Source organism: Marmota monax, unplaced genomic scaffold, assembly GCF_021218885.2.
Source record: "Marmota monax isolate L192 unplaced genomic scaffold, Marmota_monax_Labrador192_F-V1.1 WCK01_AAM20220418_F8-fsc00201, whole genome shotgun sequence".
Lineage (NCBI taxonomy): Eukaryota > Metazoa > Chordata > Mammalia > Rodentia > Sciuridae > Marmota > Marmota monax.
The window spans coordinates 2,113,478-2,185,566 of NW_026695150.1; the positions used below are offsets into that span (position 1 = coordinate 2,113,478).

General features: G+C 40.5%; 1 protein-coding gene across 4 annotated transcripts; it reads left to right on the top strand.

The window, feature by feature from the left end:
• The first annotated feature begins 10,904 nt into the window (after positions 1 to 10,904).
• Positions 10,905 to 25,312, top strand: Serpinb8 (serpin family B member 8). Of its 4 annotated transcripts, XR_006848154.2 has the most exons (9): positions 10,905 to 11,060; positions 16,687 to 16,829; positions 16,984 to 17,160; positions 18,473 to 18,610; positions 20,329 to 20,446; positions 22,155 to 22,297; positions 23,301 to 23,453; positions 23,806 to 23,917; positions 24,785 to 24,921. XR_006848154.2 is itself a non-coding variant. In XM_046428204.2 (8 exons), the coding sequence occupies exons 3-8, from the start codon at positions 16,993 to 16,995 to the stop codon at positions 25,187 to 25,189; spliced, it is 1,125 nt and encodes a 374-aa protein (XP_046284160.1). In that variant the 5' UTR covers positions 10,905 to 11,060; positions 16,687 to 16,829; positions 16,984 to 16,992; the 3' UTR covers positions 25,190 to 25,312. The 4 variants fall into 4 exon arrangements, 3 of the variants coding, with proteins under 3 accessions (XP_046284160.1, XP_046284161.1, XP_058429839.1); XM_046428204.2 differs by lacking the exon at positions 23,806 to 23,917 and having other exon boundaries at positions 24,785 to 25,312; XM_046428205.2 differs by lacking the exons at positions 10,905 to 11,060; positions 23,806 to 23,917 and adding an exon at positions 11,700 to 11,835 and having other exon boundaries at positions 24,785 to 25,312.
• Positions 25,313 to 72,089: the final 46,777 nt, after the last annotated feature.

The following is a 72,089-nucleotide window of genomic DNA, read 5'->3' on the forward strand; positions in this document are numbered from 1 at the left end:
CATCTTCCATCCTGAAGCTTAATTTCGCTGGATACACAATTCTTGGTTGGAACCCATTTTCTTTCAGTGTTTGAAATATGTTATTCCAGGATCTTCTAGCTTTCAGAGTCTGTGTTGAAAGATCAGCTGTTATCCTGATTGGCTTACCTCTAAATGTAATCTGCTTCCTTTCTCTTGTAGCTTTTAAAATTCTCTCCTTATTCTGTATGTTGGGCATCTTCATTATAATGTGTCTAGGTGTGGATCTCTTATGATTTTGCACATTCGGCGTCTTGTAGGCTTCTAGGATTTGGGATTCTGTCTCATTCTTCAAGTCTGGGAAGTTTTCTCGTATTATTTCATTGAATAGACTGCTCATTCCTTTGGTTTGGAGCTCTGTACCTTCCTGTATCCCAATGACTCTTAAGTTTGGTCTCTTAATGTTATCCCATATTTCTTGGATGTTCTGCTCATGGTTTCTTAACAGTCTTGCTGAGCTGTCTATGTTCTTTTCCAGTTGAAATACTTTGTCTTCATTGTCTGATGTTCTATCTTCTAAGTGTTCTACTCTGCTGGTAGTATTCTCCATTGAGTTTTTAAGTTGGTTTATTGCTTCCTGCATTTCTAGGATTTCTGTTTGTTTGTTTTTTATAACCTCTATCTCCCTGTATAGTTGATCCTTTGCTTCCTGGATTTGTTTGCGTAATTCATTGTCGAAGTGATCTTTCATTGTCTGATTTTGCTGTCTAATGTCTTCCTTGATACTCCAGATCATCTGAAGCATGTATATCCTGAATTCTTTATCTGACATTCCATCTGCTGCCGCTGTTACCTCTTCTAAAGTTGCGTTGACCTGCATTGCTTGTGGTCCTTTCTTTCCTTGTCTTTTCATACTGCTTGCGTATCTTTCCTGCAGGCGCGGGCGGCGGCTCTGCTCTCTCCTTATTCCAATTGGGGTGTCGTGGCTACCATGCCGGCAGGTCACTGGGCCTGTTCTGGGCGCTGGCGGCAGCTCTGTTCTGCCCCTACTCCAATTGGGGTGACGAGTGTACCACGCCGGCAGGCCACCGGGCCTGATCCGCTGGTCGGTTGCAGGTTTGCCTACCCTGCAGGCGCGGGTGGCGGCTCTACTCTGCCCGTACTCCAAATGGGGTGACGTGTCTGTCGTACCGGCAGGCCACTGGGCCTGTCCCGCTGGTCGGTTGCAGATCTGCCCACCTTTCGGGCACGGGTGGAGGCTCTGCTCTGCCCCTACTCCAATTGGGGTGTCGTGACTACCCCGCCTGCAGGACGCTGGGCCTGTTCCTGGCACGGGCGGCGACTCTGCTCTGCCCCTACTCCAATTAGGGTGGTGTGTGTACCACGCCGGCAGGCTCCTGGGCCTGATCCGCCGGTCTGTTGCAGGTCTGCCTACCTTGGAGCCGCGGGCGGCGGATCTGCCCTGCCCCTCCTACCATGCCTGCGGACCCCTGGGCCTGATCTGCAGGTTGGTCACAGGTCTGCTCACCCTGCCGGCACGGGTGGCGGTTCCGCTCCGCCCCCACTCCAATTGGGGTCACGTGACCACCACACCGGCAGGGCCTGATCCGGGCGTGGGAGAAGGATCTGCTCTGCCTCTACTCCAGTTGGGGTGACGTGTGTACCACACTGGCAGGCCACTGGGCCTGACCCGCCAGGCTGTCACAGGTCTGTTTACCTTGCAAGCGCGAACGGCGGCTCTGCCCTGCCCCTCCTACCACACCCATGTACCACTGGGTCGCGGGTCTGCCCACCTTGCGGGTGCGGGTGGCGGCTCCGCTCCGCCCCCTCTCCAATTGGGGTCACGCGGTCACCACGCTGGCGAGCCGCTGGGCCTGCTCCGGGCGCTGGCGGCGGCCCGGCTCCTCCCCTCTGGCTCGACGACAAATTGAGGAGACTCGGGTGTCTGTGCCTCACCCCCCCCTACCAGGAGACCAACTGTTTATGTCGCCGCTGGTATTGATGAAGTTCTCTCCTCCGCCGCTTTCTGATGACATCAGATCTCTGCCATGTTGGTATCCTATGTGAATGGCAGCATTTTGTTCCCCTTGCCGGGCAACCAAAGCAACGGGTGAGTCCTGACCGGCCCTCAGCAGGACCCGGACCGAGAAGCAGTTTCCGCGGGCTCCTAGCCCTGGGCCAGGGAAGTTCCGGGAGCCGGAACTCTGCCGCTTAGTGCTTGGTGTATGCTCTGATAGGAGCAGGGTCCAAGAAGCAGCCTCTGCAGGCTCCGCAGCCCTGGGCCAGGGCGGTTCCGGGACGGTTCTGGGAGCCGGAACTTGGCCGCCCCGCGCTCGGTGTTCGCTCCGATAAGATCAGGTTCTAAGAAGCACCCAGGCACTGAACCCTAGCAATCTGTCTGCAAGCCGCAGGCGAATTGCAGCCTGAAATTACCTGTTCTATGGCTGAATGAGCTGCGGTCAGTCGAAAACAGGGATGGTGATGTCAGCTTTCCAACATGGTGGCTGCTGGCCTCCTCTGTGGTCTGACCGGTGTGGAGAACCGAGATGGACCGCTTCCTTCCCCCGTCTCGAACCCAGAATTCAGCCCTGAGTACGGTGCTTGCACGGCTGGCAGAAACTGCAGCGCTGTATCCCTGCGTCGCTATCTCCTCGTTTCCCAGCGCGCGCTGCAGACTCTAGCTGCGGGGCGATTTGCTGAATGAGCAGTGTTACCCTCCGTGCGACAAACCTCTCGCGTTTGAGTCCCCGTAGCCGATCCTCGTGCGATGGAAATCCTTCCTCCAGGTTCCGGAGCACCCCACTATTGCTGGAAATTCCTAACAAGATATCCTTTAGCCGTCCTGACTTGTCATACTCCCACACAGTGAAGCAGCACACGGGGGCAATGCACTCCCCTCGCCGCCATCTTCCTTCCCCCTTACCTCCCAACACTTCTTAAATTTGGTCTTTTTATACTATCCCATATTTCTTGAATGTTCTGCTTATGGTTTCTTATCATTTTCACTGTGTGGTCTACATTCTTTTTAAGATTATAAAATTTGTCTTCATTGTCTGAGGGCCTGTCTTCCAAGGGGTCTAATCTGTTGGTGATGCTTTCAATTGAACTTTTAATTTTATTTGTTGTTTCTTTCATTTCAAGGATTTATTTTTTGTACCTCTATCTCCCTGTTGAAGTAATCTTTTGCTTCCTGTATTTGTTTATGTAGCTCTTTGTCAAAATGATCTTTTGCTGCCTGTATTTTCTCTCTTATATCATCCTTTAACTCAGAGAACATTTTAATTATGTACATCCTGAACTCCTTCTCTGTCATTTCTTCTGCTGTGCTGGCCATGATTCTCATAATGTGGTATCTTGATTTGTTTGGGGCACTTTCTTCCCTTGTCTTTTCATATTGCTTGTGTGTCTTCCCTTTTAGTACTGTGGGTCCTAGGGTTTACCATTTTTACCCTGTAGGCTTAGAGTGCCTCTGTAAGGATCCAATACTTCTACTTTGAGGTGAAGGACAATGTTATCAAATCACAATATAAACAATATACACCTTAAAAACAAATGTTTGCCAATAGGACATTTACAGTTTGGTTACAATGTATAGAAATGGTGAATTCAATTATTATCTACAATATACTCAGTAGGTTTGTAAAAGGGTTTACAGTTTCTGATGATGGACAAAGAACCGGGGGTAAGGAGTAGGATTATATGCTGAGGAGGTAGGAGGTGAGAATATAGAGTTGTTATATCTTAGGGAATGTGGAAGAAAAATCTAAAGAACAAGATTAGTAGCAGGAAAGGGAGAGGAAGTAATTTTGGGTAGTCAATAAAGTGGGAAGTCAGTAGAGTACATAAAACAAACACATATATATTAAGAAAAAATTTAAAAAATGTTAAAATAGTAGAAATTGGTGGGAACAAAAGGAAAAAAGAAGAAAGAAAAAAAAAGAATATACTACACAACTCTAATATACTATTCTGATGTCCCAGTCCTCAAAATCCTAATTCATGCAAAGTACTTGGTTTCACATATGTTGGGGATATGAGGGCAGGAGAATAGAGAGGGAGAGGAGAAAAAAAGAAATCTTGAAGGAAGAAATAGGATTGTTTTGGTTGGAATTCAGTATATTTCCTGTTTCTCTTCTCACCTAATAGGTGGGGTCGTCTGTTGTTAGCTGGTATCTCCACCCTGAGGATGGTGAAGGTAACCAGGGTGACACTGTGCTGGGGTAGTGGCTGCTGGGGAGAGGGGGCAGTTAGAAACTGGGTACTTGGGAGTTCCAACTGGGAGTTGCTCCCACTGAAGATGGTGATAAAGGTGACCCAAGATGGAGGTGCCTGCTTTCAGCGGTGGGGTGTCGGGTCGGGTGGGGGGATCCAAGCAATGGTGTTGGACAATAGGTTCAATGTGTAGCTGTCTCTGACTTCAGAGACTGTGAGGTTCCCTGGTGCAGGCAGGCTACTGCACATAGGGGACTATCTCTGCTGCTGCAGAGTCCCAAGATGGCAGTGACCAGGGGAGCCCCACTTTGGTAGACGGGGGGTCCATAGGGGAGTGTCAGCCGGAGTTCCTGTTCTTGGGAAGCTGCTGGGTTTTCTGCATGAGAGTGGCAACAGTGATTTCTGCTTGGTTGGGTGGCCTAGAGTTCTCTGCAGCTGCTGATGGTCCTGTTGCGGTACCTTCTAGTCCTGCGTGGGCGAGTAGTTGGGAGATCTACTCTGACGCTGAGGCTGGAGCCCTGCACAGGCACGGTGCTGTGAGTCCTGTGTGGAAGCAGGAATGTTGCTTGCAGAAAAGCAGTATTCTCACTACTTGAGTCACATGTCATTGAGCGACACAGAATGCTGCCTCCCTCTGGACCACCATCTTGGATCCCCCCTTACCTGTTTTTGATAGCAAAAAAAACACAAGTAGAATAACATCTCCCACAAGAATGATACATTTGTTACAACGGATGAGACTTGATTGATACATCATCACCCATAATCTAGATTTTTTTATTAAAATACACTCTTTTTGTATGTTCTGTGGGTTTGGACAAATGTATGATAGCATGTATCAAGCATTATCGAATCAGGCAGTATATTTTCATACCCTAAAAATCCTCTTTTCTCCTACCTGTTCCTCCTTGCTCATCCCCAACACCTGGCAATTAGTGATCTTTTTACTGTCTTTTTGGTTTTGCCTTTTCAGAATGTCATACAGTTGGAATGGTACAGTTCGTAGCCTTTCCAGTTGATTCTTCCATTTGGTAATATGCATTTGTGTTTCTTTCATGTCTTTCATGGCTTATTAGTTCATATCTTTTTAGTGTTGAAATTATATTCCTTTATTGGGAAGTACCACAGTTTACTTATACATTTGTTTATTGAAGGACATCTTGGGTGTTTCCACTTTGAGTACATATAAATAAAACTGTTATAACCATTTGTGTGCAGATTTTTTTTCAATTCCATTGGGTAATTACAATAAATATGATTATTGCATCATGTGGCAAGGGCATTTTTAGTTTTATAAGAAACTGCCAGCCTGTCTTTCAAAGTGGCCACAGCCTTTTGTATCCCACTAGCAATGAGTGGCCACTCCCACTGCTCCATATTTTCACTAGCATTATCAGTGAGTTTTCACTTTCATTTAGTTCAAAGTGTTTTTTAAAATGCCTTTTGGGATTTCTTCTAGGGAAGGTCATCTAAGAAAGAGCTGTAGTTGTCCAAGGTCATGCACAAGTCCTTTGTGGAGGTGACTAAGGAAGGTACAGAGGCTGCAGCGGCCACAGGCATCATCATTTGCCTGTTCTCAGCAATCACCCCTAGTTTTCCTGCCTTTTCTTTATCCAGTACATCAACACCAATGGTATTTTCTTCTGTGGCAATTCTCCTCTCCACAGGAACTGATAATACACATTGGATGCATCCTTTCTCCTTTCTCTTACTGACCTGCTCTTTCTCTAACACCTCACAATGTACCTGCAGCTCAATATATAACTTTATCAGTGCATAGGTGATTTAATCATATAATAGAGGTCCAGTTTTGAAATCCACATTTAGAACCTTCACATGAGTGTGTGTGTGTGTGTGTGTGTGTGTGTGTGTGTTCACATGTAAATGTCTTCTAGGGTCTGACATTTTTGTTTTGTTTTTGTGATGTTGGGGATTGATCCCAGGGCTATGTGCATGCTAGGCAAGTGCTCTACCACTGAGCAACATCCCCACCCCTAGGGTCTGAAATGATCATTCTCCAAGAATCTTGCAGGCATTTCGGCAGAGGTGGCACTGATCACTCAGCCCAACATTTCTTCTTGGGTCTAAGTGTTGTTCCCAATCCTTGACTCCCATGCACATGCATTTCACCTGTCAAAGTGACAAAACTACTTCCTACCTTTACTTTTTGTAAGGTGCCCTCCTCCCCTTCCCCCCCACCCCCGCTGGTCTGTGGTGCTCCTATTCTCCCAGGCACAAGAAGATACCTGTTCCTTCTTTTCTGTAGTAAGTTGCATGGACATTGTGACCCATTTTTAATGAAAAAGAGAATAAGTGAAGAGCCAGGAGGAGATGTGGGGAGCAGAGAAAACCTCCATTCCCAAGCTTCCTGCCAGTTCTTCAGAAGCCAGCAGAGAGGCTAAGAGAACAGGTAACTCAGACGAGTGAGAACCCCATCCAGTTCCCTCATGTTTTTAATCACAGTATGCATTTGGAGGGACTAGTGGGTCACACATCTACTCAAATGTATAATACCACTTTCTCTGAAAATTTAAACATAGCTGTCAGGAGGCAGAGATAATTTAAACTATTCTATTCACTGTAATGTAGTTTTAGACAGCTTCATGGGCAAACATCAGATGTCTTTTTAATTTCAAATGTTAACAAAATAAAGCTAAGCTTTCTGTAGCCATTTGTGTTACTTGCTTGAAATGTGACTTGTGTGTTCAGCCACAAGGGAGACCGCTGTGTTGGTGGGGTACTGTTCTGAGGGAAGCTCTAGTCCTTGCAGTCAGCAGGACCCTGGGACCCTCCAGCTTCACTGACCCGGCTCCTATTTTCATTCTATAGCTGGTTCACTTTTCCCTCAGTAGGCAAGCCAGCAACCTGCCTGCAGGGAGGTAATGGGGCTGAGGCCTGTAAGGACATGCTGACTTTATAATATGGGCTGCTGAGGGGAAAGGGAGTGTTACAGGTTGCTGGTTTCAGCACACTCCTCCTTCCCCTCCATTCCCAGCACTTGGACTTGGAGAAAAGACTCAGGGTGGTGGATAATCAGCTTCTGTGATTCTTCCACTGCAGAGAGAGCCTCTGAGTGCTGCAGCCAGTGGTGGTGGGCTGATGCCCTGCTCCTTGGGGAAGGAGGTCCTCTGCACAGCCTTGCTGAGAGTTCAGTTATGTGCAGGGTGGGAGGGTGTAACGGAGAGCTCTACCCACCCAGGCACACAGGCAGCTTTCTTCCCCTCCCTGGGGACCTTCAGAGCGAATCTGTAGTGAATTATGAAAATGAACGATAGTGTTCATATGTATTACAGACTCATCATACAGTAAGACCTTAGCCAGGAAAGCCACAACACATAGACAATATGCATACTGCTCTAAGAGGCTCTTTTTTTTTTTTTTCAAATTAGCTATTTGTTAAGTTGCTTTGATGAGTTATCACACCATATTTTATTACTATATTGTAAGACCTGAAATCCCATGTGCTGGTTTGACATCTCTGAGCTTCTCAGAGCCCCAAAGACTTAGCCCTGCTCTCATCAGAGGTGCGCACCCCTTCTTCCAAGTGGCAAAGGCTCCTTGCCCAGCTTCCAGCTGTATACGTGGATCCAACCTGGCTCACTTTGCAGCCTGAAAAATCATTCAAACAAGCCTACCCCATTCTCCCAGAGGAACCAGATTCACCCTCCCTCTTGTTCCTACAAAGCCTGCTTTCCTCAGTCTCCACTGGTTCATTATGTTCCCGGTTGCAACTCGAACAGGCCCTGAAGTCCTCCTTCCCTGGGTTGTTAGTAGATGCCACTAATGAACTGCTGCCAATTTCGTCAGTCCAGGGTCCCCATCATGTGTTTGGTTATCTCACATTAGTTAGGGTGGGATATCTCATCTTCACCAGTGAGGGGAATAGGAGATGGCCGAAACAATTAAATTTTTGTAAAAAGAACACCCACCAAATGAGGCTTCCCACATCTGTTTGGAAATTGCACTGGAAGACATTTGCATTATGTCATGCTGTTTCAAGTAAGTGTGTGTGAGCATGCATGTGCGGGCACACACACGTACACACGCACAGATCCTTCTAGGATTTAATCCTAGAAAAGCTGATCTCACCTGTTCACTTGTTATTGGGACCTGGACCCAGTAAGTTGTTCTGCCTGGAAAGACACTGCAATGTGGTGGCAGAAGAAAGGAACTTCTCTTCAAGTTTCTTGTTTTCCTGTGATTATTTAGCATAGGCACATGATTGTTTATGGCCACAGTCTCAGGCCATGCTTTCTCCATGCAATGGCCAGTTCTTTGGGTCAAGATGCACCCCTCTGGTAACTTGATCCCTACCAGGCATTTTGAATCTGCAGATCAGTTCCACCTGCACACATTCTGTAAACTAGCTTTGACCACCAACAAGTTTTGCTGCCAATAGAAGATTGTGTGTCCCTGTGGCAGCCAAACCTTTAAAGAGGTCTGAAGTCCAGCTGTGGGGCATTAGGTTGTTTGAAGATGCTGAGGCTGCTGTAACAAAGACTGCCAGGTGCAGTGGTGCACAGCTATAATCACAGTGGCTCAGGAGGCTAAGGAAGGAGGATTGAGAGTTCAAAGCCACACTTAGCAAAAGTAGATCACTAAGCAACTCAGTGAGTTGTCTCTAAATAAATTACAAAATAGGGCTGGGGATGTGGGTCAGTGGTCAAGTGCCCCTGAATTCAATCCCCAGTACCCCATCCTCCATACCATGGACTGGGGTTATTTAAATGTCTTAAATAATAATCATTTATTTCTTCTGAGGAAGGCACCTCTGAAAAGTCGGGGTTTGTGATGTTTTATTCTAAGTTTTTCGTACCTGGGATTGATCCCAGGGTGCTTAACCACTGAGCCAAATCCTCAGCCCTTTTAAAATATTTTATTTAGAGATAGAGCCTTGCTAAGTTGCTTTGGGCCTTGCTAAATTGTTGAGGCTGGTTTTGAACTTGCAATCCTCTTGCTTCAGCCTCTAAACCTCCAGGATTACCACAGCCACCACACCCAGGGCAGTAGGAGTCCATTATAAACCCAGTGGCAAGGATTGCAATTCAAAATTATGTCATTCTAAAACTGAGTGTTTATTTCTAATTCCTAGTTAGGCGTTCCAGTTCCTCTGTGGAAGCAGAGCCATACAGACTTTGGAATCTGGGATACTTTGAATTGTTCATTGTCTTTTTGAACCTCTATCCAGGTACAGAGAAGCGTTTCATAATGAATAGAGCCCTTCATAATGCAAGAGATACATGCTGCTTTTTAAAACCTAGAACATTAAGTAGAACTTTTGACCTTGTTATAAGTAGCCTAGCAGATACTCATTACATATACTACATACAATATTTTTTTGGAGGCATGCTTATTATGTAATGAGAGTACTTGAAAAAGGCAATTAATTACACATTTTAACATATATATATATATATATATATTTTTTTTTTTTTTTCTCTCTCTCTTTAAAAGGTACTGTCCCAATGTACTAAGCTTTTCTGTGATAGTAAGTTCCTTGGAGAATATTTAGCAAATAGTTTGAAAAACATATAACTGATTGCCTTCCAAGCAACAGGGCATTTTATCTGCCAATGAGAAATTCACTGCTTTTTAGAGTCTGCAGTATCATTTTCAGAACAACTGTGTTCTGATATTTTTTCCCATGCTTACATCATTTTATTGCTAAAACTCTCTTATGTGGACACTTAAAAATTTGAAAATGTAAATTTCTAGACTTCCTTTGGACTTTCCCAAAAGAAGATAATTGGTTGGCTTTGGCCTGTTAAAAATCTTAAAAGGACAACATTTTAAAATATTGGTTTGTGAGAACAACTAGCTTTCAAGAGGATAGATTTCACCTAGACTTTTACAAAAAACTTTAATTAGTGTATAAGTTGAATATTAAGTGTCAAGATCTAGAAAGAACAACCAACTCTGCCTTTATTCCACTGAAATAAACTCCTTTCCCCAAAAGCTTTTTCCCATGATGGTTACCAATCCAAATTTAGAAATAAGCTGAACTTAATAGCAGATCTGCCAATTACTGTATTTCAAAGCATTAAACTAGGTTAACAAAAGGCACATACATATTTAATCACATTGCTCTCATAAAATTTTAAAAATAATTTTTGTGATACAAAAATATAATTTTTTTTCTCATTACTTTAAATTTTTGTGTATGTGTTTTATAGTGTTTGTACTAATGTAATGTAAGCACATCATCACATTTAAATGAAGAACCACCAGGGATGTGTCAAACATTGTGTTGATAGGTTTCTGGCCCAAACAGTTTGGAATCCACTGACTAGCAAATTGAACTCCTTGTTTTTTTTTTTTATTGTTGGTTGTTCAAAACATTACATAGTTCTTGATATATCATCTTTCACACTTTGCTTCAAGTGGGTTATGAACTCCCATTTTTAGCCCATATACAGATTGCAGAATCACATCAATTACACATCCATTGATTTACATATTGCCATACTAGTGACTGTCATGTTCTGCTACCTTTCCTATCCTCTACTATCCCCCCTCCCCTTGTTTTTAAGTTAAGTTCCAACTTTGAAATTGCTCTTCCATTGGCACACTAAGCACAAATACTGCACGTACTAACCCAGAAAAACAAACCTATCCCCTGCTGGAAGAAGCCTTCCACGACCACTCTCCCAGAACCAGGCGCCCCCACACCGCCCTAAGCCACCGGCGAGGCCTGGAACCCAGGAACCCATGGGGCAGGCTCCTCCCAGGGTCCCGCACGGGGCTTTCCGAGGCAGAGATAGCACAGGCCTGAGCAACGTGCAATCTGTTGTGAGTCACGGGCCCGGAAGCCTTGCCCGATCAGGCGGAGGAGCATCCACAAAGCAGAAACAGTAGACGCAGCAGCTGCAGCGACAGCAAGAATCTCGCAGGTACCGCTGGGGAGGCATTGGGGTCCTCGGGCTTCCCCAGCCCTTCTGCCCTAGAGCCCCGTGGAGCGTGGGAGTGGTGTGGAGGGAGGAAGACCAGGGCGGAGAAAGAGGAGAGCACTAGGAGACGTCGGCGGGAGGGAACCGGGCAGCGGGGCTGTGGGGCAGCGGGGATCAGCCAGGCACCAGCGCGCCTGGGGTCGCACCCCGATGTCCGCGCTGCCCGGGCTCTAACCAGAGCCTGGACGGAGGCCGAGATCCTGGAACCTCTAACCAGAGCCTGGACGTAGGCCGAGATCCTGGAACCTCTAACCAGAGCCAGGTCGGAGGCCGAGATCCTGGAACCTCTAACCAGAGCCTGGACGGAGGCCGAGATCCTGGAACCTCTAACCAGAGCCTGGACGGAGGCCGAGATCCTGGAACCTCTAACCAGAGCCTGGACAGAGGCCGAGATCCTGGGACGTGGGCGGGAGCGCAGACCCGCGCGGGGTCACCTGCTTGTTTCCCCACTGTCGTGTCCCCACCCTCTCCTGACGCCGCTGCTCTGCGATTTGCCAGCGGTGGGGAGTGGCAGGGAAAGCAGCCAGTGGGGTTGGGGCTTGGGGTTGGTGGGCGGGACTTGGGGAGCAGGACTGGGAGGAGCCGCGGGTGCAGTCGGAACCCTAGTCTGCGACTCGGAGCTTCCCGGGAATTTTGTGGCGCCTTGGGGCAAGTTCTAGGGAAGTGCGGGGTCTGAGCTACCTCCAGCACAAACGCCGGGCTCCTGCGGCAGCAGCTGGTAGACTGTACCTTCCCTTCCTTGCTTCCTTTCCTCCCTCCCTTCGTCTTTCATTTTCCTCCTTGATCCCTTCCCTTCAACTTAAACTGCACCGTCCCCTCCACCTGCGGTACCCGGGTCTGAACTCGTGCCTCTTGCGGACCAGCACACTAGGCGAGCGCTCTACCCTGAGTTACGTCCCTGGTATCCCCCACCCCCCACCTGGCGGGCCACCAAATCCTTCTTCACCGACCTCCCCCTTAGGTTGTAGCCACAGAAGCCCTTTAGTTACTTAAATTAGTTCCTCACTCCCCAGGTACCCCTCTTCAGCCTTTAGCTCTGTGCTCCTGTGCGGAGGGCACTGCTGACCCCCTCACCAAGGGCTGCTTTCTCCTCCCCTGTAACTTCCCGGTGGTTTCCCACTGTGTGTAATGATGCTGTGTATTATGGACCTCCCACAGACACACCTCCCGGTTCTCCCAGTACATCCCTGATTTCTGGGTCATAGTCTCTTTTTTCTTCCTTTTACTACCTTTAAATATAGGGGAACCCCCCCCATTAATTAAGTGAATTTGTCTTCGGGCATCTCCACTAACCACTGTTCTGAGTCGTTTCATCCATTCTCATAGACTGTCCTGGAATCAGGATGTTGATGACTCCCAGCTTCTTGTGCCAGAGCTTGTACTCACCGAGTGGCCTACCTATATGTCCAAACATCCCTGGCTGTCCTCGTTAGAGGTCCCCTTGGTATGGTATGCTCCCCGCCTCTCCAGTGGAATGTATGACCTTCCCCATTCCAGTGTGTCTCCTCATATAAGCTTCTTATGAATTTGGAGGGTGCGCTCAGAATGATCCTGGCCTCCTGCTCCTCCTGCCTGTGTGGGCAGTCCTCTGCGGGCCCTTCCCTCTCCCTCTTCTCCAGCACAGGTGTTTCCTCCACACAGGAGTCACTAGTCCGTGGTAGTGGTCTTCCAGCACATTCCCCAGCCCTTTTCCTCACCAAATAGTGAGCCATGTCATTTTTCTAAAAGCCCAACCTACTCCTTAAGATATTTATTTAAAAACCACCTGTGGCTGTCCAGACCCTAGCCCCAGTCCAGACTCTAAGGCTAGCACATGGGACCCATTTTGCCTCCCCCCCTCCAGCAGATCCACTCCTTGGGCCCCCGCACTACCATGCTCTTCCTGCTACATTCTTCACACCTGCCAATCCTGAGAGAGACATTCCCCCTTTACACTGCCTACAAAACACCTGTCCAAACTTTCAGAGCAGCTTCTCTGCAAAGTATTCCCAGGCTTCTATGGAGAACTTGTCTCACTTTTTGGGGGGGATTCCATAGCACTTTGAAAGTTTCCAGTTATAGAGCACCTGGACAACTTACAGGCATGCATTTCAGTATGTGTGTCTCCTCCTGGTCAGTGATTATTACAATTATGCTTCATTTTCTTCTCCCTAAGAATGTGGGGATGGTTCTATTGAAGTGCTCTTTGAATACATGCACTGTGGGATGTGTGGAGGGGGAGGGGTTTTGGAAAGCAGAATTTGAAGTGTTCAAGGGTCTCAGGAGGACAACCATGTCACATACTTGGAAGCAGAAGGCTTGTTTCTGAGGTCTACTGTCATTTTTCCTGTGAGTCCTATAGATAGTATGTAATTGTTCTTGTTTTCAGCTATGAAAGGAACACTAGCTTAATATCAATGTATTTTATTGGCTGGAAATCAAAACTTTTCCTTGCTGTGTTTTTGTGACAATCTAATTGTAGCACTTGAACCTAATACTATTGTTTAGCATTACATTGAAATTAATTCCTTTTTAGATGTATTGGACAAGGTCTGTTTTGTTTCAGTTTTCAACCTTTTCAAAAACTTTAATGTACAGATGAGATTGAGCCCCAGAAGAAGAGGAGGGAAGTGATTCTGTGGGCTGGTCTCTGCACCTGCCTGCCTGTTGGCATGAGCAGGATCATGCACCTGTGTGGGGGTGAGCCAGTATGTGTGTAGCTGTATGGGGTAGATATGGATAGGAAATGCTACACTACTGACCAGCACCTGAATGTTAAGAAGGGATGGAGGTGAGAAATTGAGATGAAGGAAGAGGAAAGACGGAAGAAACCAGAAGTAGGAATTTACAATTAGGAGCAATTAAAATGTAAACGAGGTTGATGCAATAGTTTAATTCGCTTCCTTTTCCTGTTTGACAAGATAATCTCTCTCTCTCTCTCTCTCTCTCTCTCTCTCTCTCTCACACACACACACACACACACACACATGCATGCACACACAGTCACCACCCTAAAATCATGACTGCCTCACCTGGAGTCCAAAGCTCTCATGCTAAGGTAGGATCAAATCCAAATTTATTTCTGACTGTCATATCCAGTTTACCTAATTCTTTCTTTATTTTCATTTGTTGGATGCCAGTGTCTGGTGGGCACATTTTATATGGTGTGAATATTGCTTTCTGTTTCCTTGTTTCTGAAGCATCATCCAGTGTAACTGAGGCTGTCTGTGTAGGGCTGGAGGTGGCCTGAATCAGGCTGGATGCTGCTTTGCTAGGGGGTGGCCCACGGTGGCAGACACCAGCCTCCCAACATCTGCAACCCTCAGTGTAAGTTCTGGGGAGGTTTTATGATAGGGGGACAGTGAGGAACTGTGACTTTTTTTTCTCAAGTAAATGGCCTACTAAGTACAGAGCACTGTTATACAGAGTATGCCACTCTGTCGTTTCTTGGTTGACATTTTCACCCATTTATTTCAGATTTTGGAGAATCTGTACTGGTTTGGGTTGTTTAATTAGAGTGTTGCCTTTACACTTTCTAAACTACAACCACACTTCAAAAAATTCAGAGACACCCTTCTTAAAAATACTTTAGGAGGGCTGGGGATGTGGCTCAAGTGGTAGCGCGCTCGCCTGGCATGCGTGTGGCCAGGGTTCGATCCTCAGCACCACATACAAAGATGTTGTGTCCGCCGAAAACTAAAAAATAAATATTAAAATTCTCTCTCTCTCTCTAAAAAAAAAATACTTTAGGAGACACTTTAAAGATGCTTCCATAGAGATGCTCTGTTGCCTAGTTCTTCCTCTCCTTCCCCCAGGACCACCCACCTAGCTCCCCTTTTTCTGTGTCTCTGAGACCCACAAGATCTGCCCCAATAGAGTAAGATTTCAAAGCTACCCATACAAGGGACCTCGTGGTCCAACAGGAACTGGAATGAGACACATCACAAGGTGACCGATCTGTTTGTAGACATGAACACGTGTGATGATTTGGATCTCTAGATGGAACTTCCAGTACTTTCCATTTTGCTTATTTGCCTAACCTTCTAAACTGGGACTCATTTTTCTTGTTTGACTTTATTTTTTTTGAATTAAAAATGTGCATGCTTATGAAAAAAAAACGGATAATATAACAGAAGAAAAGTGCTTGTAGAGTCATGAGATCATGGGCCATGATTTGTTCTTTTATTTTCCAAACTCTCCTTAATTATAACAAGAAGGAAGTTCAGGAGAAATGAGACAAGTGGATGAACTTGAATATCTTATGGAATAGACTGGGTTTCAATAAGGTTTAATAGAAATTAATAATGAATTAGTGCAGGACACAATAATTTTCTGAAGTTGTAATAATTAATAATAACCAATAGTGAATTTTTATCCTTTGCAGTAATGTGCCTGAATAAGTTAGGCTCCTGCCTTCCACAGAATATGGCTGCTAGCAGCCCTGCCCTCACTGATGGTTGCATTTCAAAGTAATGGACCCCCCTGTCCCTGATAAATAAGATGCACAATTACAGATTGTCTAAAGGAATGTCAGGATTGAGGCAGGAAGAGACCTGGCTAGTGTGTTTATTTAATCAAGTTTAGCCTAATTACTGTTTAGTCACCTTGGGCAAGACAGATCCCAAATAAGTGCATCTAATGCACAGTGTTTGCACAACGACTTGAGATTTGGGCTTCATATTTTGTGTGTGTATGTGTAAAAATCTCTATATTACATATGATATTGTATTATAATAAAACATTTTCATACTGTATAAGATTATATTTCAATTGAGCTCTTTCTGTAGCTTGCTCTGCCCAGTTTCAGAAGCTCTTGTGGAAAATAGTGCATCTTTCTGAAACCACCCAGATTCGAAGTAGATTTTTTATCTTCCCATTTTTATAGGTCCAACTATCCCAAACACACCCTCCAAACTTGGTGAAATATATCTAGCCATTTCCACAAGACATGATGACAGGAATGCAGTTTTTATTCACTAGGAGTTATTTGATTCTTAGAAGATTCTGCGTACTTTATGCTGGAGACCACAAGCTGAAAGAGAAGTAGCAGTAATGTGGGGGCTTTGTGTAATGATGAAGGGTGCAGGCCCTGGAATCAAAATGTAGGCTCAGCAAGATGATCCACGGGAAGCACCGAGAACAGTGCCTGGCAAGGATCCTGCTGGCCATGGTCACACTGAGGGACGAGGGACTAAGCAGATTTTGGAGGGTGTCCCGGCCCCGATTTTCAAGAATGGTATCAGTGAGATTGGGCCACTCTCTATTGGATATTTTGTGGAAAGAAACTAAAACCAAGACCCCCACAATGTCTTAGTCTTCTATTGGCACTGTGACACCTTCCTACAAAGTGGCCGCAACACCATGAATTTATTGTCTTATCGTTCTAAGGGTCATAAATTCAAAATGGTACCCAGAACTGTTTGTGCCTTCTATCCTTCCTGATTTCCTTCTTCCTTCCCTCTTTTCTCCCTCCCTCCTTCCTCCTGGAGGCCCCAGGGATATCTGTTCTCTTCCTTTTCTGTCTTCTGGAGGCAGCCAAATTCCTTGCTCACTGGACTTGCATCCATCTGACTTCTGCTTCTGTCCTCAGGTCTCATTCTCCGACGCTGATCCTCCTGACTCCTTCATCTTATGAAAGCCCTCCAATTCCACTAAAGTCACCTGGATGATCCAGGATAATCTCCACATCCAGAACCCTTAATTTAATCACATTTGCAAAGTCCCTACTGCCAGGTAAGAGGAGGTAGTCATGGACTGAAGATGGGGAGCAGGGGTCCTGGGGATGCAGTTGCTCACCTGGCATGCCTAGTGTCCACAGATGGGTACTGATGAGGGTGTGGCTCCAGGAGGGCTTGATTGATGTGCCTCTGTTCTGCATTTGGTCCAGACCTTCCGGATGGATGATATCAGTGAAGCAAATGGCACTTTTGCCATCACCTTACTCAAAATGTTGGGTGAAAAGGACAAATCACGGAACGTATTCTTCTCCCCTCTGAGCATCTCCTCTGCCCTGGGCATGGTCTACCTGGGGGCAAAAGGAAACACCTCAGTCCAGATGTCCCAGGTATGCATGCCTGCTGGAAAAAAGCAAAATAACAAGACAAGGAAGACAGGGTTCTTTTTTTTTTTTTCCCCCTCATACAACTGATCTTTCTTACTCTCACTCCAGCTGGTGGAAGCCAGGGTAGCCAGTAGGCAGGGGGAGGGTCCTGGGGCTATACCTACTGGGGCAGACAGGGGAGAAAACTGAATGGAGTAGGATGGGTCTTGTCTTCTGATGTTTATGGGAGAAATCAAGCTATAAAGTTATTTTCTTCAAATAAAGCGATCAAATATTCTAGTGAAATCACATCTTTGATAAATAAGGTTAACTATAACTGTGTCTCACAAAGGAAAAAAATTCAACCTTGTTATATTTAAAACTTTTGATAACATTATGTTTTAAATAGAAGTACAGCTGTATAAATGGGCTTCTTATTAAATGGATTATTTGTAGTGTATGCTTATGCAGAGCAGAAGAAAAATGTAACATAAATATGGATTTAGATCTTTTGGGGTTATTTAGAAGGAAGGCATAATCTGATTGACCCTAAATGGTATGGACACCCTAATCCATAAACAAGGTGGTGGCTAATACTTAAGGGACATTTTCCCACCATGTGGTGAAAACATTCCAGAAAATTGTCACATGGATGTCCCTTTGCCACTCACATCAGAGGTGTATGACAGTCTCTTGCAGTTGAGATCCCAGCTGAGATCCAACAGTGGTTGTTTCAACTCTCTGAGGGAGGCTCTGAACTGAGGTGACTGGGAGATACAGGAAAACCCTTGCTTATCACTGTGACTTGACTTGTAAATCAATCTGATCTGGAGAACTTCTGTAAAATTGCAGAGGAAACATTTTTTGTTTTTATTTGTACTCTTATTTTGCAATCGCTGGGTCATATTAGATTCACCCCAGCTACTTATTTTTTATGTTCTACCTCCTTCCTGGGTTAATGCATGCTTCTTTCCTGGCATGGATAAATCTGCTATACCAGTGGCTCTCACCCAGGTCGGGATTTTGCCTCCCTAGGGACACTTGGTGAGGTCTGAAGAGTTTTAGTTTTCTTAGTGTAGAGATGCTACCGCCCTCTAGTGGTCGGAAGCCAGAAATGTTGCAAAACATGCTACAAAGCACAGGGGTAGCTACTACCAAGAGTTATCAGGCTCCAAATGTCAATAGTGCCAAGTTGAAGCCCCTGCACAATTAAAGCAATTAAGAAAGAGACCTGTAAGACGTTCAGTCCAGAATTCTGCTTGGAAATATCTCTTTGGGGCAGTATATACTTGGTATACTATATACCATGTTAAATATACTTCCTTTCTACTCCCAGGCTCTCTGTTTGAACAGAGATGGAGATGTTCACCAAGGTTTCCAGTCACTTCTCACTCATGTCAACAAACCTGACACTCAGTATGTGCTCAGAACTGCCAGCCGACTCTTTGGAGAAAAAACGTGTGATTTTCTTTCGGTAAGTAGTATTCACACATTGATGAAAGCAAGCTGAAAATAAGAAACTACAGAAGACCAGAGAATGAAGAACTCTAACACCTTAAAAGTGTGCTTAGAATTACATGTCTGCAGTTATAATTCTGAATTTTACTTTATGCCACTATGCATAATCCACAATGCTTCTGGATTATGTCTTTTTAAATTAGTTCTGATATATCTCTCCTTGAAGCCAGAGTCAGTACTTCCATCCTCCTACACCCAGATGTTTTCTCCCCCTTCCCCATCTCTGAGAGACAGCATCATGTGCTGGACAAAGCTCCTCTGCAGTGAGTTCCACCTATGTTCATTGAGCTGATTTCTGCTGAGGTGGCCTCTCAAGGTCTCTTAAACTGGCTCCCTTCTCAATCACCACTGGCGATGCTTAGGTTTGGATTTATTGTATCTTTCATGTTACCATCCACTCCTCCTGACTGGCCTTGCAAGTCTTTCCAGGCCCTTTTGATTGTCTCATAAATCTACTTTCTTTCTAAAGTGAAAATCTATTCACACTTCAGCATTTAATTCCAGAGTTCCCTGGTCTACTCTGAGCCCGACATAACACAATAAGTGAGCTCCAAAAAATTATGCCACAGAATATGCAAAGTGAGGCTGCCTTGAGATTAATGAACAATCAGGGCAAGTGTGGCCATCTGATTGGCACAGAGCTCCAAGGATTCTTATCCAACATTCAGATATACCTTGGTCCTGGCTGCCATCTGATGGTGTCATGCAGAAGTTGTCTGCTCTGGACTCACCTATCACTGGAGGTGATTCTGGATCTCAGAAATCTTTTGGTGAACCATCATTTATTTTTGAACATCCGTATGGTCTTTGAATATTGGGGACGTAGGGAACCAGTGTTCACCTTTTTCAATTGCTTGGCTCCTAAAATATTTGCGATGCTTAGAAGATGGGAGCTAGATGCTATATCTAAAAACAGATATTTGTCGGGAGAGTGATCTGGGATTTAATGTACTAGATACAAGCCTTTCCTGATTTGACTCCAGCTTATGTTTCAATTCCCTGAAATGCACAAACATACAGACACAGTCACATGCACACACGTTTATGTACACACATGCATGCACATATTCACACTCACTTGCTCATGTGCACACACACTAATCCAAAACTAGCACACTCCTCTCCCAGAGGACTTTCCTTGCTCCATATTCTCCCAATCAACCATAATGTCCTAGATCTAAAATGCTTTTTCATTATTTGTCCAATTGTAGATCTGATTTCTTGACAACTTAGTTCCTGTCAATCATTCAACAAATATTTCAAACACTGGTTGGTACTGGCAATGTGGAAATGTAGAGTTGGACTGCCTACTGGGTTAAACAGAAAATCAAAGTCAATGCAGAGTATTTGACAGGGATGTTCCTGGGCTGTTTGGTGCAAGGGTGGTGACAGTCTTCACATCTTATAAATATCTGTGTTTGGACTCTCTCTTATCAGGCAGTGGGCCATCTCATCAGACACCAAGTCTCCACCTGGTGTCCAACACCTAGCAGAAAGCTAGGCACAGAGTAGGTGGTCCACACATTTATGGTAATTTCATGAACACATCTTAAAATACAGCATGACCTCTGGAAGCATGTATGATACAAACACGTTAAGAGGGAAAAGAAATTTCTTTCACAGTTGTGGGCACCGTTGTTGAATCAGGTCAAACTCAACATTGTGTGTTTGTAGACCTTCAAGGAATCCTGTCAGAAGTTCTATCAGGCAGAGCTGGAGGAGCTGTCCTTTGCTCAAGATACTGAAGAATGCAGGAAGCACATCAATGACTGGGTGTCAGAGAAGACTGAAGGTAGGAGGCTTTAATGTAGGTGGACCTGGAGGTACCGTGCCAGGGGAGGCGGGACGGAACCTCCAGGGTGCTACCGCCATGACCCAGTTACTAGAGGCTTCTTTGTGTGCTTTCTGGGTTTTCAGGCCAATGATGCATTTCTGTTGTTTCTCTTGGGCTTACCACATTACAAATTAGGGTTAACAAAGTGAAATAAACTTCATGTTGGGATTTCAGACTCCATGCTCCACATTGTGCTGGAAAATCCCCAATAAATGCTTCTTTGGGGGCTGCTTATCTTCTCCCAGGGAGACCCTGGCCAGGAGCTGATGCAGATGATATTCAGTTAGATTGCAGCCTAGAGACATCAGTTCCCGGTGTCACATGACCTCCCTGTGGTACCTGAACTAGTTTTTTTTTTTTCCTTAAAATATACACTTATATAGTTTATTAAACTGAATAATAATATATAACACATACAATTATACCCAATTATACTTTATTATAATAACAAATAACTATGAATTTGTCCCCTTCCTTAAGTGACACATCATTTAACTTGAATAAAAATGGACAATAATGAATAGGAATTTCTTAAAAGAACAGAGGTATGGAAGTAAAAATTGTTATGGAAAACAAGAAAAGTCCCATATCCAGAATAGGTAGGCTGTATTTTATTAATTCTTTGAAATTGTTGAGACTTGACATTTAGCCTAAGCAGTTTTATAAACAATCACTTTTATCAATGTTTTCAGGATGAATGTACCACTTTTAGTTTACAGCTTTTTGATTGTGTCACTCTTAATTTTGGCATCTTTGGGGCAGGTTAAAATCTCCAACTATGATTGTGTACTTTTCAATTTTTTTCTGTAAGTCTATGAAGTTTTACCTTATAGATTTTGAAGTAATCCTATTAGGCAAATATAACTTCTAACCTATAGCTACTTTCTTTTCATTTTTGAAGTTATTCATTTTATCCATGATGTCTATTGTTTACAAAAATTATTATTATTAACTTTTATTTGGTATTTGCTTGATAGATTTTCTCCATCAACTTGCTGGAGGGGCTGGTGGATCCCCTCTGTTATTGGGACAACTCAACTTGGCTCCCTCTATTCCATCCCCCAGTTCCTCTGTCCCATTCACTCCTCTGAGATGGCCTGACCTCTACCACCCACAGGTGTATATTCCCCATCCTCTGGGAGATTTGAAGGTTGGCTCAGAGCAGTGGTTCTCAGCCAGGGGTGGTTCTCGCTCCAGGAGATGAGATGGTTAAGACATTTTCAGTTGTCACAATCGCTGAAAATACTGCCGGTTCAACATTCTATGATGCACAGGACAAAGACGTATCCTGCCCAGGATGGCAGTAATGATGCATTATGTCAATAATGATGCTGAGATATTACCATGCTAGGGTCAGTCAAGAGCCCACAGTGAAAATGAAAACTCCAGTTATTTTCTCAGCTCACCCACTGGCCACCAGTGTGAACTTGGCACAAAACAGGGCACATGCTCTGATCCTGAATTTCTGTATCTAGAAACTGAGGGTAAAAACCAAAGTTACACATACACACGTCAAGATGGTTCTTTAGGGATAACTGCTGCACTGGGTGTGAAAGACAGACCTGGCCTGGCTCCTCACCAGCCCTGGGCTTCGTATGTCCAGGGGTTGAAGAAGAGTGTGTATGATCCCCAAAATCACTAGAAACTTTTCTTGTATTCTTCACAGGCAAGATTTCAGAGTTGCTGGGTCCTGGGACAGTCGATTCACTGACTAAGTTGGTCCTTGTGAATGCCATGTACTTCAAGGGAAAGTGGAATGAGCAATTTGACAGGAAGCACACAAGAGGGATGCCCTTTAAAACCAACCAGGTAGGGACATATTTTCTGATGTACTGCTACTTCTTTAAAGCATATGATGAATGGAAAACTGAATAATTTATGTCATGCCATCTTGGTTCTTAATCTATTTCAGAATGAATTTAATACCCCCTCCCATATATCTTTAATTGGACTGGGAGAAAAACTAAAATAATTGTATTGATAGTTCTGTTTTTACATACATACTGACACTGTCTATATTTACTTATGATACCTTTCTGCAATGTCAGTGGCAGTGATCTCTATTTATTGCCTTGGAATTCTTGACCATACAGTTCTGAACAAAAGAAAAAAGTCTCAGCTGATATTAAAGTTAACTTTGAAAACAATTTTTTGCCTTTCCCTTTAAATATGGTAATAGCTAAGGTCAATACTTGTTAGCTAGGAATCTGACCTTCATTAAATTGACCTCCTGATAACAGCATATTGCCCAAAGATATGAAAGTAAGCATATATTTAAAGCAAGCTTTAAAAATGCCTGACCTTATACATCTTGTCAAGTTCCCCTCCCCAAGAAAACTAAAGCCATAAAGTAAATTATGTAACTGGGCAACTTTTAGAGTAAAAATATAATTCCCTTTGGCCTATTCATCTTTTCTAGCCAGATCCTTCAGCCCCATAGCTGAATATTAGTTCATGCTCCTCTTAACTTGGAGAAATAATTTTTAATTATAAGGTCCATGGGAGTGCTTCTCTATGGAACTTCTCAAAAGAGCAAACACAATTTCTTCCAAAAATAATGTACTCTTTTATGTCCTTCTGCATTCATCAAACTGTTCTCTCTCACCTGGTAATAATACTTGTTTGGGGGAACAATAGCCTGTTCTGCTCAACACTGAGATACACTAATGGAGATTTGACTTCTAACAGCATAAATGCATGGGAATAATAATTATCTTATACTTCTCTAGAGTTCTGTGAGTTAAATATATATTATTTTGATGAATTGTGCTTATTTTTAAGTATCTAACTTTTAATTTCATGTTTTTGCTAGGAGCAGAAAACAGTGCAGATGATGTTTAAACAAGCCAGATTTAATTTGGGGTACGTGGAGGACGTGCACACCCAGGTCCTGGAACTGCCCTATGCAGAGGAGGAGCTGAGCATGATCATTCTGCTTCCTGATGACAGCACTGACCTTGCCACGGTGAGCCCTGGGCAGCCAGTCTGTGTCTGTGGATTCCAGATGAGTCCATTTCTTCAAGTCCATCTGCCAGATGGCATTTGAAGTTCCAGTTATGGATTATTACAAGTGGTGCTGGGGAACACAGATGCATGTCTTTTGGTGAATGTGTATACTCATTTCTTTTGAGTATATGTCTAGGAGTGGATGAGTATTGATGAAGCTACAATAGCATTCTTTATTCTAAAGGGCAGGATTGGAACCCTGAGAACTCAGTAACTCTTGGACGAAAGTCCTAGAAGAAGGGTAGGGATTGGACTGAGCAGTGTTTCTCAAATGTTAATGGGCATATTCTGGGGATCTTGTTCAAATGCAGATGTTGACCCAGTGGACTGTGCTTTGAGACTGCTGTTCTTGCGAGGTTCCAGGTGGAGCAGATGCTACTGATTAACAGACCACATGCTGAATAGGAAGGGTCTAAAGTGCAGGTGAGGGATTTACCTTAGATAGGAGGAGAGAAGAATTTTCTCATGATAGAACAGAAACAGTCCAGGAAAAGAGAAGTAAACTGGGAAGGTAAGAGGTGCAGGATCCATTGTGTGTTGGTAAAATATCTCCCTGAGAGCTGGGAGTGGCCCTTGTTTTTAGTTTGCTGAGTCCCATGGAGTCAATATTTCCATCCTGGCTGATAAGATCCAGTTCAGCATACCAGTGAACAGGAACAGTGAGGACGGGGCCACTGGATTTCCTCAGCTTCTCTGTGGAATCAGAAAGGTATAGGCATTAGTCAAGAATGGATCTGTCATGGCCACCCCAAGGAGAAAGTTAGGAGAGCTTAGGAATAGAGCCAGAGTCAGAACCACTGTCCCTGGAAAGGGACACTCAGCTGGGCACCATTTGGTAAAGGAATGGGAGGTGCAAATGGAAGCCAATGTCCTTCCTCCTTCCTTCCCTCCTTCCTCATGGATCAACACAATCAGTGATGAGTCTTGGAGGATTTGAAGCTGACTGATTATATGAATATGAATATGAATATAATTAATTGGTCATGTTTTTTCTAAAATGTCAAAATTTTTTTTAATATTTAAAATGAATTTAGTGAAGATTGTTTCTATTAATACTTCCTGTTTCTCTAAGGTGTTTTCTAGCTCTTCAACTCTTATATCCGTAAGACAGGGAAAAGATGGGATTTTGAGGGAACGCTTAGTATTTTTATAGCCAGAAAAACATCTGAAGATAGTGTTGGGCAAGAACTCACCATTTAGCTCCATGTCATGGGGAGAGGGGTAATATGTGGGTGGTGGCCACAGGCTGTGTTCCTCTAGAGTTTAAGATTTGACCCTTTGCTTTTTCAGGTGGAAGAAGCGCTTACATATGAGAAGTTCAGAGCCTGGACAGATCCAGAAAACATGAAAAAAAGTAAAGTTCAAGTTTTCCTTCCCAGATTAAAGCTGGAGGAGAGCTATGACTTGGAGTCTTTCCTTCGCGCTTTAGGAATGACTGACGCATTTGAGGAAACCAAGGCCGACTTCTCTGGAATGTCAAATAGGAAGAACATACCTGTGTCCAAGGTTGCCCACAAGTGCTTTGTGGAGGTCAACGAGGAAGGCACCGAGGCAGCGGCAGCCACCGCGGTGGTCAGAAATGCCCGGAGTGTGAGAATAGAACCAAGATTCTGTGCAGACCACCCCTTCCTTTTCTTTATCAAGCACCATGAAACCAAGAGCATCTTGTTCTGTGGCAGGTTTTCTTCTCCGTAAAAAGGCGCAATTTCTGTACCTGCCCTCCTTTCCCCTCTGCCTACTCTGCCTGAGTTAAAATTCCACCTGGCCACATTGGTGCAGTGGCTTGAATGCTGAAATAAAGCGTGTGTGCACCTGGTAGTTTGCAAACATCTTTGTGGAAGTCACCAGTGCCGTGCAGAGGGCAGAGGGTGGATCACGGAGGCCTCAGTGTGTGAAATTGGGCTGGGAACACTTAATTTGCATGATTGGGGTAACTTTTGATGTCTCTGCCCTCTCCTGATGTCCTTGTCCACTGTTTGTGAGCATCTCGGGGACTCGTGATCCAGCCCTCGGTGTGCCCTTCCATCCTGCTGTGACCACCACTCTGCCCACCACCACGGCCAGGCTAACCAGGGGACCCCAGGACACAGGCCCACTACACACAAAGCCATGGGTGACGCCTACAGAGTCAACCCTGGAGCCTCTCAGAGTCTCACTAACAGCTGAGATTGTGTCTGTCCCCCAGCAGAGTCACACAGTGTCTCACAGGGACTCATGGAAACAGCTCTTTGGGCACTTATTTGCACAAGCCACAGATACGAGTACAGGGGCTCAGCAGTAGCATCAGGACTGGGCTGGGAGGCACGTCTCCTAAAAGTGCCCTGTGTTGTTCTCTTACACTTCCCTCGGACTCATAATCCAAGTGTCAGAGGGACCTTCAAACCAGACAACTCTTAGAAGCCATCATACCTTTGATGAATCGTGCGTGCTCAGACATGAACCACCCACTTCGGTTCAAGAAGGAACCTCTGACCATAAAGAATTTGTATTGTGACAACTCTGGAAATTACAGGGAAGCATACCAAAAAACTTAAGTCCTACTACTCAGCAGTCACTGTTGTTAATGATACACATTGTTCCCTATTCTATGAAGGCAAATATTTTTGTGTGTGTGCACATGCACGTGCGTGGGTGTGTGTGTATGTTACTAAAGATTGAACCCAGGGATGCTGTACCACAGAGCTACATACTCAGACCTTTTTTGTTTTGAAGTAGCATCTCACTAAGCTTCCCAGGCTGGCCTTGAACTTGCGATCTTCTGCAGCAGCCTCCCAAGTAACTGGAATTATAGCCCTTCACTACTGTGCCTGGCACAAATATAACCTTATAATTTTTGCACAAGTTAATCATAATTTCTGTAGCTTATTTCTACTCTTATTAGGAGCCTTCCTCAAGATAAGACTCTATCCATGTCATCAATTTGATGTGTGTAATATTCTGCTATATGGCTATATTTTTATAAATGAATTTACTTAGACAATTTGGGTAGCTTGACTTATTTATGTTATATATGCACTGTTATGAATATCCTTAATATTTACTCACATCCTTAATTAATTTTCAAAGAAGCATTCCTAAGAATGGTTCTGTCAAGATAAAAATTGGGTACATTTTGAGACTTCCAAATTGGTCTCCAAAAATTTGTGCTGATTTACACCTCCTGATGTTACCACTTAAGCATTAACTGCTGCCTGCCTTATTATTAATTTTTATGAGTGGGACTATTAACAGTGGTTATTCCTGGCTACTTCTGATTCACAGTCACAGTTACATGAACCATTTATATTACAGTTCTTACTTAAAACTCACCAGGATGGAATATTCTCAAGTCAGGTTCATTTCAGGAATCAAGCTAAAAATTAATTCACAGGACTGGAAAGTGTGTATCTGTGTTTTGATTTCATTTCAATGTCTAATTTAAAAATACACCTTTTCTTAGGTATAACTGGCACAAAATAAACTTTGCATATTGACTGGGTGCACTTTGGTAAGTTCTGATGTATGCACCTGTGATACCATCACCACAATTCACATAATGAGCATATCTATCACACCCCCGAATTTCCTCTTGAGCCTTTGGAATCTCTCCCTCCTTTCCCTCCTGAACCCACCTCCTCAGGTGGCCACGGATCTGCTTTCTACCCCTCTAGATTAATTTGCATTTTCTAGAATTTTAGTTACATGGAACCATACGTTACCTCCTCCTTTTTGTATGTGTCCTATAGCTCAATACAATTATTTTAAGATTCTTCCACATTGTATAAATCAGGAGTTGGTTCCTTTTGTTGTTGAGTAACATGTTGTTGTATAGATATACCACACTTTGTTTATTCATTCACATTTTGATATTTAGGTTGTTCCCAAAGTTTGGCCCTTGCAGGTTGTGAGCACTCACTTTGTATGTTCCAGTATTTTCCTTTGCATAGATACACAGACATGGGATGTTCAGTCCGTATGGAAGGTGTGTGCTTAACATTTCAAGAAACTGGATAATTGTATCCCAGAGTGGCTGCATAGTTTAACATGTTCAAAAAAGTATATGGGGATTTTGGTTGCCCTATAGCTCGCTAACACTGGGTATGGTCAATGGTGCTGATTCAGGAATGTGGTAGTATATCATTGTGGCTTTAGTGTGCATTTTCCCAATGGCTAATTAATTATGCTCAGCATTTTTTCATGTGGTCATTTGCTATCCATGTATATTCTTTGGTGAAATATCTTTTTAAATAATGCAAGATCACAGGACCTATGTTTTCTTATAAGAACTGTATGGTTTTAGTGCTTAATTTGAGATCTGTTATCTATTTTGAGTGAAGTTTTACACATTGTAAAAAAGGTGTCAAACTCCATCATTTGGGATATGAAAATCTGGTTTGGTTTACATCATTTATTGAATTAACTAATCTTTGTGCCATGGAAGACTTTATTGTGAATAATCCATTTATATAAAAATAAACAGTGAATGTTTTGAAGTTAAAAAAAGAAATCTTTTTAAATTTACCACCCATATTTTATAGCTTTTTGTTTTCTTAATGTATTTTGAGGAATCTCATGTTACAGATGAGATTCTTTGTCAGAAAATATGTTTTGAAAATGTTTTGATCACAGGTTACATCCTGAACTTACCTTTTGATAACAGTGTGTTTAAAAAGCAATTGTTCTTAATTTTGACCAAGTACAATTTGCTAATTTTTTAAAAATACATACAACTTTTGTTGTCATATCTTGCCTAACCCAAGTTTATAAGAATTACCTCTTATGTTTCTTAGAGGAATGTTAATAGTATTCATTTTTTTTTATTTGGGCCTAGGATCCATTTTGAGTTCACCTTTTTGCATGAATTCAATATATTGAAAAGACTATCCTTTTTCCACTGAATCACCTTTACATCTTTGTTAAAAATCAATTGATTTTATATATGTAGTTCTATTCTTGTACTTTATCGGATTCCATTGATCTACTTGTCAATCCTAATGCCAGTACCACACTCTCTTGATTACTGTAGCTCAATAATAAATTTTGAAATTTCAAGTAAGTCTTCCAACGTGATTCTTATATTTTAAAGTTGTTTTGGCTATTTTAGCTTTATGTTCTCCTATGGATTTGTGAATTAGTTTTTCCACTTGTACAAAAGTTTGCTAGAATTTTGATTAAGATTATATGGATACTGAATATTAATTTGGATTAACATGAACAAGATTGAATCTTTCAATCCATGAACAAAGCATATTTCTCCATTTTAAAGACTTCTTTAACAGCATCATTTTGTAGTTTTCAGTAAACAGTTCTTCCACAACTTTTGTCAGGTTTATTCCTAAATATTTTAGGCTTTTAAACTATGATAGCATTACTTTAAAATTTTTGGTTTCTCATTATTTGTTGCTATTTTGCAGAACCGTAATTGATTTTTGTATTTCAATCTCATTTCCTGCAAACTTGCTTAAATCAGTCAGTTCTAATAGTTTTTGTTTTGTTTTGTTTTCTGTTTTTATAGATTCTCTATCTGCTAAAAAAAAAAAAGAAAAATTTTCTTCTCACCTTACCATATAAATATTTTTCATTTTTTTTGACTTTCTGGTTGTTGGTTAGAGGTAGCAGGAGAAGACAGCCTTGTCCTGCTCCTGATTTCAGAGCAGTGTGTGGTCTTCCCTCGGTACATGTGACCTTAGCGGTAGGTTTCTCTCCTATGTTCTTTACCTGGTTGAAGAAAGCCTGTCCATTCTTCGTTTGCTGAGAGGCGTTTTTTATTTGTTTGTTTTAAAAATAAGAAATCGATGTTGGATTTGATCAAATTCCTTTTCTGTGTCTTTGAGATCGTCCTGTGGTTTTGTTTGTGTTAGGTTGTTAATATTTGGGCTTAAGATTTTAATGTTAAAATGGGATAAATCCCACTTCATCGTGGTGCTTCTCCCAATTCATATGATATTGGATTAAGTTTGTTAACTACTTTTAGAATTTTTCACCTGTGTTCATGGGGATCCTTGTTCTGTGTGTTTTTTTTTTCTTTTTTCTGCTTCTTTCCTCCCTTCCTCTCTCTTTCCTCCCCGTCTCTCTCCTCCCTTTCCCTCTCACTCTCTCTCTTCTTCCTTCCTCTTTCCTTCTCTCCCTCCCTCCCTCCCTTTCATGCCTTTTCCTGGTTTGGTTTCAGGGGTAATTCTGGGCTCACAGAATGAGATGAGAAGCACGTTAAACCTTTTAATTTTCTGGTTTTGTATGACTGGGATTTTTAAAGTTAAAAAGTAGTTGCACAGTCAATTTAAATAACTGCTTTTTAGCACAAACTTTGACTTCTTCAGAGACGTCAGCATCTCTGTCCCATCGAGCTGCTTTGCTGTCCCCTTCTTGTCCCAGCTCGCTCAACTTTCAGAATGAGATGCTTTCCACGATTGGTTCTACAACCATATTAAAAGTTGTGTGTTTCTCAGAGCATGTTTTAAAGACTTCTTTACAGAAGAGGTCACGATTTATTATTTTGGTCCCTAGGGAGCTATTCTGATTGCCACTCTGCCCACAGGAAGGTGGGAGCCATGGAATCATGGAGCCATTGTAGTTCCATCTCCTTCCTGCTTCCCAGTCAGCAGCTGCTAACTCCTCAGCCTGCTGGGAACTCAGACTCCCACCAGTGCCTGGTATTCTCCTTTCTCTTCGATGAGCACTAGTTCCTCGCCCTTGATTTATCCATCAATATTCTGCCATATGCATTAGGAGTCCCAGAGTCAGCACGGCCTGCAACCTATCAATGAACTCCCTCCCATCCTCCTTATTTTCACTGGTATTTTTCCTTTTCCCCTTACTTGCAGTCATTACAATAGGGTATGTAGAGGAGGTGTTTTAGTCAGCTTTTCTGCTGCAGTGACTGGAAGATCTGACAAGAATGACTTCAGAGGAGGAAACGTTTACTTGATGCTCATGGTTTCAGAGGTCTCAGTCCACAGAGCTGAGTCCACAGTCTGCTTCAGACCTGAGGTGGAGTAGAACGTCGTGGTGAGAAGGTGTGGAGCAGGAAATCAGCTCAGGACATGGCACCAGGAAGGAGAGAGAGAGAGAGAGAGAGAGAGAGAGAGAGAAAGAGAGAACTCCACTCAACAAGAACAAGTCTATAAGCTCCAAAGTCACACCCCCAAAGACCCACCTTCTCCAGCCACACGCAGTCTGCCTACAGTTACCATCCAGTTAATCCCTAACAGTGGATGAAGGCACTTATTAGGTTAAGGCTCTCATAACCCAATCTTTTCACCTTTAAATCTTCTTGCATTGTCTCACACGAGCTTTTGGGGGGACACCTCATATCTAAACTACATCAATAAGGAAGAACACGGTCTTTCCCTACGATCGTTTGCCAGAAGATTGCTACTTATGGATTGTCTGCTTGTGTCATTCTCTATAGTGGGAGCAAAAGTTATATAATGAGCAAATGGAATGCACAACAATATAAACTGTCCTATTGTATGGAAAGGAGATAAGAAATACTACCAGATGGCAACCAAGGAGGTTTTTCTGGATTGTCAATGAGGGAAGACCTCTTTGAGGAAGTATCATTTATGATCTTCTAAGTTTTGAATAAGACTATGTTAATGGAAAATGGTGTTCCAGAAAGAAGGAACCACATGTGCAGGTTCTTGACAGTGAAAAATAGTTACTGAAGAAGAATGGGGGAAGAGCCCCAGTGGGGAAACAGAGTTGTGAATCAGAGGAGGAGTGGGAGAGGGGGAGTGGGAAAGGGGGATTGGGAGACGGGGAGTGGGAGAGAGGGAGAGGAAGAGTCAGGTGGATTTGGATCATGAAAGAGTACACATAGAAAAGGGAGTATGTGAGACACAAATTTTAAAAAGGAATAATAAGTTCTGGTGTTGAGTAGACTGTATAGGATGGGTGTCCAATAGAGAGGGAATATTTAATTATCAAAGAGTTTGGGAAGTGTTGCTTTCCCACTGAAAGTTACACAGAAGAAGAAAGTTTTAGGTGGGATGGGAACAAAAATTTCCATTTTGAACTTGATAAAATTGAGATTTCTAAAAGATATACATGTTTATATTTCAAGAAGGTAGCTTCATAGCCAAGTCTGGAGCTCAGGAGAGTTCTAGATGGATAAAAGAGGGGGGACTTGGGACAAAGAGTGTGGAGTGAACAGATTTTTACCCTCCTTCAATCAGCAATTATCTTAGTCTTTTTATAACAGACTCTATTCACCCTAATGACCAAATTTAATAAATAATATATCTTGTTTTCTGTTGCTATGCCAGTTTCTAAGTATTATCTTTGAATTCTCCAGGTCATCATTCTCAGATTATTTCTCTCTCTGCATATATGTACTAGAGATTAAACTCAGGGGGCACTCAACCCCTAAGCCACATTCCCAGCCCTATTTTGTATTTTATTTAGAGACAGGGTCTCACTGAGTTGCTTAAAACCTTGCTGTTGCTGAGGCTGGCTTTAAACTTGCGACCCTCCTGTCTCAGCCTCCCGAGTTGCTGGGATTACAGGCGTGCGCCACTGTACTTGGCCTCTGTGTATATTCGATGCTGGCTCTTTCTCTTTTTGATCTGAGGCTGTTTATTTCTACAGGCTCCATGCCATCCCCACCCCCCATTTTTATGTTTTTTTTTTTTTCTGAATAATGTGAGGTCTGTATATCTGGAAGGCAGACTGAGCTTCAGAGTTCAAATCATTTTGCCACTTTCTAAAACATGGTCAGAAAGTCTCACTATGGACTCACCCTCAGGACACCTGGTACATAGGATTTGGAAAAGCATCATATATTTTACCTTTTTGGTCTTTCTGTCCTTTCCCCTATCTTTAATGTTTGATTCTGGGGATTTTAATTTCTGGGATGCACCAGGCCTCAGCCAGCTTTCCATCCCTTTTGTCCATTCTTCTGGAATTTAAAGACTTTGTCCCTGTCCTGGTTGTCAGATGTGAGACAGACCAAACTGCAGAGGGCATGGTCTGCACATGGGGTGGTAATGAGGGGGCTCCAGCAAGTCCATGGCTCAGTGAACACAGCCCACAATGGATCAACCACAGAGAAACGCAAGGCCACAGCCTCTGGTGAACTTGAACTTGGGCCTTGACCAGGGCGGCCTCAGTAACTAGGCAAGGAGAGACTGGCAGGTAGAAGACTGCAGATTCTGCTCCAAGAAGGTAGAGAAGACAGTTGCTAAGGATTCCAAAGTCACCAACCAGTTCCATGACCTTGAGCAAGTTTTTCCTCGAGTCCTTGTTGTTCAGATTATCCTCCTTTGAAACATGAAAGGGTTTGCCCGGACGATTCCTGAGTGGCTCCCAACTCTGACGTTTTCTAACAAATGTGCAGCACAAGGCTATTTTGGGACATATGCTTTACTTTCTGCATTGACATTTTTTTCCCATTACTTTGTAAGCTTTTGTTATTTCAAAGATGACTTTTGTTGTTGGAAATCTAAGTTGGCTCCGGTGTGCTTGTTATATCGGTACCTTTTTCATTTCAGTTAAGGACTTTGATGATAGCTTCCAGTGAGAGTGTGGCAAAATAAAACCGTGTTTTCTGTTCTAACATTTGTTTCATCTTCATCTTTTGTCAGTGGAAATATTGCTATTTGTCATTTCAACATTTTCCAGCGACACCTCTTTCCTCATTTGGGGCCTTTGAAGTCTCTCTCCTCAGAATGAAGGCCTTTGCTGAGAGTTCTCCAGGGCTGCTTCTTGTGTCAGAGAAAGGGGTGTAGGCAGGCCTTCTTGAGTGCTCAGCAAGGTCTCCAGACAACCTCTGCCTCTATCTAATTAAAAGACTGACATTCAAATAGAGGACCAGGATTTGGAGAAGAACTGTGCCTCAGGGCTCAGGGGCTCCTGGGCTCTGGTGGTACTGAATGGCAGCAAGATTATTGCTCACAGACAGACCCTGCTTGCCTCTTCCCCAGAATAGGGTCAGTGGTCCAAGCATGATATCCCTGGGAGAGGGCTGGGGTGGAGGGAGAACTGACCTGGTCCCCCCTTTCTGGGACTGGAGCATGCCCTAAGCATGCCACAGCTGGTGATGGGAGGATGTCCCAAGGTCCTCCATCTGGGAGAGGCTTGTGCATCCAGTAGTATCCAAAGCTTTTCATAATGTGCATAGAGAAAGCTTTTCAGCTGTCTTTCCTGAGACCAATGCCAGCATGGTCGTGGAGACAATACATTTGAAATCATTTCTATTCTATAAATAGACAATTTTGTGGTCAACAAAAGGTTGAATTAAGGCTTTAGATAGGCAGCAGAAAGAAATATCAGTGGTGATGAGGAGGAGGGATAAACAGATCTCATTACTGGTGAGAGTGACAAGTGACTAAGAAGGGGTTTATAGGAAAAACACAGAGATTCCATAATTGAATAGGGAGCAAATTTAGTAATGATCAAATGCCACCTATTTTTTTTTGAATGTGTGGAATCTAAGACCCAGAGAGTTTGTGTGGCTTTCCTGGCACTCAGCACATGTCCTTAAATATCAGAGCATTTTACTGCATGGTTTTAGATGGTGTGCATCAGAATAGCTCTCGCTGGTCGGAGTCCTGATGTGTGAGTGGGGAAGAAGAGTGAGGGGTTGGGCCCACACTGAGGAGCTTTGCAGGGTCCGTTCTGCACCAACTCCAAACCCAAGATTTACATCATTATAAGCAGCAACAAGGAGATGTTTGGTACTTCCTCCTATAGTTTCAGATCTTCATCTGCCAAAATAGAAAAAGAGAAATCTAGGCATGATCCCTGGTTTTTCTCTGTGCAGTGGCTCTGAAACAAGTCAACTAGAACACAGCCTGGTCCACGGCTGTACGGTATCCACCTCCCCCTCGTCAACAGTTCTTCTACGTCTGTCTTAAGGCTAGACATCCCCTCCTGAAACTATTCTTCAAAGTGTTATTAGGGTTATGATTTTTTAAAAGTAAGCAAACTTGCTGGAGTGATAAGGCCTTTTATGATCTGTCCCCTCACTCGTTACCCTCAATCCCCGCCGCCCAGCCCTTCCCAGAGGCACAGGATGTGCCAGATGCAGTAAACTTGGGAGTTGGATTAATATTCCATGCTCTTTTGTATCCTTGTGTCCACGGATGTCGGCCAAGTAGAATGCGTGTCCAAGTAGAGAGAGGGACAACAGAAATCCCAGGGAGGTTAAAAGGCCAGGGTTTGGTTCTTTAAGGATCTCTGAGGCTGCCTGTCCCACTTCTTTATACCCCAGCCCACCAGAGCACCCTGCAACCAGCACTTTTCAAGTGGACCAGGTAAAGATAAGCCAAGAGGAGCCTGGCTATTTAAACCCACTCCCAGGCCTGGATCCTTCTGTGACTAGCTTGCCCTCACACCTGGAGCCTCTTCCTCATGTCTGGGACATCTCCTAGCTCAATTCTATCTACAAGTACAGAGAAAGTCTTTTCACAGATCAATAGCTATGTGAACTAGATTTCCAAACTGCATCTGCTAGTGTCGGAAGTGTGCTACTTGCTCATTAGTATCCTCAGATCAAAGAAGCCTCTGATCTCATAACTGATATTGATCATGATACTACATAACTTTTTACTTCAATTTAATATCTGTCCTTCCAATTTTTCTCACAAAAGCAAAAGCCAGGGCATTTCATTTCTGTAGCTGAAGTATCCAAGGGGTTCCTCCAACCTGCACCATCCAGGTGGATGTGCACAATGAGATAAAATTCCCTCACCCGTCTGCTTTGTTTTACTGTGCCTTCTTAATATTTTCATTAGAGTTGTCACCTGTGGGCTTGGGACTCCATCAGGCAGCCTCAGAGATCCTTATGGAAACCAGAACACTGGCCTTTTAACCACCCTGGGATTTCTGTGGTCCCTCCCAACCCCAGGTGGAGGGTCAGGGGTTGTCTGGTTAAGTCCCTTCCTGATGATCGAAGCAGCACCATCAATCTCACCTCAACCCTTCTGACTTTTTCCGAGGTCTTTCTTTAGCCTTGGGGAAGCTTCCCTTAAGTCATGCACTTATTTTCTTTCTCAATGGCTTTGGTTCTTAGTAGCTAAAACTCAGCCTTGGAAATTCCAAGTAAGTCCTTATTTTTTATTTTGCTTTTGTTGGAGAGGGAGGCTCCCTGGGAACCAGAGAGCAAAACAAAAAATATCTGGTTTGAAATTCAAAGCTGAACAGGACTTTTGTGTGAGACATTACAAGTATTCCCCCTCTATCCTAGGGCAATGCACCCTGACTCGAGGCTTGCTTTATTTCAATGTCTCAAGGGCTATAGGAGGAAAAAGCAAAAGCTAAACTCTGTTGCTAAAAAGATTCAAAATATCACCGATTAACTCATGCCCTAAGTATAACTCAATGACCAAAGCAATTATTTAAACTTTCACCATGTTCACTTCACATACCACTGTTTAGCCAGGTGCAGTGTGCATGCCTGTAATCCTAGCAGCTCAGGTGGCTGAGACAGGAGGACTGCGAGTTCAAAGCCAGCCTCAGCAAAAAGAGAGGCACTAAGCAACTCAGTAAGACCCTGTCTCTAAATAAAATACAAAAAATAGGGCTGGGGATGTGGTTCAATGGTCAAGTGCACCTGAGTTAAATCTCTGGTTCCCCTTCCTAGAAAAAAAACAAAAAAACAAAAAAACATACCCCTGTTTAAAGTGGCCCCTTACCACTGTTTGAAGAGCAACTGCTGGTTCAGGAGCCTTGTCTTTCCTTGAACAAGTACATTGGACTTGTGTCCTTGGGATTTCTTCCAAGCTGCAACATATCTTTTCTGCAGAGAGAAGGAGCCACAGGGATGTTTACATATTTGCCATGAACTTTTCAGTCCTGGGTCATAGACATTGATACATAACTGAGCAGTGAGAAGCCCCTCTGGCCCACGCCTCTATACTCAGATCCCCTATTGGGTCACTTGATGCTCTACTCCATATTCCAAATAAATCTAACTCTGAAACCCTATCCATGTTCCATGTTCACCAAGGAGACCCTCCAGCTTCAAGTGCCACCTCTGTGCTCCTACATGCTCCCATGTGTCCCTCATAACCCACATCCAGAGTGACTAACTTTCTTTGTCATTGGTACCTACCTGCAGTCCACTGAGAGACACTATGGCCTGTTGCCATCTTCTTCCCCCCCACTAGCTGTGTCCCTTTTGATGGCCCATGTTGACGTCAATAACCTTTTTGATAAATATTAAATATTTTTCTCATTCTACTCAAACAAATCCCTTCTAGTTCAAGTTCTTCCCTTGGTCTTGAACTTCTAAGAGGTCTCTTGGTAAGCTTTATGGAAACGGAAGCCTCTAAAGTTGAACCAAAAACTTTATATGTGTAAACACATTTTTTTCTGAGAAGATGAAACACTGCATCTGAAAGGGAATCCGATACTTCTCACATTCAAAACCACTGACCTATAGGATTGTGCACTTCTAAGACACCTGAGTCTACATGTAATTGTTTCCCCCAATTCTGGAAAGAAAATTCTGCTTCACAATATCAAATCTGAACTTTGAATGTAGTATCTCATGTCCTAAAGTAACATTCATTCTTATCTTAAATCTACAACTTCTCTGTTTGCTGGACCACTTTACTGTCAAACCCCATCAATAAATCTTAAAGCATGGGAGAATGCAGGATGGCCACCAAGTGGGGCAGAAAAGAGCTCCCAGGTGGGCCACTGTGAGCCACACAGGACAAAGCATAGACACCCCAGTTAAACCAAGCTTTCTTGAAGGCCACACTTTGTGCATCTTGGATGCCCCCTTGAGACCCCAGTCTGGGTACTTCCAGGGGAATGAGCAACTTGGGCAGAGGTTTTCTGTTTCCCTGTTCTATCATTGAACTTGATGACAAGAAGTCCAGAAATTCTTCTACTAGAGTAGGATTTGGTCAAAGTCAATTTCTTTCCATCTGAATTCTTGTGTGATTTTAAAAAAAATTAAAAATACCCAGGTACATTTTTTTTAGAAGATAAAACCTGATTCTAAAACCACCTTTCCCTGAAGGCAAGGATTAGGAATAACTTTGTCTTATATTTTTCAGCCAGTTTCTTTTTCATTTGTATTCTTATCTTTTTGTTGACTCATAATAACTGTATATATTTGTGGCATACTCTGTGATATTTTGACACATGTATACAATGTGCAATGATCAAATCAGGGTACTAGCTAATCTACTGCTTCCAACATTTATCAGGTCTTTGTATTGAAAACATTTAAAAACCTCTCTCTTCATTATTTTGAAAAACACAATAAATTATGGTTGACTATTGTCACTCTAACTTGCTTTTATTCCATGAATGAAGAGAGAAAGTCTATGTGTATAGATTGGTAGGTCAATCCCATCGACCAGCTGAAGATGAGGTAAGAAACAGGCACTAGGTGTGAGTGAGCGCCTGTTACTGGGGCTTTGCATGCATGCACACGTGCACGAGCTTGTGATTCTTCACAAATCCCAGTGAGAGAAGGTTTTCTCACAGATGTATTATATAGACGGCTTCCATAGTGTAGTGATTATCACGTTCGCCTCACAGATGAATTATATAAACTTATTTAAGTAATAGGCTCCAAATCATGCACCCAACAAGGAGCAAAGTAGAATTAGGCATCACTTGGGGAACTTTCCCATAGGTAACTGATCATCGTCAGCAGCTGAGGCTTCTATACCACGCTGAAGTCACACAGCCTCCTGCCTCTTCCCCCAAATCAAGCAAAATTACTTGTGCTTATAAACATTAATCACAGTTGTCCTATGGAATTTCTTCGTGGACTCTGGTCTTGGATGGAGACAAAATTGTATCTCAGAGCATCAGTTAACAATTATAATTTAAAAACTCTTCCTGATTTGCAGATGCATCACAGACACGCTGATTACAATTTCAGGTTGTAATTTTCACCTGTTCAAAACCAGATTAAAAGCATTTCCAGCATAATACCACGTGGTGTCGCTATTAGTCCACATGTAGCTGAAGATTTCCTTTTTCCTACATTCTAGACAAGTGACAACTTTTTCACTTTATAGAGAATTACTTTTGAAATAACCTGGAATGGGTCTATCACAATTCATATAACATTCTTGCCTTTTATTTTATTTTTATTTTTTTTTCAAAACTTCACAATGATCAGTTTTGGGTTTACTTCAGAAGACAAATATTCCTGAATAAGTAAATCTTCTCTAGTTAAAGAGAAAAATCCCCAGTTACTGCATCCAGGTCTCCTGTCACATTGAATGCAAACAAAAGTGCTAGAAGAAAACCTTAGAAATGTTGTTAAGGTCAAACCAACTGCAATGATTAGGAATGATTTCATTATTATTACAGATTTAGTTTTATGTCACAGAAGTTGTTATAAGCACTTAGAGCTATTAAAGCAGGCAAGAAAAATACTTATTGAATACCTAGTGTGAAGACATGTTATTTACATGTGTTGGATCATCCTTATCATTATGACCATCTTACTTGTTTTCTTCTGTCCAACATTTGGCAGATTACTTTGCTTTACTGACTCCTACAAGGCAGAGAACAAATACTAAAAAATACTCAGGGATGTCATTAGAATTAAATAAAAGATGGGAAACAGCAGTGAGTTACACTCCCTATTATCATGGTTTTATAAAAGTGTTTCAAAGTTTATTAGCCACATCTTGATATTTAATTGCATATTTTCCCAGAACTTGCCAGGATCATAAGAACAGTTCGTGGTTTAAAAGAAAGCATTAGAGGCAAATGAAGTCAAAGAGAAAATGAATGACTGTATCTACTTTTGGAGTTCTCCAGATGATAAATTCTATTCAAGATCAAACACCAGCTGGATAAAGAATCAAGGTCAGCCAAGATGCACAAGGACTGGCTACATCATGACTCTGGAAACTTCATGCGCTTTTGCACTTGAGATTCAGACCTGTTTGGAAAACTGCCCCCTGGAAATCACCTTCTGGATGTCTCCAGGCATTTCAGCTCAACATAGTTCAAAACGAAGATGTTTTCCATTCTGAATCTGTTGCACTGCATCCAGCACCTGCCTGATTTGCTTCCTGTGGTTCTAGTCTCACTGAATGTCACCCACCTAGTTCTTCAAGCCAGAGAACAGACAGTCATCTCATCCTTCCCCTTTCTCTTGTTGCCTACATCCAGTCACTCCTGTTACCCCTGGCGATACATCTGGGGAGTACGGATGTCTCTTACAATCTGCCTTCATCTCTCCATACCCATGGCCAGTGGTTTAGTTCGAGTCCTTATCATCTCTTTCTTGGAAAAGGACTGTTATTTTCTAACTCTTGCACCAACTTCTACTCTCTCATCATATAGACTGTTACTGGGACCAATCATAAATCTAAGTGAGCTGCCAACTTGCTTGGAATTTTCCAGCAGCTAACCATTAGTTACAGGATCAAACACTCTTTCATATTATGTAAGGAAAACCTTCTGTACGTGCCCTAAGTCTAACATTATACTCTTCTGTTGAGATTTTTGCTAACAGATAAAGTGCTCAGTAAATTTTTTTTAATTAAAATAAGTGTGATGTAACAGCTAATGAATTCATATGGCAACTTCAATGATTGTTTCTTCAACCATAAATGTTTCTTCTTTGAACCTTGAATGTTCTATTGAATTCATGATTCCTCAAAAATGACTGAAAAAAAATGAAATGAATGAATTTTGTGAAGAGTTTGGGATTAAGTATTAAGCTTTACTAATTCAAACATACATTTTGAGTCAGTTAGCTACAGAGTTGCACTATGTAAAGACAGAGTCTGTGTTTGGAGTCTGGGGTTTATACAGAGGATGCTGCCAGTACTCTTGACCATGTTTACAATGTGTCTTTGGGCCATTGCTGAAGAACTCTGCTGTGTAATTCTGATTGCTACAGACTGCTGGATAACCTTGGGTAAGTTATTCTAGTTTAGTTTCTCCAAGCGAAGTTAAAATAGCAACATTAACCGACCCCCCACAGGCATGTTAATAAGTACATTTTCCCCCAAAGTGCAATGTACGTATTTTCATTAGTCATAGGGCTACAATAATAGTTAATTGTCCCTGGTTTTCCTTGTTATTTACTGCTCACTCAAGCAAAAGATGTTACTGAAGGGACTGAGGGGGGAAAGTTGTAAAATATGCTGATGTACCAAATAAGTTGCCAAGATAAAAAAAAAAGTAATCAGGATCTCAGAAGAGCTTCTGATTTCCATCCTATCTAATCATTAGAGAGTCTATTGCAAACTAATTTTCTTATCTCTTATCTCTAAGTCAGCTCCTCTGCCAAGGACTTAAGGACTCAATTCATCATCTCCCTTACAGGTGCCCTGGCTGCCAGTGTGCCTTGGCTCTGGACCTACCCAACTGATTTAAAGCAAAATTGATACTGACTCACAATATTTGTGCTCTGGGTTTTAAATGCAAATACCTAAGTGCTAAAGTAATAGAGATGCAACACTTATACTACACATAATGCAACTTTTACTCTCCCAGCCTTTTCTGCTGAATAATTAATGTTATTTTTAGACTCAACCACAGAAGATCCTCTCATTCTCTTCCCTTTTTCCAGGACACAAGGAAAAAAAGACAGGACAAAGAGAACTTTCAGAAGGAAGTGTCTCTAAAACACTGAAAATTAAAGCAATCAACCAATGCATATATATATATATATATATATATATATATATATATATATATATATATATATCTCAATGCCTCATCTCATTGCAGTATCCTTATTGGTCAATTACTACCACTACTACACTGGTTCTACACAGGAGAGAAAGAGAAGTCAATCAGAAATTGTATGGCGCTTCTCATTAGAGGTAGACCATCACAATATCAGAAGTGTCAGTATAGAAAGAAAGCCATTAAAGAGGTTTCCACACTCTCAACCTCTTAAAAATACAACTATGTAAACAGTGTGTATTGAATTCAATTTTGGACAGGATTTGATATACACCTCCGAAACACTGAGTAAGGAATTTTTCTTTTAAGCTCAGCATATCTCTCAAACAGTATGGTTCTCTCTCTTGACATTTTATTTCTCAGTTAGATTTACAGCATCTCAACAATCTTTTCTCCTTTGTTGCAAATTGATTAACAGTCATACTGATTTAGAATCATTACTGTTTGAACTTGTAGATGTTAGAGATAATAAAAGTAGAGATTTTTGTCAATGAGATAACTGGAACTTGAAAGGGTTTATCTCCCGCCTACTCACATCACTTAGAGAGAGAGTGCAGACCCTGTTGTATGCTGTATAAGGGATTGGCTTCTACAAACCTCTCCATCTGTCTCTACACATAGGATCACACAATTCATTTTACTTAAACTGAACTGTGCTCCATTCCAAAAAACCCACTTTGAACGACTCCTCCAGGATTTTGCAAATGTTTATTCTGTCTGGGTCCTCCTTCCCATCAAAATACTCTCTCACTTTTCTAAATTTTATACTTCTTCTTCTTCTTCTTTTTTTTTGTAGCTGAGATCTCACTTTCTCCAAAAAGTCTTCCTTGGCCTGAGTGGAATAAGTATATTCCCCATAAACAGCCATTGATGTACACCAGAACCATTGTCACATTGTATTGTGATGTCCCTTTTTTCCATAGAACACGCATTCTGAGGGCAGAGTTCTCTTCTATTTATCACTGTATATCTGGACCCATCAGAGTGTCACAGTATTAGGAAGTATAATACACATTTCCCCCAAAGCCCATGTATATGTTAAGTCTGGGTTGGCTGTCTACAAAACTTTGGGATGATGGTACTGAATCACATATAATATGTCAAGATTTATGAATGACTTCACCATGAGCTAGGGATAGGAAATTTAATTTTTACGCTAATCTTGGTAAGTTGGTCTTAAAAAAAGATCATCTGTTTTACAACTAAAAAAGAAGAAAATAGAAACTCAATGAAACTAAAATGTACAAGATTGAGAATAAATTGGCATTATTATTATTATTATTATTTTTAAGAAGCCGTCTTCCTTTCATTGTTTGGAGGTAAGAAAGCTAGTATTAGTCTTGAACCTGGCAATGAGCTCAAGAGAAGGGGATTTAATATCCTATAAGGTGGCATTGTCTTTATCATTTCACCCCCTGTGTGTCTAATTTTTCTTCCTAACAAGGTGGACACAGGTAATTTTCAACAATCGAAGGTAGTCCCCCAAATCTGCCAGAATCTGCTTTCCCCATGGCTGGCCACGTGTGCATGAGGTTCAGTTTGACACTAGCAACTGCCGAGCAAGGACAGGATGGCTCCTACCAGGCCTTAGGCTTGTCCTTGTGAATAATTCATTAGGATTGCCACTGGCTCAGGAACATCCTTCTACCGATTGCTTGCTTCTACCCACCTATTCATCTTTATTAAAGGTTTGCTTTCCTTTCAATATTTGTCTCCAGTGTTCTCACTTAGAGCTACTTTCTCTCTTGGCTTTGAGGTTTTAGATACACTCCTTTCTACTCATACCAAGCTAACCACAAAGTCCCAGTGCAAGGAAAGTTTACAGCTTAAAATTACCCTCACTACTGAGGCATCACCAAGTGTCACAGTGTTTGGTCTTGACATCAACAGGAGGGTGTGGACTGATGGAAATCAGTCTTCTGATCAGCTGTAACCTTTCACTAGAGACTTCTTTTATGTGAAGATCATTACCAATCTTCCCTTGCCAAGGTCAAGTCTCAATGTACTTAGATAAATATATATGTGTATACATACACTTACATGTATATAGATAGGATATATACACATATTCATATTCCATAGCCAGGGTAACTTTTATTTTCCTTCCTTTAGATTGTATTTCAATGATGTTGAGGGGAGAAAGAATGAATATTGCTTCGTTATGAGTGCTTCATGTTTTTTACCATATTCTTGATGATTATGGTCCTGGTGACATTATCTTTTTGTCAAATGCTGAGTTTCTAACCTTGTAATCTTAATAATGGTTAATATGAGTAGTGGAAAAATTACCACCTGGTAATATCTGAGCTCATCCTTCCTAACCTTATTCTGAAAATGTGTACAATTTTGCCAGTATCTGATCTACTGTAAGAATTTTGAAAAGTCATAGCAAGTTAATTCTGTTTCTTGACTAATTTCCTTAACAGCCTGGAGCATTTGTCACTCAGGCATGTTTCTTAATGTATGTCTATGTTTCCCAAGCATTTTCTCACTTATTCTTTGTAGATTGCAATTTTTACAAAGTCTTCATTAGTTCCTAATTGTTCAAATTTATCTTTTTCATTATACCTGCTAAAGACCAATTTTAAAAATGAGTTCATTTTCCCTGCTATTTTAGAGTTTTTATTATGTCTTTTCTCCTTTGTTTATTACAGTATTTAAATTATTCCAGTATATTTTGCCTTCGGTTTGGGGAGCAGCTAAAATATCCTTTGTGTGTGTTTAGCATAATCCATGCTAACTAAAATTAGGCATTTTGAGAATGAAGGTTTTTTTTTTTTCCTTTTAAAAGTGTTATGCAGTAACATTCCATCTAAACTTGTTAAATAAGGAATGCATTAAAGAAGTTTGGCTGCCAAAGCTTGTAACTCAGCTTTTGTTTTAAATGGATCTTACTACCAGTCAAACCAACACAGCCTATGTGGCTTCCATATCAGACGTTTCTCTCATCACCTGGCTCAGAAAATCCAGGCCTTTGCCATGACATTTTAATTCTTCAAAAGTTACTTAGGTACTTTTTATCTTGATGGAAAGATTTTGGTTCTCTGAATTTTAGATATTTTCATCTGTAACTTCTGTCTTTCTTTGATCTTTTGTTAGGTGACACATATTTGTACATGTTTTGGGGGTCCCACTTAGTGCTTCAATATTCAATACTTATATACATTTGTGTGATGTATAAATCTATCACTTTATTTATCATTTCTTTGTAGAAAAAGAATTCAAAATCCTTTCTTGAATCTTTTTGAAATTCACAGTACCATGCATTATCTGTAGTCACTCTACTGTGCAATACACATCAGACTTATTTTTCTTCTTTGTCTCTGCTTCTTAATTTTAACATCTGCACCTGCAGGAATTCTAATGTGAAAACAAATTACAAATAAAATGTTTTAGATGTCTGCAAAACGGTGCTTGTATCTTCCCTTCGGGTATGATTTGTACATTGGAGAGGGCAGGGTTACAACATGAGGTCTGAATTTCCCCATCAGGAAGGAGTCCCTGTCTCTGGGAGGGCCTGTGAAATCCAGGTGTCCTCAGCAGGGAGCTACAAAGGACCACAGACACCAAAGTGCACAGACAGAACACTGACACCCACTTAACAGAGGATCCTTCTCCGGTGTTGGGTGTTAACTGACATCCCTTATGAATGCGGAGCTCAGGGCTGCTCTCTGTCCCTCCAGTGCCACTCTCAGTCCTTGCTGACCGCTCTGCATGACTGGACAGGATGTCCTGCCTCTTGGGTCCCTGGCTCGCCCCTTTGGAAGGCCGCAGGTGCTGGCAGGGAGGCCCTTGTCCTGCTGGCAGGGCGACGTCCTCGGGCTGGCTCTGGTCCCTGGGAGCCCAGCCAGCACCGTCCGCCCACAGCCCCGGGGGCCGCGGCCACCGCTCTTCCATCTGGCGGAGCAGATCCGCTGCCTCGCAGCTTCCCTCAGAACTGACAGTTTCCCTAAAAACAAACCAAAAGTCCCCGCATTACAAACAAAACAAACAAACAAATAAAGCAGTTAACAGTCCCTTCACAGGCAAACACAGCCACGGTGGCAGGTCTGGAGCCCCCCTGCTCAGGGAGGCCTTGCTGGAGGACACTAGTGACAGTGGTCCTCAGTCACGACTGGGAGTCTGCTCCCTTCTCAGTGCTTCCTGGCACAGTCCCTAGGCAGCGGCTCAAGACCCTAGGTTTTGCTGGGAGTCAATTTGCTGTCCCCCTCTGTTTACACCTGCCCCTGGCCCACCTGGCAGTTTGACTTTGTAGGTGGAGCAGCCGGGCCCTGATCCTCACAGCCACCTGGTGCTGAGCCAGAGGTCAGCTGAGCAGGTTGTTCCTGCCTTTCCCCAGGTCACCTGTGCTCCCTCTTGCCACTCTCTCCCTTCCGAGGAGCAGCTGGAGCCTAGGAGTGAAAGGTGATGGCCGGTCCCCGGCTGAGTCCCTCCTGAAATGTTTTCCTTCCCTCATTTCTGTGTCTGTGCCAAGCCCGGCAGCTTGCGTCTACCCTTCTCAGATGGTCTACAATGGCCTGATTGCCACTGCTGGACATTGAGGCCTGGTTTTCAAATCCACATTCACAATTTGCTTTCAAAACATGAACCGGGAATTCTAGAAGCTACTTTATAATCTCTTATGTCACCGCAGAGGCGGTTAGCCTGGGAGCTGAGAAAACCCCTCCTGTGGAGAAGGTGGCTCTCCTTGTCCTCATTCTGTGGCCTGTAGCTTTCACTATTGTCCTAACTGAGGTCCTCGGTTGGTGGGGCTCAGTGCTTCTCATTCAGAATGAGAGGGATCCATGGTAGGCCCCATCCCTCCCTGACCGTGGGAAGGACTGCGGGTCTGTGAAGTTTTGAAGATTTTGAAGTCCTCTTTGATGGTAAATAGCAGGCTTGGAGTAGCAGACAAGGATAATCTTTTGAGTGCTATTAATATCTTACCATGGCTGGCAGATGCGTTATTTCCATAGATAGCACAGGGCAGAAAGTGGGTTAAGTACTCCTTTATGCACATAGTAGATGTTAATGCTGTTCCAAAACAGGGAGGCGCTACTGGTGTCAAAGTACGTGGTCGTACAGATGCAGAAGTTCGTGCTGGGGGAACCAGAGCAAAAGTAGTAGGAGGCAGAGTCTTCATAGAAAAAAACATCCTGTTCTGATGTTACAAATTTGAAATCATTCTAAAGCATACTGCCTTGGAGAAACACATACGTCAGACTAGTGTGAGGACGTGTAGTGGACTACCAGGGCCTTCTGAGAAAGGTTTTTTGTTTTGATGCCTAACACCTCTGGGCCTTCTCTTGCCACACACTCCTAGCACCATGTTGCTGGAGAGCCCCAGGGTTGTCAGCGATCAGTGACAGGAGGTTGAATATTCTAGAATATTTTGTCACTGTAAGCTTGGGCCCATGCTGGAATGTGGTGACAATACCTGAACGTCTTATGGAGGAAGAAAGGACACTCTTTCCCCCCTGCATTGAGGGAAACTGTGTCCAGGCCAGAAATCATCCTGAATCCTTCAGTCACTTCAATGAAAGCTTGAATGGAAGAGCAGTTGACCTTGTGACAGAAGTGTGCCTTTCTTTTTCTTCCTTGGAGGGGTACTGACCAAATCGAACCTTTGGATATGAGAAAAGTGCTAATTTTCCATTGAGGAAAGGAAAACATTTCCCCAAAAGAGTGTTGGGGGTTCAGAAAAATTTAACCTGAGGAATAAAAGAGACTGATACTTTCTTGTACTGCTTAAGACATATCAGTGGCAAAATCATCAAAATAATTTTGTTCCTGACGTTTTCTTCTTGTATGGTACTTGCTGAAGAAACCAAATTATGTTATGAGTGACCCATATGACTTTCACTTCAAATTTTGTGGTAATAAATTCACATATTTAGGGAGACTCTTTTCCAAAATCTTTAGTTATCAAGATTATCTAACAAAATTGGACCAGTTAGTTCTTTCCTTGATAATCACAGAAAAGAGAAACTGGCAAAAAAAAAAAAAAAAAAAAAGAAAAAGAAAAGAAAAAAAAATTATGGTTCCAGTCAATACTGCAGATTCCATCAGAGGTCAGGGTTTCTCCATTTCTTGGCTCTGCCCCCACTGGGTATCCTTCATTCTAAGAGTTCATCTGGTGGCCTCCCACAGCCCTAGGCTCATGCATTTCCACGATAAAGTCTACAGATTCATGAACATGCTTCTTTCCCAATATAGTCTCAGAAAAAGCCTTATGTAGTCTATTGACCATAACTGGGTCACGTGCCCCTCCCTAAACCCATCAGTACTGATGGGTGAATTCTCTGTTCTGATGGGATGGGCGTGGGTCACCTACTCCCTATAGTGTTGAGGACTAGAAATGGGAAATTTCTCACAGAAAATTCAGAATATCATAAGGAAAGGAAGAGGAAGTGATTGCTGGGGACAGTCCTCCCATATTTAACCAAAAAGAAAAAAATACCCCCAAACATCTAGTACAAAAATCGTAAGACTTTTCCCTCCAAATATAAAGTGTTTATTAATTAAAGACAATGTTTGCAACCTGTAATTCTGAGGAAAATTTATTAAAGTTTTCCATGATGAACTTCTGTGTAAATAGTTTTATTGAGCAGATTTTAAACTCCAAGTTTGGGGGACTATTTCAATAGCAAAGCATTTTGCTAAATTGCAATATCAAATAAACCATAACCATTAACATATTTAACCAACACAACAGAAATTTCTAAAGCTATGTGTTGGATATGGTGAGAAGGACTGGGTTCAAGCTCTCCTTCTCCCCGACAGGATGACCTCAGGCAGGCAGCACACGCTCTCTGGACCTCACTTCTCCTGTGTGGAGGGAATTTCGCACCCCTCTCTAAGGGACCCCTCATGACAGCACTGATGCTGATGAAATTGCAGCTGGCACGGGGATGTCCCTTCTCTTCTACTCTTTCCTATTCTTTCTTCATTTTCTTTTCCTTTTTAACATTTTCATTTTCTTTTTTTTAAATTAACTTTTATAAATTTATATATGAGAGTGGAATGCATTACAATTCTTATTCCACATATAGAGCACAATTTTCCATATCTCTGGGTGTATACAAAGTATATTCATAACAATTCATGTCTTTATACATGTACTTCGGATAATAATGTCCATCACATTCCACCATCATTTCTAACCCCATGCCCCCTTCCATCCCCTCCCACCCCTCTGCCCTATCTAGAGTTCATCTATTCCTCCCATGCTCCCCCTCCCTACCCTACTATGAATCAGCCTCCTTATGTCAGAGAGAACATTTGGCATTTGTTTTTTTGGGATTGGCTAACTTTACTTAGAATGTGTAACTCCATCCATTTACCTGCAAATGCCATGATTTAATTCTCTTTTATTGCTGGGTAATATTCCATTGTGTATATAAGCCACGTTTTTTTTTTTTTTAATCCATTTATCTATTGAACAAACTCTTCTCAAGTTCAAGAGCCAAACAGACCACAACACAATAATTTTGGGTGACTTTAACACACCTCTTTCACCACTGGATAGGTCTTCCAAAAAAAGCTGAACAAAGAAATTATAGAACTCAATAACACAATCAATAACTCAGTCTTAACTAACATATATAGAGCATTTCATCCTTCAACAAGCGAATACACTTTCTTCTCAGCAGCGCATGGCTTCTTCTCTAAAACAGACCATATATTACGCTACAAAGCAAATACTAGTAAATATAAAAAAGTAGAGATACTACCCTCAATTCTATCAGATCATAATGAAATGAAATTAGAAGTCAATGATAAAATAAGAAATAAAAGCTACTCCAATCCCTGGAGACTAAATAATATGCTACTGAATGAACAATGGGTTGCAGAAGACTGCAAGGAGGAGATTAAAAATTTTTTAGAGGTGAATGAGAACACAAATACAACATATTGAAATCTCTGGGAATCTATGAAAGCAATTCTAAGAGGAAAGTTCATTGTGTGGAGTTCATTTCATAAAAAATGAAAAAGTCAACAAATAAATTATTTAACATTACATCTTGGAGCCCTAGTAAAAGGGGGCTGGGTTTGATCCTCAGAAGAACAAATCCACACCAAAAGCAGTAGAAGACAGGAAATAATTAAAATCACTAAAATAATTATACCCATTTGGTGCTCTCGTCTCAAGATTTAAAATGAGATAGATATGGAAAAACGTTAAAAGTTATAAAACAATTCAATGAGGCCAAATATGTATTGACGTGTGAACAGAAAGCTGACCCATCCTTTCCAGAACACCTGGGAGAACTCCACTCACCATGTTTGAAGTTTGTGAAAATCACCCTCTTTTGAATTGAAAATCAGGTTGCTTTCCCCACCTCTTCTAACTGTCCTTCAATTTTGTGGGAAGGAAGAGAAGAGAACAGGAACATTCTTTCCAGCTACCCTTCTGCCATTTTGACTGAGGACACTGGCGCAGAGTGACAGGAGGGAACTCCAGAGAACCAGGAACTGGTTTCCATGTGCCTGTCCTTCCTCCCATTTTGTTCATTTCCCCCAGTCCTGATTAGGTGGACACCTGTTTTTTTGATCCTGCGTCACTGCTACACATGGGTGTGAAAGAGATGAGTCTAGAAAAATAATTTTACAGATACACCATAGAGAAAAACAGAACAAAATGTACCAAACTAAACGCAGGAGGGAAAAGTGAGAGTGGATTTAAAAGCCAATAGCCTGGCTTCAGCCCTGAGGGGCCAGCAGCTGGCTCTGATGGTCCCAGCCCTGTTTGCTCTGCCCCAGGCTGAGAGTGACGGCTTTTGAAAACTTCTCTTCACACTGGGCACATCTGTCTGCCTGAGGGCCTGTCCTGGGGCAGCGGCTCTGACAGGCTGCTCTTATCCTCCTCGCAGGCTCCTGGAAGGGGATGAATGTTGGATCAGGGGGACCCTGTCATGGAGTTTCCTGTCCCTGGGAGGCAGCCTTCATCTGAAATTGAGATGCACAAATAAGTATCTTTCACCTGGAGGTGAGTGGGAGGAGCAGGTGGGCCCAAAGAAATGGAGATTTGTCTTTCAAGTGACTGTCCTTAGCAAAGTGAGTGTGAAGGGAAGCCCAGAGGAAGAGAGTGCAAAGAGGAGACCACTTCATCTTGCTCCTGCACCTTTCCATAGGCTGGAGGACGAGCTGAGCATGGGATGCCTTGGCTGCTCACTGCTGTCCTGACCTGTGTGAGAAAATGCTAGACCTAGGGAACCCTCTGTGGACCGCGGGTACAGAGCAGCCCTTGGGAGCAGAGGTCAACTGCTGTCTTGTTCTACGACCTTGACCCACCAAAACCCATGTTTCCGCCTGATCTTGTGCAGTCTCCATGTATGTAAATGAGGAGATTTGATGAGGCAATTGCTAAAGCCCCTTCAGCAATGGCAGTTTCCTGTCCTTTAGTTCAATCCCAGTTCTGTCTTCACCATCATCACCATTGCCCCGTGCTGGACATTGTACCTCCACGTTCACATACATGAGCCCATTTTATCCTCACTTGAACTTTACAAAGTCTGTATGGATCTCATCATTACACAAATTAGGGAGTGGGTCACAGAGGAGTTAACAGGACTTGCTCGATTATTTAGCCATGAAGAGGCAGAGCCAGGAAATGGAGCCAAGATTCCTCTGAGTCCCAAATCCATGGTGCCTACCCAGGGGAAGGCAATTTCTCTGCTGCTGATAGAGTCATTTTTCAAATTTGCACATTAATTTATGCCAATTTTTCAGTTATGTAAGTCAAAAGAAAATCAAATGCAACCCATATTTTTGAACCAGAAAAAGTTGGCTTCCCTAACAATGTTTATTAGCTTATCTGTACAAGGGGAGCCATGATGGGCCCGTCTTCCACGGTTGGATGAGATGAATTAAATTAGATCAAATGAAGTGTGTGGACCAGATGAGACATGATTGGTATTCAGCAATGTACATTCTTTTCTCTCTTTTTGATTAAAGAAGGGTGACACTTGAAGAAGGTAGCCAACACTTGGATATTTCTGGGCTGAGCAATTTCCATCAGGCTTCCAATAATCTTTTATTAGGATTTGTGAATGGAAAGACATTAGACTAGTAACAAGTTCTGTCTGAAAACAAGTAAGGCCTAGCCAGACAAGACTCTCAAATCCATGACAGATAATCTTCTGAGGGGTTGTATTTGTTCACCGAAAGCTCCAAGGTTCAATTAGAATGTGTAGGAGGAAGCCAGAGAGTCAGCTCAACAAAATAAATAACTTTCTCATTTAAGCTGTTCAAAGGTGAATAAATGGTCTCAGAAGACAGCAAACCCTCTGTTATCCTGAGTTTTCAGGTGGCACAGGGAAGAACAGTGTCCATTGTTAAATGGGGTTGCTCCTGAAGGCCTTTAAGTACAAAGACTTTGTTTAGAAATTCTATGAATCCTCTGAGATTTAACAGACACTTCGCAGGAACCAGATGCCTTGGCATGCATTTCATTTACCCATTCACTTCATTTTACTGGTGAGTAATTCTATGTTCTAGGTCTTGGCCTAAGCACTAAGATGTAGGATAAATAAGATGTATTCTTTCATCTTAACCAGCCAGCAGCGTGGCAGGAGAGGGCACAGGTAAAACAGCAAGCGCAATGAAGCGTGGCTGCTATTAGTCTAGAAGATTGCACAGGGCTTAATGGGTACAAGAAGTGGAGGTATCAGGGCCACCGGTTTCTGGTATTATTCTTCATTGTTGTTCTTTGTTTGGCCCAATTTCTTGGTTTTGAAGATTCCGACTCAGCATATTCTGAACAACCCTGTAATGTCTTTAACAAAGGGCATTTTGCAGAATGTTTGATAATTTGAAGTATGAATTCATGGATATCCACACATGGGGTCATCGTCATTGTCACCCACAGTAGCTATGGCAAACACCATCAATACACTGGCCACCCAGCTCGGTTGGAAATACCAGGAGAACCATGGGATGCTGAATTTCTCTCTCCAGTGACCTAGACAGCTTGATAGTCACTTTATTGTATCTATATAACACGAAGCAAGCTTACCACACTTGGGTACGATAATCTTTTTCTTAATTAAATCTACAAACATGCCATTTACTTTTGATCCATATATTGTGATGTTGTATAATCTTCTGAGTTCAGGAATGACACATGGGGGCTTTAATTTTACTCTGTGCACAGTCTATGATATTTTCAAGAGCTTTAAAAACTGATCACAAGTTTTCAGTATATTAAATTGGCTTATTTTAAAAAGCCCAAACTCTAACTTCTTATTGACAGTTTAAATAGGAAAAAATGGTAGAATCCAAACAAAGACTATAAATTTATTACTATATATAAAACTGTGACTGCCAGTTGTGCATAAATCTAATATACATGAGAAATAATTCTTCTTCTTTTTTCCTAAGAAGTGAAAAATCACTGAGAAATGTAGTCAATAAGCATTTAATGAATATCTACTTGGAAAGATCATTTTAGAAGTTATAGGAAAAACAACAATAAATAGCAGAGTCATTGTCAAAAAGACAATCATTTAAAGTAATCATATGTATTCACAGCAAGTACAAACTCTTCATTGATAAAACATTTACTGAGTGCTTAAGGGGTAGCCGGTATTGAGAAGAACCCTGGGGAATCCATAGCGGCAGCAGTAGGAACACTAGAAATGACAGCAGATCCTATGTACCAGTGGCCTTTACAGTGCCAGGCACGACATCAAGCATTCTCCACTCTGCTTGATCCACATTTTAAGGTTAAAGAACAGGAGGTTTGAGAAAGTGGGTTTCTAATACAAATGTTCACATGTGTTTGGAGAGTGTGCAGCTAAAGTCTGACCCGTTAGGCCCGATGTTTCACTATGTCCTACTTCTCATACAAAGGAATAGACAACAAATAGGCTTTCCTTCAAAGATCACAGGTCATAAAGGGGATGAAGAATATAAATAAGCATTAAACACTATGGTAATTGCTATGACCCAGAGATCTGTAATGTAGTAACATCCATCAGGGATGAGGAGCTTCTAAGTGCCTCAGGTGGTCCATTCACAAAAGTAATGATGAGGCCTATTTAGACACAGAGTAGGAGTAGGAGTAGGAGTTTTCTCTACATTCACAAGCAAGGAGATGTGCCAGAAAGGAGACCAGGAGGAGCACAGGGTCACTGCCCAGGGCTTAGGCAGCCTTAGTGTAGGATCAGTTTGGAGGATGGAGAGGGAACTGGACCAGAACAGGCAGGCTGGGGGCATGGGGAAGATTAAGTACTGCTGGTGAATAAGTCTACAGTTCATTTTGCAAGCAATGAAGACAAAAGTTGAATTTTGACCCAATTAAGTTTTCCTTGACAAATTATCACCTTAAAAGCATTTGGAGAACGGATGAGAACAAGGAGAGCAGCAGCAACATTATAAGCAGGAGAGAAGGAGGGACTGGATGGAGTCTCATGCCGTATATGGACACAGAGCTGGGACAGGCTGAGGGACATGAGGTGGGTGGAATTGAAGGAGCCCCTGAGAGCATGTACCTGGGAGCACGTGTCCCACAATCCTGTCCCAAGTGAGTGAGTAGAAGGTCGTGCTCCTAAGTTTGGAAGGGAGTTTTAGAGATGGGTAGGTATAATGAGTTCAATTTTAAACATGCTGTATTTTAGGTGCTGAGGTCTACGTAGTAGTAAGGAGCCATCCATGGATGCCTGCAAATGAGAGAAAGTTTTGTGGCATTATAAGCAATACAGGAAGCGAGTCAGTATCTGACGTTGGAGTGAGTGGAGGCCAGGAGGAGTGAGGTCAGGGTGGACTTCAAATTATGAAGGGAGGCAAGGGATAGTAAGTGAAGGGAGCTAAATGAGGAGCCAACACAGGGAGAGGGAGGATGCTCAGTATGAAAGACTGAGCCTTTTATTTTTCTGTGCCTCCATTCTGCTGAGGGTGAGTATGTGGAGGTGAAGAGGATCTGGCTGCTGTCTTCTGGGAGCCCATCCATCTGTGGTGCTCTGGGGAGGGGGAGAGGTGGAGGTGAGCTGCACCCAGTGACACAGAAAGGCAAAGTGGAACTGAGAAGTATATTCAGCTTGGCCATTAGCTTAGTCTGTCTGGACTGCTGTTCTGGAAGACCGCAGAGCAGGCGGCTTAAGCTGAGACCAGGATGACAGGTTCTGATGAGGGCTGCCTTCTGGGTTGGAGACCCCTGACTTGTCCAGTATCCTCACATAGTGGAAAGAGTGATGGCCTCTTCTTAAAAGCCTTCCAACCCCATTCATACTTGTCCCCCATGATTGAACTCCCTCCCTCCCACCATCTCCATGTCTTAACACCATCACATTGGGACTATGAATTTTTTGGTGGGGGAGACTCACATTTGGTTAATTAAAACTGCTAGAGTGAACAGTTGGTGAGTGCCGGAGGCAAAGGTCCATAGGGTGTGATCCATTCGTCTCTATGACTTTATCAAGGAATTTGGCTATGAAAGAAAGGCAGGTGGAGGAGTGATAAGGAAAGAGAGTAGGAGATGTTATTGAGAATGATTGTTTTTAAGATGGAGCTTAGATTTCAAGGAAAATATAGAATAAAGAGGATGCAGAACCAAGGTAGAGGAAAAATGGATGGGGCAATTCTTGGAAAGGAACGAGATTAATGCATTGACTTAGGGGTGGAGCAAGAGGCAGCTCTGCCCCAGACCTAGGTCGTGAGTTTGGGTTGGGTCTATGGTTGATGTTCTTTTCCTGCTAGGTCGGAGGCAGACTGAATTTCAGGAGGGTTTGAAGGCCCTTGATTGCTCTGAGGATTTGATATAATCTTTGTGGAAGGGGAAGGATAAGCCCAAAGACTGGAAACAGATTCCAGAGGGTTTTGATGATCCAGCCGCCCTTGGGGATGACTAAATTGAAGTGACTTCAATCTGTGCTATTTCAAGATTTTTCTCCCAGCATTGTTTAAGGAAATCTATGACAGCGTGAACACAAGAATTTTTAGGTGACTAGTGTGGACTATTGGCAAGGTGCATGTGACAGGATAGGTACAAACTGAAGATGCAGGCAAGGAAGGACACGGTCAAGGGCAAAGGGTGTTCATCCTAGGTTAACCACACTAAGTGAAACTTCAGAATCTTCTTCAGTTGAACACAAACTAGCTGCCTGGAAGAGAATGTAGCACCCATTTTTGTGAAGTTTTGGGTTGTATTAAAAGTGCTTTTGAGACTCCTTCACTCTCTTAAGATTCTGGAATCCTCACATCTGAACCAGGAAGTTACCGGGATTTATTGTAAAGACCTATCTAGAAGGCAGAGAGCTGCATCTGAGTTGAGCCTTCTGGAGAAACATAAACCCTGTGTAAAAACAGCTATTTAGGAGCCAAGACCTTTATAAAGATAGAGACACAGCCAGGGGATAAAAGTTTACAAAGAAGCTTTGAAGCCAAAGAACTTGAATGATTTAAAGAACTGCTTTAATAAGGGAAAAGGTTTTCTGAGTTATTTTTTGATTTAGCATCAGCTCCATAGAATTTTCCTTTCCTTTCCTTTTTCTCTTTCCTTTATTTATTTATTTAGCAAGACTAGAGCTCTTCCTTTTAAGTTTTGGTGTTTTTGTCTACCTTTTCTAATCAGAGAAGTCAACTAAGGTGCTTTGAGAATTTTCTTACTGCTTTTATGAATATCAAATAAATACATCATGAATATTTTAATTAGGATCCTTATTTTTCTGAAATATTTTTAAAAATATATTCTTTGGGTCTATCACATTTACTGTAGTATAAACAATGTCATTAGGAGAGAACACCCAAAAGCAAATGAAGATGTCTAGGGAGGCACGCTGCCCTCGGATTTCAAACTCTGCTAAATCACACAACAAGGTCACTTTCCCAATTAGATAACATCTTGGGAGATAATCAGTCACCTGCTAAATATAAGCAATTTGATGTTTAAAAATGTTAGTTTTATAACACACGATGATTCTCCCAACCTGGATGTGGAAAATAATATTCCATTGTCCAGTCCAAGAGGCTTGTGCAAGGTTAACTACAAATGTGCGCACGTGTGTGCACCCACCCACCCACACATCTGTGAAAATTTGTAAAATTCTTTTTTAAATATTTTTCTTTGATGATTTTGTTGAGCCATTGTTTGAATTTTCTTTCTTCAATATTCCTCTATTGTGGACTAGCAACATTTTATTAGTTCATATTTTTAAATATCTATTTTTTCTATTCTAATTTGTTATACATGACAGCAGAATGCATTTCAATTGATAGCACAATTTTTTATGTCTTTGGTTGTAGGCAAAGTAGGGTCACACCATTCATGTCTTCAGACGTGTACTTAGGGTAATGATGTCCATCTCATTCCACCATCTTTCCTACCTCCATCCTCCTCCCCTTCCCTCCCTCCCCTTTGCCCTATCTAAAGTTCCTCCATTCCTCCCATGCTCCCCCACCCCCCATTATGGATCAGCATCCACATATCAGAGAAAACATTTGACTTTTTGGTTTTTTGGGATTGGCTTACTTCACTTAGCATGATATTCTCCAACTCTATCCATTTACCTGCAAATGCTGTGATTTTATTCTCTTTTAATTCTAAGTAATATTCCACTCTATATACCACAGTTTATTTATTCTTTATCCATTCATCTATTGAAGCACATCTATTTAGAGCATTTACATTCCACAATTTAGTTATTGTGAATTGTGCTGCTTCAAACATTGATATGGTTGCGACCCTGTAGTATTCTGTTTTTAAGTCCTTTGGGTATAAACCAAGGAATGAGTTCATATTTTTAGAGTGGGTGAGATTTGGAGGGAGATTCTTATCAGTTTTTGAAATTCATTCTTAGGGTGGATGAAGAATATGTAATGTTTCTGGGACTGGAAATTTCTTTTTTCTTTCTTTTATTATTATTATTTTTAAATGAGTGGGATGGGAAATTTCTAAATGTTCTAATCTTTAATTTCTCCTGAAGGTTGTCCATTTCTATGAGTATTTAATTAAACACACATGAATTTTCAAAAATTCAGCAACTAAGACCTAAATATAATAACAAATATATTTGAGTGTACTTATCTGTGCATATTTATTTTAAACACATTATAAACAAGGGTCTTAACTTTTTCTATTCAAAAACTTTCCCCAGCTGCATTTGTAACTCTAATGAAGGTATTAAAATGCTTTATATACTTTCAAAACTACTTTTATTTTAACATCATTTCTGGAAATATTTATATTTTTAGAAATATAAATCATAGTCTTCATTTAGCTTGACATCTCTGGCGCAGGAATATGGAATACAGCATTAGTTTCTGTAAGAATGAATTGACTTCACTATGAAATAATGCTTTCTCGGTATCAGCCCTGCAGAAATATATTGGTTACAGCTAAAAATGTATGGCTATGCTTATGCTAAAACATACAGACATTATAAAACTATATATTGGTTTCAGTAACAACGTATTCTTTCCAGTGGATTCATGTGGCTTTCAGCAAGAATGTATTGATTTCATTAAAATGTGCTCCTTGAGATAAACAAAAATTCAGTTAAAATGCATTGGTTTCTGTTAAAGTTCATTGACTGAAGTGAAGAACATTACACTGTTATTGGGTAGCCTCAGGGTTTGGTAAGTATTGAACAGAGAAGTATACATAAGTGATAATAAAGGCTGGGCAAAACAAAGACATTATAAACCATATAAAGATGTAAATATTCAACAAGCATTATTAGGTTGAATTTTCTCACAGGCGCTAAGAGTTGGCTCAGGCACTTTCCACAAACTCACTTTAATTTTAGTGTCTTCTGAAGTCTTAGGAATCCAAGGGACTTCATGTACAGAAACTCTAGTTCTTCCTCTGTTGAAACTACTCCCTTGGGAGTGCATTAGGCCCAGGAGATGTTCTTCAGATCACATGATGACTGAAAAAATACTGGAGAAACAAAATGGCGTGTCACAAAGTCAGTGCACACATACACACACACAAACACACACACACAACACAATATATTTATTTTTCCACAAAGACCTAAAATATTTGCAGAGAGTAGGCCACACTCCAGGAAAATCCAGTTTATTTTATTCAGTTCCACTGTGCGTCTTCATCCTTGTTGTAGAAGCCAGGAAGAAGAAAGAAGGGAGAAGGATAAAGACTGTTGCCCATATTTTCTCACATATCAAAAAAGAAAGAAATTAAGATTCCTTTGAGTAAAATTATATTTAAACTCTTCATTACAAAATCATCTAGCTTTCATTCAAGTAGATGGGTACATTACATTTGAGAAAATATTTTTCTCATTATTATTTTATATTATGTGACAAATACAAAATCTGAGCCAAAAACATAAAAATGAAATAAACAATGAAAATTCATGTAAATTATTTCACTCCTATTGATCAAAAAATATCACCATAATATATCTTAGTCCTTGTTTTTAATCTACGTTAAATGCTATCTGGCTACCTACCTACTTACCCACTTACCAATATTTTTTAAGAATTGAAAATTATATGGGCTTGTTCTGAACTACTTTTACAATATATATACACATATAAAAACAGCATAAGACATAAATGCACAGATAAACAAATTATTGTAAAGTGAACACTCTTGTAGGTAAGAAGTTTGACTTTGACTGAGTCCTGATCCCCCTGTGAAACTTTCTTATCTAAGTCCCTCCCTTTCACGCAAAGTTAACCATTATTAGACCGATATGTCCTTCCTTTTCTTTCTACCATTACAAATTACCCAATCCTAAGCACTATTGAAATTTGATCAATACCTTTGCAATATATTTAAATCAAAATTCAAGGCAAATATTATTTTGGTCTGACTTCTTTCACCTGCTATCATGTTTGTGAACTCAATATACATTGTTGAACTCATGGCAGAGTTCTGTAATTCAGATAGATGTGGTAAGGCTTGCAGAATTTGAGTTATTTACTATTGGCACTTTGCAGAAGGTTCCTGACCCTGGTATACTCTAAACTCTTCATGTTTGGCAGATCTTTTCTCTCTCTTATGGCTTGCCTTTTCACTTTTTAAATGATATATATTTTTTAATAAGTAGGATTTTAAATTTTGAGCATGGTCATTGCTATTGCTTTGTGTATTTTAACTATAAATAAATCTTCCTTATCCTAATTCATGATAACAATATCTTACATAATTTACTAAGAAAATATTTTGATTTGCTTTACATATATAGTTTCATAGTCTAATTGGAGTCAAGGTGTTTTGTGAATGGTGTGAGACAGGGGCTAGCTGCATTTTTTCCCTGATGCACCAGTATTAAAGATAACCATTTCCCCATGACTGCTGTTAAAATGCAAGATGTTCATGTATGCATGGCATGTTTTTATACCAGATCATCATCTTCTGCCATATTGTTCATCCTATACCAATATTGCAATATTTTAATTATAGCACTTTTATTATAAGATGTGATCATCTAAATGAAGTCCTGCCAAGTTGTTCTTTTTCAAGGGTATCTGAATATTCTTGATTCTTTGACTATTTATATAAATAATGTAATTTACTTGTCATATTATACTAAGTATTTGGGATTGTGGTTAACATTCCTTGAACCTACATGTCATTTTGTAGAGAATCAATAGACAGTGATACATGTTGGATTTTTCATGCATGGGGCTTGTTATATGTGTCTCCTTTTATTTGAGAGCTCTTTCATTTCTCTTAGTAACTTTTTGTAGGTTCCTGTGTGAAGAGCTTGTGCATACATTATCAGGCATATTCCTTTATATTTAGTAGTTTTTGCAGTTTTTAAAAATAGCACTTTTAATTTCTTTTGTTTGCTTTTTGCTGGTATATACAAATGCAATCCCTTTCAATATTTTAAATATTAATCAAGGTATTTTGATAAACTAATTTGGTAATTATAATAATTTTTCTGTGGATTATTTTGAACTTCCTATTCAATAATTATATTATCCATTGTTACAGTTTAGATATGTGGTACCCTCCCAAAAATCATGTGTGAAACAATGCAAGCATGTTCCTAGGTGAAATGATTCGAATATGATAGCTGTAACCTAATCAGTGTATTAATCCACTGATATGGATTAGCTGGGTGGTAACTGTAGGCAGGTAGGGTATGAATGGATGAAGTAGGACACTGGGGACATGCCTTTGGGGTTTGTAGTTTGATCCTGTTTAGTAGAGTTCTCTGCTTCTTGGTTAGCATGTCCTTAGCTGCTTTCCTCCACCACAACCTTCTGCCATGATATTCTTCCTCACCTCAGGTCCACAGCTATGGAACTCCGTATTTGTCCATGGACCCAACCTCAGAAACCATCAGCTGAAATATACTCTTCCTCTCTATGTTGTTCTTGTCTGGTCTTTTGGTCACAGTGATGAGAAAGTTGACTAAAATATAAATATGTGTTATTTTTCCTTTTAAATCTTTGCAACTTTTGTTTTATATATAATGATGTAAACCTATTTTTTCTTTTCATTTCTTTCTTTCTTTTTTTTTTTTTTGGTTTTTTGGATTTATTGCATTACTTGAATCTCTTGAATCTCTACTATGTTATTGAATCTGAGTGATGAAAGTGGGCAGACTTTTCTTACTCCCAATGATAGAGAAAAAACTTTCAACATTTTTTAAGGATACTATTTATCAGAGTAAGGTATTTCCCTTCTATTATTAGTTTGCATGGAGATTATTTTTTACGCTATGATGAATGCTCGGTTGTAACAAATTATTTTTCTACATATTATATGACTGTGTAATTTTTCTTCTTTATTCAGCAAATGTAGCCAATTAAAATTCTGCACTTTCATAAACAAATACAAAATATATCATATATTTACACACACATATGTAGAGGTTGGAATCAGTTCATTAATATTTTCTTTAAAATTTTTGTATTTAGATTCATGAGTGTGATTGACGTGTACATGTTTCATGATTAATTTATTGGGTTCTGTTCTCAGGATTATGCTAGCTTTCTAAAACTAGTTTGTGTTTATTCTCTAATTTTCTGTTCTGTGAAATAGTTTCTCTACATAGTTATTATTGCTACCTTAAATAATCATTAGAATTTATTACTGAAGTCTTGAAGTCTTTGGGAACTGGTAGGATGTGTGTGCGTGTGTGTGTGTGTGTGTGTGTGTGTTTGCACATACACAGAGGCTTTCAATGCCAAATTGTATTTCTTAATTAAAAACAGAATTACTCATATTTATAATTCTTTGTGTAGTACTTTAATACTATATTTTGAGGAATTTGTCAATTTAATTGAAATTTTTAAATTTATTGACATAGAATATTTAATAATATTATTGAATATTTAAAATATTTTCATTCTTTAGAGCAATGAAAAATATATCAATTATATTATAACCAACATTTGCCCATGAGAAACAACTTTCTCTTGATCTGCACTTCAGAACAGAAATCTCCTCTGTGACATTCTGACAGTGTGTAGTAAGCGTTTCCATCCTGGTTCCACATTGGAATCACCAATTCCAAGATCTTATCCAAGACTGGTTTATTTAGAACTGCTAATGGTAAATCTCAGGTGCAGTGTTTAAAAGGTTCTTAAGTGATTTTAATATACCATCAAGGTTGAGAAGTACTGTACCAGTCCTCTGAAATACTGAATTCAAATTCAAATTCAAGATGGCAGAGGAGTCACTTCCCTCTTAATGAGTCCTTGTTTAGGAGAATTCCCATTACCATGACCACTCTTGCCCCTGAGGACTTTTCACCATGACAACTCCTGCCTCAGGTTTGGTATTTTAAAATGACCAATGGGGGTAAATTGGACAGTATTCTAATTAGGTTTTCTAAAGTAACCAATGGGGGCAAATGGGACAATATTCTAATCAGGTATTTAAGGTAACCAATGGGGCAAATGGGGTAAGGTCTTCAATCAGATCTGTGCAGGGAAGAGAACTCCTCACGCTCAGCTTATATATAAGGCTAGTTTCCAGACCTCAGGCCTTGAGCCTCTCTCTCTTGCTCGGCCACCTCTGCTCAACCTTATGGAGTGTCCTTCCACCTTCACCCTCAATAAGTCTGTATTTTGCCTGTTACTTGTGTGTGTCTTGCTCAATTCTTTGTTCAGGACACAAGGACCTGGATCCTGATGATAACAAAAGAAGGGCTCAGACATTGCAAACCCAGGCAAGGAAAGATGGTGAATATACGCTTCTAGGAAGCAACTCAGAATGAGATATTAGGTAGCTGTGTTTTCTGGGATAAAGTGAAGAGGGCTTATTCCACCCAAATAATTTAAGCCTTTCTTTTCTTTTTCTAATCTTCTCACATTGTAATGAACAAATAAAACATTTCTGAGATAAGATTATCTACTTACTCTTATTAAATGGCCAGTTTCCCTCTAACTCCAATATACTCTGGGGAAATAGTGTCTGATTATGCAATGCTACTTAATTCTTTTGTATTTACTTATAAAAGAAGGGAGAATTTGCAAGACCAGCTAAATCCAGATAAAGTAGCTATTATATTTTCCAAGAAACTTTATTTTCACATTTTTTTTCATTTAACGTAGTTGCATCCTATGAAGTAGAAGAGAAACTATGGAGGCTGGCAGGTACTTGGGTTCACATCATTTAATTTTTTTTTGTGTGTGTGTGTGGTTGTAGATATGGGTTTTATCAAAGATAAATTACAATTGCCACTTGAAACAAAATGGCAAGGAAGACCTTACTCAAGACTATTGCAACAGAGGAGAGGTGGAACTCACCTTCATTGAAAAAACTAGAGAGTTCTAAGCCCTAGTAAACCAGTGGGAAAGTACTCGAGGAGAACTGGGGGTGAGGCTGGTTAACATGATTAGGCATTTGTGTTTGCTAGTGACCACTTAATGAAGTTCAGCTCAGATTAGTCCTCAGAGACTGGGATGTGCCATCTTTCTTTATGATCACTTTTCAAGGACTGACTCCTAGATTGGAAGATTTACATCTCAAAGGGGCAGAGAAAGGACTTACAATGCAAGTTTTATAAAATAAATAATCTAAGAAAAGCAGTCACGGGCCTCTAATCAGGCAGAAGCCCATGTAAAGTTCAGTCAAGCTCAGGTGAATGGTAAGGCTATCTAGGTCAGCTTTTAAAAAACAAGAAATAAAGGAAATAGAAATCGATCTTTCTCCTCTGAGGCTCTGTAGTCAGCACTCTATGAACATCACCCTGCTTCTCTCTGTGTGTGCATGTGTACCTGTGCATGTGAGAATGTGTGTGCAAGACTGTGCCTAGCCAAGAAAACTGTGAGGCAGGCTCTGCAGGTAGCTTGGGAAGTCTCATGCGCAAGAGACAGAGCCTGACTTCTGCCCAGAGTACGTCATGTCTGCTTCAGGCAAATTCATCATTGTTTCCTCTTTCACATTCAGAGTTTTTCTCCCTGTTTGAAAAGTTGTCCCCTTTTGCTTACACATTCTTTCATTCTAGAAAACTATTTCAAATACAGAGTCTTTTTTTTTTTCTTTTGACATTGTTAATGGAGTATATGGGTCAAAAGCAGATTTATGTTAGTTCAATGGTGCCCTAAAAATGGATTTTTATAGAAAACTGTCATCAAGTCAATGTCATTTAGCCTCTCCCCAAAAAGATTCTCCTTTAATATGAAGGTTCTAAATGAAAGGTTTTGTTCCTGAATAAGCACTGCAGATTAAATTTGCCTACTCCAATTTCTAATATTTTTTGCTTAGTGTTGGTGGTCTGGAATTTTCCTATTGTGTTTAAGGTTTCTCAGACATACAAAAACTAAAAGCATTTATCACTATAAGACCTACATTGTAAAGAATATGAAAGTAAAACCATCAGGCAGAAGGGATCTGGACTTACACAGAAGAAAAATGATACTGGAAATACCACCAGAGAGGAAATATATAGGGCACTTTTCTTATTACTGAAATCTTTTAAAAATATAACTTATTCTTTAAAAATAGTAATTGTGGTATGAAGTTTGTAAATATATAAAAGTAAAGTATATAACAATAATAGCACAAAGATTGAAGAGGAAAAATAGAAATATATTATTGTAAGTTTTGTTCACTTGTATGTGGCATGTGATATTTAAGGTGTGTACTATAAATGCTAAACTAACCTCTAAAAACTAAAAGATATATATATATATATATATATATATATATAATTATAGTGAATAAGATAAAATTGCAGATAAAATTAACTCAAAAGAAGGAAAATAAGGTGAAAGAACACAATGAACATGTAAGTCCAATAGAAAATGCCTATTATAAATTTAAACTTAATTATAACCGTAACAATATTGTGTGTAGACACCATAATCTATTGGTCAAAATATGCCAATTACTAGGCAGATGTTTTAGACTGGAGTTTTTAAAAATCCCACACTATAACTATATGCTATCTACATGTAGTCTTTTTTAAATGGACACAGATAGTTTAAAAGTGAAAGAATGGGAAAATGTATGTAACTGGTTAACACTAATAAAGAGAAAGTTAAATTGGCTATATTAATATCAGACAAATTAAATATAGGTGGAAAGATTATTATGAATGATAGAGAAGCTCATTTCATAACGACAGTCAATTCATTGATTATATACAGCAAGCACAAAAAATTATGTATCTGACAACAGTATCAACAAAAGTGCATAGAGTTCCAGGTAGAAATGGAAAAACCTGAAATTGTAATTGGAGATTTCAAAACCCTCAATAATTGATATAACAATAGTAGAAAGAAAATTAACAAGGATAGAGAAAATCTGAACATTATTGTCAACCAATACAATCTAATTATAATTTGGACCACTCCATTAATAGACAAATACACATTCTTTTCAAATATACATAAAACATTTAACCAGGTAGACTATATTCTGAGCCATAAAAAGATTTCAATAAACTTAAAAGTTTTCAGACAACAAAATATGCTATCTTGATCATCCTGAAATGAAATTAAAAATCAATAACACAAAGATTTCTGGAAAGTCTTAAAACATTTAAAAATGAAATAACACTTGTAAATAACCCATGTGTCAAGGAAGAATTTAAAAGGAAAATTGGAAAGTGTTTTGAATCGAATGAAAATGAAAACAATTTCTACACTTGTGAGAGACCACAAAAGCAATATTCAGGGGGACTATTAGAACATTAAATGCCTACATCGCAAAAGAATAAAGGTGTTAACTCACCACAATTTCTACATAACACCAGAGAAGAAGTGAAAATTTAAACCAAAATAGGTAGAGGAAAGGAAATACAGTCAAAGCAGAAATCAATTAACAAGAAAGTAGTAACGCAGTAAAGGAAGTCAGAGAAATCACTAACTTTGAGAAATGAATAAAGCCGATTAGTCTGTAATTAGACTGATGGGAGCAAGAAAGAGACAAAGAAACACAGAAGCAGCTGACAGCAACGAGAGAGGTGGTATCATAACAGATTATAGGTATTAAAGGACAGTAAGAAAACACAAATGAATTCCTACCAGTACATTTGATAACTTGGATGAGATGTATGCATTCTTTAAAAGATACAAATTACCAACATGTGCTCAAGAAGAAATATATAACTTGAATAGGTTTCTATCTATTACAGAAAATACGTTTATAGATAAAAATATTCCTGTACAGGGCAATCTGGGACTGATACGTTCTATGGGAATATTCCTGAATATTTAAAGAGGGAATAAGGCTGATCACATACAAACTCTAGAAAATTGAACACAAGAGATGACTTCCCAATTTACGTTTTATGCCCACATCATCCTGATACCAAAAATTTACAAAAACATGATAATAAAAGAAGGCTACAGAAACATTAGTGAATCAAATCCAACAATGTATAAAAGGATAATGACTTATCCTGACTGAGTGGGGTTTATCACATGAATGCATGGAATTTTAATATTTGAAAATCAATCAATGAAATATACTGGATTAGCGAATTAAAAAGGAAAGACCATATGACAACTAGATAGGTGCTGAAAAGAACATTGATAGAAATCTCACATGAGTTCCTGATTTTAAAAATACTCAGCACGTTGGGAACAGAACCAGTCTTTGTTAATCTGATCTAAGCTTCTTGAGAAATCCTGTGCATGATGTCAGAACTACAGTAAAAGACTGACAATTCTCTCCTCTACAATTAGGATCAAGGAGAGTGTATCTGCCATCATGACTTCTATTCAGTATTGTATATTACATTCTAGCTAGCACATGGGATAAGGCAAGAAAAAAGTGAAGTCACTCAGATTGGAAGGGGAAATGAAGAATACAATATGATTGTCTATGTACACACCCAAATGAATGTATAAAAAGACAGGTAGAAATACTTAGTTGCCTCAGCAACTTTTGTGAGATATGAGATCAACATAATATCAATTTTCTTCTATACACTAGCATTGGGCAATGCAATTGAAATTTTAAAGTACACTTTAAAAAGGATCAGACATTAAATAGGTGGAAAGAAATCTTACAAAGTCTGACAGTCATGTGCATGGAATAATATAAAACATTGCTGAAAAAAAATTAGAAGTACCTAAATAGATATGTGTGTGTGTGTGTGTGTGTGTGCACGCGCACACATGCAACATTTGTGTAAACGTATGTATTTTGCTCATAGGTTGGAAAACTAAAAGCTGTGAAGATATTAATTCTTTTCAAATCAAAATCAAAATCTTTGTTCCTTTTTTGAGTAGCAACTCATTCAAAAATGTGTATTAAACCAATAAGTATTTAAAATAGCCAAGAAAAACAAACTTGAAGCAATAACACCACTTGGTTTCAGAATTATTATAAAGCTACAATTTTTAAGATAATGCAGTACTGATGTTAAGATAGATGTCACACAGAGAAATAGGTTTACCATTGCAACAACAGTAACAACAGCAGCAGCAGCAAATACAACATCAACAACAAAATCAGATTTTGAAAATGACACAAATGTATTTCAGAAAAGATGCTGAAATCACTGGGAATAAATTTGTAGAAAAAACACAAGAACTTCAGTCCATAACTTGTACCATATATAAAAATTAACTCAAAATGGATCATAGATATAAATGTAAAATCTAAAACTATAAATTTTTATAATAAAAAAAGCAAAAATCTTTTATGCTTTTGGGTTAGCATTAAATACTATACCACCAAAAGCATGATCCACAAAGAAATATTAATAAATTGCATTTCAATAGTATTAAAATTTTCTGCTTTTTGAAAAACATTGTAAAGAGAATGAAAAGATAATTCTCAGTCTGGAAAAAGTATTTCAAATCTTTTATCTGATAAAGAACTTGTATCCAAAATAAAGAAGAACTATTAAAAACTGATAAGAAAACAAAAAGATCAATAAAATGAGAATAATTTAAACAAATCACTTACCAAAGAACACATGTGGGTAACTGATAAACATTTGAAAAGATTATCAATTTAATTAGTCATTAGGAAAATGCAAATTTTCACATCAATGATTGCCCCCATATACCAAGCAGATTTTTTTTTAAACAAAAAGACTGTCCATACCAAGTGTGGGCAAAGATGTGTAAAATTATAGCTCTCTTGTGTCACTGGTAGGAATTAGAAATGATGCAATAATTTTGGAAAAATTGGCAGTTTCTTAAAAAGTAAAACATACATCCAACATATTTTCTATTTAACCATCATGATTTATCCAAGAGAAAGGAAAGCATATGTTCGTATGTAGACTTACTTATGATTGTCCATATCCTGTTTATTTGTAGTAGCCAGAAATTGGAATCAATCCAAGCATCCTTTGACCAGTGACTGAATGAAAAAACAACTATATTTGTATGATGGAATCTCAGTGGTCTACAAGAATAAATTATTGATACATGCTACAATACAGATCAATCACAAAATAATTTTGCTTAAAAAAGAAGCCAAAACCAAAGAGAAACATGTATTTGCCTAGAATTCTAAAAAAATGCAAACTGCTTTCTAGTGATAGCATTTCAGTGGTTGCCTGAAGATGGGAAGATGGGAAGAAGATATAGCATAAAAAAGGGGTTTGAGGTTGTTATCTTGATGATAATGATGGCTTCATCATGTATACTTACGTATGAATTTGTTAAATTGAATACTTTCCATGTGTGCAATTTACTGTTGATTATTCTCTATGAAAACTTCATGACCAATGTGATTCTGCAACCTGTATACTCAGAAAAATGAGAAATTATATCCTATCTGATTCAAATGTATGATATGTCAAGGTCATTGTACTGTCATGTGTAACTAAAACAAATTAAAAAAAAAAAACTTCTAGAACGTCTTACAAGAAAAGAAAGAATAAATTCATGGTGAAATAATAAATCTGAAAGTAACAATGTTTTCTGCAGTTCCTAAAAGCTTCTGCAGTTTGACTAAAGGCTAGCAGGTAAGTTGGAAGAGTTTTTTACTTAAAAATTTTTCTTTAAACACAAACTTCTACTGATGTAGTAAGTCCATTAGTGCTATATGAAGATTTTCTTTAATTAATATACCTTAACTTTTGCTGTATTTCCTCTTTTACAAGCAGCTGATTTAGATTCTATATTTTTCTGTGACCTGTGGCCAACATTATAGTTTATGAAAATTACTTTCTTTCTTTTTTTTAAAGCAAGTTATTATACTAAGGCATAATTCTCTATTTTAACACAGGACATTTTATTTCTTAATGGCATTTTATTTCTTACTTGCATATCTGGTAAGGGAAGAAAACTGAAAGAAGATGGCTGTGATAAATAATAAAATAATGAAATTTCAACATTCACCAACGGAATGGACCATTTATAGGAGACATCAAAGAGCCAGATTGTGTCTTACCTCATACTTTTCAAGACTAACACTATTATTCTCTGGACCTTTAAAGTTTAATTGGAAATAAATTCATTTTCCACCAGCTGGATTTCTTATTTATGATGATAACATTTGTTTCTGATTTTGCTTACCGCTAGTGTGTACAAAAATCCAGTTTCTCTGTCTTTTATGCACACTTTAGACAATTCCAGAGAAATTCAGGCAGATAAGTTTCTCACCTACTATACTATGCACTGTGATTACAAATGCCAAGAGAATGCAGAGATTTTGCTCCTGGTCATTGTAGGCTTGAAAAGCTTTCTGTTGTCATGGAAATTTCTGAGTGAAAGAACATGCACTTCTGTTTTGCTCAGGTTATGACAATGTTCTGCCTGAGATTGATCCTTCTACTCTCTCATTCAGGCTACCTGTTGTGAGCCTTGTACGTACTGTGTGTTGGTGGAGTTCAGCAACTCATTGTGGGTATGTTTGTGTGGGAGAAGGACATGCTGCCAATCAAGGGAGGGCTGGGGAGATTCCTATTGCTCCTCAAAGTGCAGTCTGTGCACAATGACAATAGGAGAGTTCTGAGTAACCCCTCAAACTTCCATAGCCTCAAAGGCCCATCTCTTTGTGCACTGAAGCTCCGGCATGAGTTCATCAGAGACAAGTTTACCAGAAACCCGGAATTAATGTTTCTAGCAAAGGAGCATCAGTGACAACCAGAAAGGGCACTGGACGCCTAATGGGAGTTCAAGCTGTGTTTTTGATAACCACCTACACTTGCCGCTGTTTATACAGTGAACTATTGACTGGGAGCAATGTTTCCATGAAAGGCCATTCTTGCTGTAAGATTTCACCAGAATTTAAACCTCCTGACGCTGACCCACTTGCATTTCTCTGCTTAGTCCCAGACTCTTATTTGACAGTTAATTACAGTAAGCCTGAACTGTTGAACTGCCTCGCGGACCAGTTCAAATTTTCCAACAAAATAAATTTAGCCTTGCTTCATCTGAATTAAAAGGTTGAAGCTCTCATCAAGAAACTGGACTCTGCCCCCTGCATTGGAAAATGAAGCATGATTTGAGACATTATTTTTTTTTTCCTCTCGAAAACCCTCTGCTGCAGTAGTGAAAGAGAAACAGAAAACATTCAAGTGAAAAGAAAATCAGGCACTAATTACTGGATGTGCTCTTCCCAAGTTCCAATGTCTAGAAAAGCTCACAGCCAGTATTTCTAATGGGAAATGAACTAACTTTGAGACTGGCCAGATTTTTGCATCTGTAATTTGTACAGGGTGCGTTTGATATTGCAAACCTAGAAAGATAAAAAGCAGCTGAGACAATAGGCAGGTGCTGCAGTCCTTTACAGGTGGCCAGCTCTCCCTGGTACCTTAATCAGAGCCTCTTTACATGAAGAATTCCCTTTGAATGTAATGAGAACGCTGCAGGTAATGAGTGATGGTTTCCAGAGGACGCTAATGAAGGAGAGATGGGAAACCCCTTTCCAGGATGTCTTAATCATAAGGGTCGCCTTTCAAGGGAAAGAGAACAAACATTTATTATTGAGGACCCAGTGCATGCCAGGCTTTCTGCTTAATGTTTTACATTTGAGACTGAATTCCTCCAGTCCTTTGCTGACTGTGAACACACAGATGAGGTTACCTTCCTGTATATGCTGCAGTTGGATAGCCTTTTCTATCTAACTGTACCTGCAGGAACTCAGGTCCATTTTCAAAGTTGCTTCTCCTCCATTGTCTATGAGGACCTCAGGGGCTGGTTCCCTAGCCCCCACAGCTGTAGCTTCTGGGGCCTTCTTTGGTTCTTCTGATGAGGAAAACAGTCCACCTGTTAGTAGCATTTCACTTATTGAAAAGTGAACTGATAGGATCTCAGAGTTGAGATTTCACATCTTCTTAGAACTCTTCTCCCTGAATTTCTTATACCAAATTTCGTTCCCAGTTGTCCCAAAGAACAGCTTCAAATATGCCTTTTGTCTCTAATTACTCTTATGTATCACACAACCTATGAATCATCATGATGGAACAACACAAATTTATTTCCCTGGTCTTATTCGGCTCTTCTCTTTGTAATTTATTTCTGAAATAAACTATTTCCAGTGATTTTTCTAGTTATTTCTACTTATTTTCTGAAAGAAACTATTGCTATAATAACTACTTAATTTCACATGCTAGGCTTATCCAAATTTCAAGTCTGATCTCATATGAACACTGCCAGAGAAATATTATCTCATTAAATCCTTGCAATAACACTGTAAGGAGGGAAACTTTGATAGGTAGGGAGCCCATTAAGTGTTTCCCTCAAGCCCACATCTTGTAGAGCTGAGATCTGAACTCTAATGTTCATGTCCTTTTTACTGCTAGATATTTTTGGATTCACAGAGCCTCAGCTGAGAAAATAGCAACTCACATAGCTTAGTCAACTCAGAAAAGTAAGTGCTAGGGGAATTGCTCTCTTATTAGGTGGCTGATGTTTGATTTTTTTTTTTTAAACTCACAACACATTTAGCTGTCAGCTTCTGATTATTCATTCCCCATCACTCTTTTCCGTGTCATCGTTAGTGTTGATAATGTTTAGTATTTATAGTTCACAAACACAGTTTCAGTTCTGTTGGGGAAGAGGTTGGAGGGACCAAGAATGCAAGAAGAGGTAGAGAGAAATCATAGGAAACAAAGACCATTTATTCATGGTCAAGTGTTGAGACAACGTATTAGAAGAATTACCTTTCTCCAGAGGTATGCTTATGAGAGGGCCTCTTTCCTCTCTCCCTCTATCATCTACCTAGAGCATTGAAGTGTTACAGCATCTAGGCAGGGAATTTGATATCTATATTTGGTGTCAATTATTGGAGTGGGGTGGGGCCAGGTGAGCAAATATGTGGGCCTGCTGGGAGACAAAGTACCACTGAAAGCCAGGCTCTGGAAGTGCTGTGCTTTGATATCACCATTTAAAATAAAATCTCCCTTTGGGGAGCATTCATGCTATGTGTCATGCTCACAACATCCAAGAGACTTCAGTTGCTTAGCCCACAGCAAGTCTTATGAAGCAGACCAGAACTTTCTTACTCTGTAGTATCCTAAAGCTCTCACAGACTTTTATTCTTTTGCTTTATAAGAAACGTCTCTCACCTGCAGCCTCATCATCTTGGTGTCTTGAGCTCCTCTGCTGTATCATCTTTAATCCTACATATGAAGGTTGCCCTTCCCCTCCACACAAACATACTTTTGTTTTCCCCTTAAAAATCTTTGCACATGTTTTTTTTTTTTTTTTTAACTTTCTTTTC

Coding starts and splice junctions, on each gene's coding strand:
- Serpinb8 (XM_046428204.2), top strand. CDS start 16,993: ATGGATGATATCAGTGAAGCAAATGGCACTTTTGCCATCACCTTACTC. Junction 17,161..18,472: donor CCTCAGTCCAGATGTCCCAG/GTATGCATGCCT, acceptor TTCTACTCCCAG/GCTCTCTGTTTGAACAGAGA. Junction 22,298..23,300: donor TGCCCTTTAAAACCAACCAG/GTAGGGACATAT, acceptor TGTTTTTGCTAG/GAGCAGAAAACAGTGCAGAT.